Source organism: Phocoena phocoena, chromosome 4 (genome assembly GCF_963924675.1).
Source record: "Phocoena phocoena chromosome 4, mPhoPho1.1, whole genome shotgun sequence".
Taxonomy (NCBI): Eukaryota; Metazoa; Chordata; class Mammalia; order Artiodactyla; family Phocoenidae; genus Phocoena; species Phocoena phocoena.
In genome coordinates, this window is record NC_089222.1 from 134,837,714 (window position 1) to 134,898,661 (window position 60,948).

The window sequence follows — 60,948 nt, forward strand, 5'->3', positions numbered from 1 at the left end:
CAGAGAGGAAAATGTGCTAATCTTGACTACTAAATCCACGTAATTAAGTGGCAAGGTTCAAATATGTCAAGGATGGAAATTTCAAATGTTTCTGAAATGAATCACAACTAAACTAGAAAAGTTAATCCTACTTATCCTTTGTTCTTACATCATGAAGATGTATGCTTTTAACCCATGCAAAAAATATGAATGAGTCTGATGATGAAAATTTCAGGCTGCCATGGCCCGTTACTTTGACGTAAATAAAAGCAGAAGAGAACTACGGCACTCTGCTTTCTATCTGTCTAGCAGTTCTTTGTTTCATATGTTATTATCAGAGTCACTGCAAAAATCTCATTTTCCTTCCTCTCCCTTCCAGGCTCCTCCTTTCCTCATATGATATACAGATTAAATGAGAGTTTGAAAAGAACTTAGGCAATACCATTAACAAAAATAAATATAGATAGAAAAAAGAACTGGAAAGATGTACGCTAAAATTCACAAAGGTCCTCTCTGCCTGGTACGATACCTGTGATTATTGTTTTCTTCTTTTTGCTTATCTCTATGTCCTAAATTCCCCAAAATGTATATGTATCTATATTACAATAAGCAAAGAATCATATTTTAAAATATATAACTGCTACAAGTAACATGACTTCTACTAGTTCATGTGCAAATTATACAAAATTTCACTTCTAAGTTACCTAATGTGAAAACTATATTCATAAACCAAAAAATCAATACTGCTATCAATCTTCCTACTTAAATGTTATGTTTAAAAAATGCACTTGTAGGGGCTTCCCTGGTGGCGCAGTGGTTGAGAGTCCGCCTGCCGATGCAGGGGACACAGGTTCGTGCCCCAGTCCAGGAAGATCCCACATGCCGCGGAGCGGCTGGGCCCATGAGCCATGGCCGCTGAGCCTGCGCGTCCGGAGCCTGTGCTCCACAATGGGAGAGGCCACAACAGTGAAAGGCCTGCGTACTGCAAAAAAAAAAAAAAAAAAAAAAAAAAAAATGCACTTGTACGTTAAATTTTTTCAAATTCATTCTGATATATCCTGGTGAGTAATTAAAATGTAAGTGCTCTTTCTTCTTATTATTTACTTATTGGTTGGTTGGTTGACTGCTTCCGTTTGACCTTTGGTGGTAGCTTTCCTGTTTTCCACTTTTATGGAGCATTTTATTGTACTTATTGTCGTCCTGAAGTTTCTATCAAAGTGTCCCAGTTTTACAAATCCAAGTCATAACTAGTGAGTAGGGAAGCCTGTAGAATGTGAAAAATACAGATGCAACACACACACACGTGTGCGCACACACACACACACACACACACACACACACACCAATCTAATTCACAATCCCAAATTTTGAAACTAGTTTTTAGAATTGCAAACCAGCCGATTCAACAGAAATACTCTGGCGCACCAAAGAACAGCAGAAAACAGGTCTAAGTTATGGGTTATGGCTTGACTCTGAGCTTGGCAGACAGATGTTATGCCCTAGACTCTTCTGGGAAGAGGCGGGAGGGGCCACACTTCCCGTATCACAAACAGCCCTTGGAAAACTGCACTTGACATGTTGTATGGAGGTTGCCTGCAAAATACCTCATGAGTTTCTCCCATACATACTAGATGGACAAAGGAATGGTTAGTGTTTTTTTCTAACAGGTGATGGCTGATACAGTCACAAGGCAATGTATAACTAGAGGTATTCTAAAATATGGGTCTTTTTTTTACTAGAAAAGTCTTTTTAGGAGTATTTAGTTCTGGAAATTCTTATCTGACTGCAGAAAACAGGTCCAGGGGAACCACCTTCAGGCATCATCCATGGGGATAACACAACAAGGTCATGGACAGCCACTGTCTTCCGGGTGCCGCTGGCCAGGACCCAGGAAGGAAGACGCAGATTGATGGAGAAAGGAAATGGTGATTCTGCGGAGAAAGCCATGCCCTCCTCCAGCCATGGCCTGCTCTGGGGCCATTGGTCACAGAGGAGTTGCCAGATAAAATACAGGACCCCCAGTCAAATTTGAATTTCAGATAAATGATGAAAACTTTTTAATATATATACTGTAACTTAGTACCAGGCTTATGTACTAGCACATGTATTAAGTTATGGATATATATGCATATATTATAACATTACAAGTTAGTATATTATACCAAAAACTTATTGTAGGTCTGAAACTCAACCTCAAATCCAAATTCAAAAATGCAGGGTGTCCTGTATTTTTATTTGCTAAATCTGGCAAACCTGACACACGGGGACCCACGTAGCAACTTTAAAGGAGGGTGGCAGAGGGTTGCCCCAGGTCCCGTCCTCTACATGTTCCCACCTTCACTGCCTTCCCGTCTCCACTCAGAGGCCCCACTCGCTGGAGAGGCCTGCCCTGACCATCCCATACGCCACTGTACCCTTTCCCACACTCCCATCCCCCTTAGCCTGCCTTATTTTCTTCCATAGCTTGTCGCTCTACAACATGCTGTGCATTGTATAGTTATACATATAGGTAAAGTTTAGGCCTTCCCTGGTGGCGCAGTGGCTTAGAATCTGCCTGCCTAACGCAGGGGACACGGGTTCGAGTCCTGGTCCGGGAAGATCCCACATGCCCTGGAGCAACTAAGCCCGTGCGCCACAAATACTGAGCCCACGCACCACAACTACTGAAGCCCGTGCTCCTAGAGCCCGTACTCTGCAGCAAGGGATGCCACCGCAACAAGAAGCCCACGCACTGCAACAAAGAGTAGCCCCCACTCGACGCAACTAGAGAAAACCCGTGGGCAGCAACAATGAAGGTCCAACACAACCAAAAAGAAATAAATTTTTAAAAATATAAGTAAAGTTTATTTTCTATCTCCCCCCATCAGCTCCAGGAGGCCAAGGATTTTCATCTTTATTCTCAGCCCTTCAGCCACATCACGGACCTCAATAAATATCTATGGAATTGCATGAACGAGAGAGGCTAAGTGGAGAAGGATAAAACACTGATAAGGAAACAGAGACTGAACTAAGGTAAATGTTTACGGGCATTTCAGCTCCCACCTGATAGATCTGTGTGTTCTAGTCTGTGCTCCTCTAACATTCATGGGTGCACGACTCACCTGGGGAACGTTGACACATCAGAGGCTGATTCCATAGGTCCGAGGTGGGCCGGAAACTCTGCCTTCCTAACCGGCTACCGGGTAATGCTGATGTAACAAAGGGGGTCTTTCAAGGGAGTGTGGATAGAGGTAAAAATAAAGAGCAGAGCACAACCTGAAGATTCTACAATTCTGCTATATCATAGGAAGCTGCAATGGAAAAATAATCTAAGTTACTTGATAAAGAATATTTTTCAGAAAAATAGAAATCCAGCCTTCCTGAATCCAGTAGACCCAAATTTCAGAAAACATCTTTTTGTACGTCTCCCTTAGCTCTGAAGGAAAAATATATATATAAGAATTATAAACTCCATCTCTCCCAGGTGAGTGGGGGAAACGATGCTGCTATCACTGGAATGATGTCTTCTGTTTCATCTGCATCTCAAGAAAAGTTTTAACTGGTGCCATGAGCAGAGGTACAGGCCCTGTCTTTTTAACGACCTTGAATTCTGTAAGACAGGCTCTGAACACCTGGAGGACCTCACTGATGATGCTGTGACAAGGCCCACCATGAGGATGTAGGACTCACTTCTCTCACTTTCCTCAGTTCTTACTCTCCCCGGAAAGTAAGCAAAAGATTACTTAAAAAAAAAAAAAATTATTTCCACAGTCTTCTAAAAGACTGAATTTAGATTCTGTGCATGCCTGTGGGAATGTACCTACTATATCCATTCCCTGATGTGCTCCACTTTCTATGAATTAGGAAAGGGGCTAAAAATAGCTAACTTGGAATTATTTTCATTATCAGGCTTCTATCCACGAGCATCTTTTAAAAACCCACATCTCAATTGTGATCACTTAAACAGAAATCATGCTTACGTTTCAAAAAAAATCAGTATAGAATAAAATTCCACCCATACCAATTATGTTCCTTCTTTCATTTGTATGGAAAAGAAAACGAAATCATCCGTGAAAACATAGATAACATAAAAATGGCTTTTATAATAAAAACCAAAACAGACAGATTGAACCTGGCCTGTGATTAGGAATAATAGACATCTGAAATTCAATGACAGGGTAGCTCTTTGGAAACATCACCAGTTTAGGTATCAGTGATTCACTCCATTTTGTGGTAAGCATTATTAATTGCCTAATACCATTAGGACCAGGAAACAGTGTAGTGAAACCTGCAAGTGTATAATCTGGGAGACCTGTATCCAGCCTTGCCTCTGTGGTTTTTCTTCAGGCAAGAGTTTTTTATCTCTGGATCTCAGTTTCCTTGCTTGGAAAAGGAGGGAATTGAACCCAGTTACCTTGCAGATTCTCTCCTACTCTGACGGTCCAACATTTCACACAGCCTGTGAAAGCCCCATACCATTCTTCCTTGAGAAACAGCGCCACCTTCAGGTCACAATAACCATAACAGAGCTGTTGCGAAGCTGCTTCTCCAGCAGACAGGAGTTATTTGCCATATCCACAGAAACCCATCCCCCTGGTGTCCTTGGGGACATGGTCACACATTTGTGAGTCTGCCAGCTGGGTTAAGATCAATGTGTATGGACATGGAACCAAGCTGAGCTAACTGGCCCACAGGGGACAGGTGCATGGCCTTGGTCTAATGATCACAGCCCCCAGCTCACGGAGTTCACCCACGGAACAATTCCTGGGAAGGAAAGCAAGCAAGGAACACACTGGATTAACTGAAGCCTATAAAACAATGATAACGGACACACCTCTTCTATAGGCAATTCCACTTAAGACAGTTTCCACCTGTTTTTATTTTAGCAAGATATCACTGGCAGATGGCCCTTGTGTACTTCTATCAAGAAAAATTGCATAGCAGGCTTGTAAGTAAATACCTTTTCTTTTTCCACCCGGAAAATAATTATTGAGCAAGCACTTAATGCCAGCACAGTGCTAAGGGCTCTCACAAAATTATTGAATTTCCACCACAGCCCTTGAGAGGTAGGAATTAAGAACCCCATGTTTCAACACGAGGAAATGAAGACTCAGAGAGGCTGAGAAATGACAGTTATGGCCTCCAAGCTCGAGTGTGCAGACAGTCATGTTCACACGGTCCTCCTGAGTAAGGAAGGACAACGGTTGACCAAGAACTTGACAGCAACTGCCCCTTTTCAAGGCTTATCTGCCAGCGCGGTGTGGTCCTGCCGGTCGCAGTCAGCGGTTTGGAAGCAAAGGCAGTTCAAGAACTCGGTTTATTTCCTTGAAGTGTAATCTGTTCTCAGAAAACAGCCCTATCTCGGCCAGCCATCCTCAGCTACAGCTGCCTAAGCTGCATGGATGGGACTCAGTAAGGTGTGATATGGTGACTTATTACTAAGTATCACCATTTCTAAAGATGACTCTTCTGAGAAATAGAGAATGTTTAAGATTGTCGCTTTGAATCCTCCTACACTGTTGGTGGGAATGTAAATTGGTGCAGCCACTATAGAGAACAGCATGGAGGTTCCTTAAAAAACTAAAAATAGAGTTACCATATGATCCAGCAATCCCACTCCCAGGCATATATCTGGACAAAACTATAATTAAAAAGATACATGCACTCCAATGTTCATTGCAGCACTATTTACAATAGCCAAGACATGGAAACAACCTAAACGTCCATCGACAGAGAAATGGATAAAGAAGATGTGGTACATATATACAATGGAATATTACTCAGCCATTAAAAAGGATGAAATAATGCCATTTGCAGGAACATGGATGGACCTGGAGATTATCATACTAAGTAAAGTAAGTCAGACAGAGAAAGACAAATATCACATAATATTGCTTATATGTGGAATCTAAAAAAAAATGATACAAATGAATTTATTTACAAATTAGAAACAGACTCACAGACTTAGAGAAGGAACTTGTGGTTACCAGGGGGGAAGAGTGGAGCGGGAGGGATAAACTGGGAGTTTGGGATTGGCATGTACACTCTGCTATATTTAAAATACATAGCCAGGGACTTCCCCGGCACAGTGGTTGAGAATCCGCCTGCCAATGCAGGGGACACGAGTTCAATTTCTGGTCCGGGAAGATGCCACATGCCACGGAGCAACTAAGCCCGTGCGCCACAACCACTGAAGCCTGTGTGCCCTAGAGCCCACAAGCCACAACTATTGAGCCCACGCACCACAACTACTGAAGCCTGCAAGCCTAGGGCCCATGCTCTGCAACAAGAGAAGCCACTGCAATGAAAAGCCCGTGTACTGCAATGAAGAGTAACCCCCGCTCACTGCAGCTAGAGAAAGCCCACACACAGCAATGAAGACTCAATGCAACCAAACATAAAAAAACAAATAAAATAAAATAGATAACCAACAAGGACCTACTGCATATCACAGGGAACTCTGCTCAATACTCTGTATTAACCTAAATGGGAAAAGAATTTGAAAAAGAATAGAAACATGGATATGTATAACTGAATCACTTTTCTGTACACCTGAAACTAACGCAACATTGTTAATCAACCGTACTCCAATATAAAATAAAGATTAAAAACACTGTCCCTTTGGGCTTCCCTGATGGCGCAGTGGTTGAGAGTCCGCCTGCCGATGCAGGGGACACGGGTTCGTGCCCCGGTCCGGGAAGATCCCACATGCCGCTGAGCAGCTAGGCCGCTGGGCCTGTGTGTCCGGAGACTGTGCTCCGCAACGGGAGAGGCCACAGCAGTGAGAGGCCCGTGTACGGCAAAAAAAAAAAAAACAAAAAAACGAAACAACAAAAAAACAAAAAAAAGACTGTCCCTTTGATAATATCCCATCATTCCCTAAATTTTCTTGGTTGGGAAAGGGGCGGAGCAACCCCAAGCCGATGGGGATGCATGGTAGCTGGAAATATCATGTTCCCCTGCATCGCTGAGGAGAGAAGTGGGGAGCCATTGCCCAGTGCCGGGTGCTCCAGGCTGCATATCTCACGCTTTCCTGTATTCTCAACCACTGAGATGACTCTAGTTGGCAAGATCGGGTTTTCCAGTCTATCTCCCCAACTACACTTTACAGAATACTGGGCACATAAATACGAAGTCACTAAATATTTGCTGATGTATTAGAAAAAAAGTATGATCGACCTGCAGAAAACAGAAATTATGCAACGTGGGGTGATTAGGCATATTTGAGATGGGAGTGAAGTTATTTTTAGGACAGAGCCCAAGGAAAAAGCCCAGCTGAGAGGGGGATCGGAGAAGTGCCTGTGAACTTTGGACTGTGGGTAGAAGTAGGAACAGACCCAGATGCAACAAGACAGCAGAGTTGGGTTGATCCTTTGAGGAAGGAGAAGTTAAAATACGGCATCTAAACCACAGGCAGGTGCCAGAAAGAGAAAAGAAAAATTGTGTAAGCGAGGAATTTCTCAATTGTAAGCATCTTCTTATACTCGGGGGAAATTATGTTATTCAAGGCTAAGTGATCACCAATTTGCAACTAATTGGAAATTGAGAATCAAGTGCTTGATGGCTGGGATACGATTTTTGCACATAATCAGAATAGGCAGCGTCAGTTCCATGGTGTCTCAGAGGCTAAGCCTGAGAAAGAGGAAATAGAAGGAAATAGAAGCTGGGGGCTGATGGTCACACCACAGATGCAACCTCCAAGGGTGAACTGGAGCAGAAAAGCAGAACTGTCTACAGGGCATGTGTCCCTGCAAGAGTATTGGGAAGAGGGTCCCAGAAGCAGCAGCCGTGGCTGAACTAATCCAGCTAGCCTCCTTTTTTCCTTCTTTCCACCCCCAACCCAATGACCCATGCTTTCTTTTTACAATTTCTATTCTGCAGGAGGCTAGGACAACAGAGAATCAACACTAGCTATCATTGTGTATAAAATAAGAGTTAATAAGCTAGGACAGAGAGTACTGACAGTTGCTTTTGCAGCACTCAGAGCGTGCTCCTCAGTGCACCGTTTTCTGGGAGTGCTTTCTTTTGTTCTTGGTGGCCTCTGGAAGGCTGATGCAGCTCCAGAGAGGTGAGGTGTTAGAGATTAAGAGTGTGTATCACCTTTGGTGGTTGCAGGCGTTATGCACAGAGGTGAGCGCTAAATGTGTGTTACAATGAAGCCTGCATTCGGGCAGAGTAAGAGCTGTTCCCAAAGAGAGGTCCCCATGTTTTTGAAAACAGATTCATTCGTTCAACTACACATTTAGTTGAACACCTACTATGTGCTATGCACTGGGCATAGAGTGACCACAGCCACAAACCAAGGTCTCGGGGGATTCTGGCGGGATGTAAGCACATAAACATTTGGTTGGCTTCAGAGGAGGTGAGAGCTTATGCAGGGGGATAAGAGCTATCTCCCTAAGGGGCAAGGTCAGTGGGTGGAGAGGGACTTTACCTGAACAGAGAGTCCAGGACTTGTAGGTCAACATGAAAAGATGAGGACAGTTATCTACGAGGAGCAGCTGGCAACTGGCCGAGAGGTTTTCGCTCCCCATGATCTGTCATACTTTCAGTTTTCTGAATGAGCCAGGTTTCAGGACCCGCCAGCCCACAAACCCCTTTGTGCAAGTTTGGAAAAAGCGTATCCTCTGGACCAGTGCAGCCCAGGTGTGGGCATCTTCTTGGGAATTGGGTAAATCCACTGCCCCACAGCTGGACTTGAGCACCCCCATGCCACGCCCCTGTCTGCTCTGATGCTGCCACTGCCTTAGACATATACACAGGCTGTTCTGTCTTCCTGAAAGGCTTCCCCACGTCACCACACCCTCTGCCTCCCCTCCCAAGCCTCGTCTTAGAGATGACTGTCTTGGGTAAGCCTTCCCAGCTGCTCACAGCTGGAAGTTGCTCCTTTTCCTGTTCTCATGTTGCCCTGTCACCCTGTACTTCTCCCTAATTAGCTTCATCACGATTACAACATTTGTGTAATTGTCCCCCTCATGAGTGTAAGCTCCCAGAAATGAGGATCTGTGTCCCTTGTGCTCACTGCCATAACCCCTGCATGTGCCGGGCACATGGGAGGCACTCAGTAAATGCTTCCTGAATCCATGAGTGATGGAATGAACGGGAAGCTCAAGTTAGGACTCATTGGAAGCTTCCTTATCCTTCTAAGGAGTATGGTTTGACCACACACCCCACTCCACACAGCCTGGGCATGCCAGGCAGTCGCTATTTCAAATGCTGTTTTCTCTTATTGGACTGGGTCATGGAGGCTGAGGCTGGACGGGCTCTGTGCTTTCACCCCTGGTTTTCTCATTTGCATCTAGAAAAGGTGCTGTCTGGACAACAGAAGAAAATCCTCACTTCACAGAAGCGATCTAGAACAGCCTAGTGACGACCCAAGTTTGGAACGCAGGCTGCCAAGTGTTTTCATTTCATGGTGTCCGATCGCCATTCACTTATTTAAAAATTATTTAATGGGCGCTTACTGTGTGCACCAACCTAGGAGCTGATTTTTTCATTCTCGTGATAGCTTTTTGGAGCCCAAATTGCTTGGGTTGCCCTCTGTTTCATAGCGGTGGAAGTGCTGGAAAGTTTAACCCTCTAACTGCGATGCACCAGACTTGGTCTCAAGACTTGCTGTCTCGTTCGTAGCATTAGCGATGCATTTTGTCCACCAGGAGGGGAGGGAGGTCAATAGCATGAATCTGACTTACAAGAGATGTGTGTTGAACAGCCACAAATGACAGAAGGACAGTGATTTCCTGCTTAGAAAGCAGTACTTGCTTGAGGACTATTTCTAGCAGCACTAGACTAAGTTAAAGATTTGCAGTTTTAGGGCTTCCCTGGTGGCGCAGTGGTTGAGAATCCGCCTGCCAATGCAGGGGACACGGGTTCGAGCCCTGGTCTGGGAAGATCCCACATGCCGCTGAGCCCGTGAGCCACAACTACTGAGCCTGCGCGTCTGGAGCTTGTGCTCTGCAACAAGAGAGGTCTCAACAGTGAGAGGCCCGCGCACCGCGATGAAGAGTGGCCCCTGCTCGCCGCAACTAGAGAAAGCCCACGCACAGAAACGAAGACCCAAAACAGCCAAAAATAAATAAATAATTAATTTTAAAAAAAAAACAAAACGATTTGCAGTTTTAAAAAGGAAGTATTAGAAAACAATTTTATATGATTACAAACCGATCTTCAGCGGGACCCTCCACACGGCTGCATCTTCCATAAGCGTTGCTGCATAGTTGCTCCCCCCACCTTGGTCCTCCCAATGCTGCCCTGGCCACCCAGCTCCTCCCCCAGGACCCTCCCCACCCCCTCCTCACAGTCCAGCCTCCACACCGGGCACAGTAGGAACCCCGCACCCCAGCTGCTGAATATTTTTAATATCAACCCTGCTTACAGGTGAAGGATTCTGTAAAGCATCCAGTGAAGATTCTACATTCTTAATTCTATCGAGGATTCTATAAAGAAGTATCTGAGTACTTTGTTCGTCATTTTATAGTGTCCAAACATGAAATGCATTGTTTTCAGGGCATTTGACGTTTAACATAAAGACCCAGCAGAGGGAGCCATTGCCTAGCGTAAAAGATGCTACAGACACTAACAAGATGGCTACTGTGTTAGCCAGCCAGGCTGCCGGTACCACAGCCTGAGTGGCTGAAACAATAGAAATTTATTTTTTCAGTTCTGAAGCCCGGAAGTCTGAAATCAAGGGGTTGGCAGGGTTGATTCCTTCTGAGGCCTCTCTCCTTGGCTTGTAGATGACTGTCTTCTCCCTGGGTCCTCACATGGTCTTCCCTGTGTCTGTGTCCCAGTTCCCTCCTATAAGCACACCAGTCATGTTAGATTAGGGCCCAGCCTAATGACTTCGTTTTATCTTAATCGCCGCTTTAGGGGCCCTACTTCTAAATACAGTCACATTCTGAGGTACTGGGGCTTAGGACTTCAACATATGAATTGGGGGGGGGACACAATTCAGCCCATAATAGCCATTGCAGTTTTGCTCAACCCTAAAAACATTTTTTATTTTAATATATATATTTTAAAATGTATCTTTTAAAATATTACATATTACACATATTATATATTCCATATTATATATATAGTATATATTACATATTATAATATATGTTAAAAATAAACATATATCTATTTAAATGTGTTTCCATTATTTTCTAAAAATTAAATCACCTATATTGTTTTTACTCACGTGATGATGAACCAGTGGTTCTTTGCCCCACCGTCATATTAGCAGACATCAGCCACATGTGTGCTGAGATTGAAAGAAAGCCCAGACCCAGGCACCTCTTGGCAAAGTCACGCAAGTTCCCGTATCTAACGATACAGAAGAAAGTCTGGGAGTTCAGGACACAAGCAGGGCAGCTGGCAGCCATCTGCAGAGGCCCAGTCAGGTTCCTGACTCACCAAATGGGGAGTGGCAGACGATAAAGCCAGGCTAGTTACAGCCATCCCAGACATCCTCAAGCCCGTCTCAGAGACTCCACTCCCTCCTAATTCCCCCTCCCCCACCCCGCTCATGTACTCAAGGCTGGGGCACTTCTGCTGATTGGCTCCCCTGCGGTGGCACAGGAAACCTCACTGGGCCTGGGAGGCCTCACCAGTCCTACAGTTAGACAAGAGCAACCTGGCTACAATGGAACACATTGCTTCCCAGGCAGACGGAGCCCTGTCCAATACACCCTTAACTTAGAGCCTTGGAGCAGGAACAAAGGCATTTACAGGTGTCCTGAGGGGTCAGGGGAACTGGCCCTTAGACATACCACAGATCCCACCCTGCCGTCTTAAAATGTGGCCTACCCTGTCTAAAGAGTTGTCTTAAGGATGAACAAATGCCTCCAAATAGTAACCAGTCATCTTCCTCAACAATCGGTTCATTGCAAATAAACATCCTTAGAAAGGTTTTGTATATAGAGCTTTATACCTCCATGTATCAAAGATTTTATGCAAAGTACACCATTACCACTACTAGTATAGTAGATGTGACCAGAAATGAAGAATTCTCTGCTGAAAGTAGGATTCTTTGCTAAAAGTGCACTTGCTTTGCCATAAGGTTACTTGTACCTACTGGGCACGTCAAAACATTTGAGGTAGAGTTTAATTTTTACAAAAAATGAAAAGCTAGAGTCTGGGGCTGTGAGACCAGGGGCAGTTCCAGTGAAATGAGAGGGTAGTTTTGCATCAACGATGATTCACTCAGCCATTCATTCTAGAACCCAGAAGTCTGCTAGGACCCCTGTCGCTTTGAAGATCCAAGTATGACGGGTTAAGGCCAATCCCTGTCATAACGCATGAGGCCAGCTCACTGGGCCTGCATCCTTAGACTTCTTTGAGCTCTGTCAAAGGAATCTGCTCACACAAAAAAAGCTCTGTGAGTACTCCAGAAAGCATCAAGGTGGGGTACGGAGTGCTCAATGGTTACATCACAAAATCCACAGCAAACAGCCTTACAATATGTGCTTTGAGATTCTGGTTCTCCCTGTGCCCTGCAGAAGGTTGGGGGGTTCCTCTCTGATGCCTGAGCACGCTGTCTCTCCCCACTTCTCCGGTATTGTGCTCACCTCGCTGGAGCCCCCATCCTCAATCCTGGAGCTCCTCTACCTCCAGGGCTACCTGTAAGCGCACACAGCTCCACAGTGGCATTTGCAGTGAAATCCAGCTCTCCCCAGCCCCTGTGCCACCTGTCATTTCCAACCCCATCTGGGGGCTCACCTGAGCTTTTTTTTTCCTGAGCTTTCTTTTTAAAGATCAGCTTAGGTTACATACGAGTTTTACATGTTCTGTTCTCTTAATCCATTTAACCAGCTCTCATCGAGTACCTTCTACTTCATGCTCACCAAGGGGGCTCTGGAGGCAGACCCTAAGGTTGGAATCCTGGCTTGACCACTTACTGTGTGACTTTGAGCCAGTTACTTAACCTCTCTGAGCCTGTGTTTTCTCATTTGTAAAATGAGGAAGGTGATAACAGCTCCTGACTGGTTTGTTGTGGTTTTTTTTTTAGATTATAGTTTTAATTTAATTTTTAAATTTTTTATGCAATTTTTGAAGATTACTTTACAGTTATTACAAAGTATTGGCTATGTTTCCCATGTTGTGTAATACATCTTTGAACCCATCTTACACCCCCTCCCCAGCAGCTCCTGACTCTTAGGGTTGGTGTTAGGGGAGCAAGCACGTGCAGCAGGGCCCACCTAGAGTAATCATAACAGGAACTGCTATGGGGCAGGCACACAGCATTGGGTCAAGTTAAGCCTTAACGTGGTGTCAGCGGGCTCTGATGGTAGAAGTGCGGGATGCCCTGGGCTTTACAGGACGATCACATCGACTGAAAAATAATGCACAACCTAAAAGTTGAGAATTATGTTTTATTTGGCAGACTTTCTGAGGACTTCAAGCCAGGGAGAGAGCCTCTCAGAAGAACTCTGAGGGACAGCTCCGAAGAGGTAAGGGAGGATCCAGGGTGTATAGGGGGTTTTGCAACAAAGACCAGGTGGTCGGAACAGCAAAATATAACTGCTAGTTAAAGAAAAGCTGACGTCTCAAGTTAAAGAATTGAGCACTTTTCTATGTACTGGAAGATGCAAGAGTCTGGACTCGCTGAAATCATTCCTTGGATATGCACCTTAGCTATCTAGGGCCTGTATCGCGTGCTTCCCCACCCTGAGTCCCCTCAGGGTGCACCACAGGACGGGGGCAGCAGTGGCTGAGGACTTGGCAGTGGGCAGTTTATCTCCATCCTGAGTTCCCTCAGGGCTCACCGTAGGGGTGGCCATAGTGGCTTGATGGCTGCAGCATGCTTTGTTTACTGAGATGGTAAACAAAGGACGGTAAACAGTCAGTTCCCCTCACACTTGGGGAAAGAGGGCTTCCTGGAAGGAGGGACAGCTCAGCAGAGACCAGGAAAGAAAGGAGCAGCCGGAAAAGAGGAGGTCAAAGGTCTTCCAGGGTCAGGGAATAGCATTTGCATGCAAACCCCCTGAGGGAGGAGGGCGAACAAAGGGTTGGAGGACAGGACACTAATGTAGACTATAGCAGGGGCAGAGAATGGGGTGAGGAGGGGTCCAGATAAGACAGGAGCAGGAAGCAGGGACAAGAACAGGAGGCCTTGGGCCCGGTTGAGGAGTCTGCATTTTATTCCGAGGAAGCTCACGTGAGAGAGTGAATTTGCACTTATCAAGGTGGCGCTGGCTGCTGGGTGGAAAGTGAAAGCATAAGATTTTGTGTTTTTCCTGTTTGACTGTGACTCACAGGAAGTACAGTGTGCTACAGCACAACCAGAAACAGGCTCAGGGTTTGAGGGGAATATAGGAATTCCCCTACATACAAACAAGTTCCATTCTGAGAGCACGTTCGTAAGTCCAATTTGTTCGTATGTCCAACAAAGTTAGCCTAGGTACCCAACTAACACAGTCAGCTATATAGTACTATAGTGTAATAGGTTTATAATACACAAATAATACATAAAAAACATTACAAAAAAAATAAAGAAAACATTTTTAATCTTACAGTACCGTACCTTGAAGAACACAGTAGTGCAGTACAACAGCTGGCATACCGGGGCTGGCATCAAGTGAACAGGCAAGAAGAGTTACTGACAGGAGGAGGGAGAGGCGGTGGGAGATGGTAGAGCTGAAGGATCGTCAGCAACAGGAGATGGAGGGCTGCAATTTCACTCACGCTTGACGCTGATGGCACAGGTTCTGGTTCCTTGCTGGATTCAATTCTATCTACCCTCTTGGAAAATACAATCCAGTGATGTCTGGGTAGTAGCTCTTTTTTTCTCATCGTAGATGACACAGTAGCACTGGATTGCATCCTGAACGGCTGTTGCAACCTTCGTGTACCCGTTCTACATTTGTGTCCTGTGCCTCAAAAACTAACAGCGCCTCCTCAAGTAAAGAAATTCCCCTTGCCGTTTCCTGCATAGTGAATCTTTTCTGTTCTTCCGTTACTTCTTCCTCTTGTCTCTCTTCGTCCTTTCTCTGGGCCTCCAATTCCATCAGGTCTTCATCAGTAAGCTACACAAAGTAAGTACACAAAAGCACAACCACTTGTAGAGAATGCACGCAGGTGACAATGTACATCAGACACGTGAACTAACACGTGACTGGACATATGAACACACGTTCGCATCTTTGAAAGTTCACAGCTTGAAGGTTCGCATGTATGTAGGGGACTTACCATAAAGCCTTTCCCTCTTTAAGGAAAATAATACAGTACAGCATTGCAACTACCAAAACAGAGACAGGGCTTTGCAAAGTGCTAGGGTCCCTGAAGTTCAAGGTCATCAGCCTTGTCAAAGCAAATAATCAATAATCAATATATAACAAGGAAGAGAAGAAAGTTTTACTTGAGCCAAACTGAGGACTATAGCCTGGGAGGCAGCCTCTCAGTAGCTCTGAGAAACTGCTGCATAAAAGCATGGTTGTCAACATAGTCATACCTTTATCAGAACAAAGAACATGCATTTAACATGACAGGGAACATTCCTTCGAGGTTTCAGAAGAGACAGCTTTTTACTGAATTGTGTATATCTGGGCAGATATTGAATTTCTGTGACGAATCAGTGAACTAGAATGAATGTTAAATGTTTTGTATCTGAAGCTCGAGTCTATTTTGGATCTGTAAATACTCATTACCAGTATAACTTTTGTTCAACAAGAGGATTGTACTGTATGAAGAACTGATGAAAAAAAATCCCTCTGTAACTTTTTTTTAAGAAAACCTTGTTTATTTAAAGAAAAAGTCTGTATAAATTATAGATTTTTATTTAAATTTTAAAAAAGAGACAGCTTAGTACATATACAGTGAGAGAGCTGGACCCTGGTGTCTGGGAAGGGAACCTTATCTTCAAGGGAGGGTTAACATGGACACAGAAATGGAGTCATTTGTCCTCACCTTCGAAGTGGATATTCTTGACCTTAATGGTTAAAGATGTGCTGTGTATGTTTCACAGGGCATGAGCCAGGCCATTCTATCTCACACAAAGTTCAGAGCAAACCACGTATAAGCCAGAATGACTTCCCCGTAACTCAATACTTGAAAATTTTCCCCATCTGCCTCGAGGTAAAGCCACTTCTGATTACATCCCAGTACATCCACATCGCATACACCCCTCCCCGGCTCTCCCCGCATACACCACACACCACAGCACACAGAAAACGCACACACCACACGCACCATCCACCACACAGACACCATATTCGGCACCCTCGAAACAGGCCAGTACTCATCCTTACTATGTACAATGTGCTCTGCTCTTTTCTATTCCGTTCCATTCCATTTCTTTTCTTTTTTCTAATGCTGTCTGAGACTCACTAAATTGATTATTTCCTATTATTTCCTATTATGATTTTTCCTATTATTATTTCCTATTCCTATTATGACCCACGAATAGGTCCTGAACTAGACTCTGAAAACACTAACTTGGAGGGAAGCAGAGGAAACCCACAGGTCGCTGTGAGATGCGTGTTGAGCTGCTGTCTGGCTGAGCCCCCAGCACAGCCTGGGATGATGCTGTGGCACACAGTCACCTCACCGCTGTGGCTGCCCCAGCCAAGAACGGGCAGGGGCAGAGCCTCCCAGCCTGCCAGGACAGCTGGTGGGGGAGGTCCTGTCACTGTGTCTGCCTGACTAATTTGAACCTAAGGAGTAACCTCCCCTGCTTTTGTGTTTAATCACCCCCTCACGTACAGCAGCCTGTGGGCTTCCTTTGCCTTCCTCCAAATCCATGTTTTCCAGACTGTATCCTGGGACCTATTAATGGGTCATGAAATCATTTTAGTGAGTCTCAGACAGAAGGAGAGAAAAAGAGGAAAGGAAAGGAGAGGAAAGGAAAGGAATAGCGCATATGCCATGTAGTAAGGATAAGTACTGACTGGTTTGAGGTGTGTGTATTATATTATAACTTTTCTTCAAACCAGCTATTAAATAAGTGAAATGATAAATACGGGGCAGAGAGAATCAATCCTGCCCAATGATTCAGACAAAGAAGCACAGGATGGAGCAACTCAAGAAACTACCACCTAAAAAGTAAAGAGACTACCCGGCACCCACAGCCCATCACTGAATCTGCCAGATGATGACTCAGTGAGAACACATCGGTTTGTTCTCTCAGTCATCTTTTCTCCTGGTAAATATTCGGTCAGACTGATGATTCCTCTTGTTTCCAACAGACCTAAGTAGAACCGGGCTTCCAGTGATGGGATAACTTGCTCTCCTCAGAGACATCTCAAAAGCCCGCAGGCCAGGATCTTTGCTCTTCCTCTTAGATGTCTGTGCTGGCAACCGGCCACTGCTCACCCAGCTCACGGAAAATTCCACAGCCACGTGTGGGAATTCCGCTTCTGGAATTTTCCTCAGCGCTGCCTTTCCCAGAAAATTCCTGATACTCTGAGCACTGAATTGAAGCTTTGACGGTGGTGTCCGGCACTGACCCGTCTCACCCATCACCCTCCGGGGAAGTGTGGGCTAGAGTCCAGCTTTCTTCCGTAGATAATGCCTAACAGAGACATCAACCCCCACCCCCCACCCCCAGCCTCACCATGGAAAAATGAGCTCACAGGTCAAAATAGCAAAAGACATTTGGTAAGAATAACCATTTCCAAAACAAACAAAAACAATTCTGGATTAGAGATTCCATCAGAAACAGAAATGTTTTTAAAGTCCAAGACGTTAAAATGAGTCTAATAAACTATCAAGAAATAAGGGGGTAGGGGGTAGTTAAAGATGGAGGTATAAAAAGATAAAAAGATACTGAACTTACCACATCCTGTAGACACAACAAATTTACAGGTAGACATGATTCAATTCCCTCTGATAAAGGTCTGAAAACTGGCTGAACAGCTCCTCCACAACAAAGGGTAAGAGATCATCAGGACAGATAGGACAGGCAGAGATGCAGTCTCACCAAAAACCCCACCCCTGGCACAGAGACCCGCCATCAGGAGGGATCTCACAAATACAGAGCCTCTCCCTGAAGAGGGAAGGGTCTGTACCCACATGAGGCACCCCAATCCCTGGGACCTGAACCGAAGCCCCGAAAATGTCTTGTTTTGAAAACCAATGGAGCTTATGTCCAGGAAAACCATAGTGAGACAGGAAGGGGGCAAGGCACAACCTTTAAAAGAATGATAGCCATTGAAGACATGACATAAACTGGTTAGAACCATCCAGGTCCAAGATGGTGGATGAGTCGACTTCCACTAGACTTTAAGCCTCATTATACACTCATTGTAATACATCGGCAAGCTAAATGACACACCCACAGGTGCCAAAGCTGACCATAAAAGGTCAAAAAGTGGGCCGTGGCCCAATTCCTGGAAATCCCCACGTCTTCCCCAAAATAGCTGGAATACTCCTCCCATTCATTAGTGTATGAAATTACCCACCCCTATAAAAACTGACAAACCCATACCCTGGGGCCTCTCACCTTCTGAGATAGCCCACACTCTGTCTGCGGAGTGCATATCTCCCTGAATAAACCTTCTTTCTCTTTATTATGGCTTGCATTTGAATTCTTTCCTGTGCAAAGCCAAGAACCCACACTTGGCGGCTGTCCCAGGGACTCACCTGAGACCTGGGACATGACCATTCTCTCCGGCCCTATTTTCTTTCCTGCAACAATAGGGCGGTAGGGAACAGAGATTCCACTCTTTTTTTTTTTTTTTAAACATCTTTATTGGAGTATAACTGCTTTACAATGTTGTGTTAGTTTCTGCTGTATAACAAAGTGAATCAGCTATATGCATACATATATCCCCATATCCCCTCCCTCTTGCATCTCCCTCCCACCCTCCTTATCCCACCCCCTAGGTGGTTGTAAAGCACCGAGCTGACAGAGATTCCCCTCTTAAAGGGCTCACAGGAATACTCACTTGTCTGGGACCTTGAACAAAAGCCACAGTTTGAACCATACCAAGACCATATGGGAAGGAAACTCATTTGCTAATCCTAAGGCATCTGCTGGAGGGGTAGAACCCTGTCTGGACTCTCTCTAGGGACAGAGGTGCTCCCATGGCCCCACCAAAGCCAGGAAGGCACTCACAGCTCACATAGGAGATGCCCCTTGATGGGCCAGGGGAGATTGCATTTCTGGGACCTACTGGTCTGAAACAATCAGAGGGATGGTTCTTGGCAGGCTACCATCCTCAGGGCAATGCACAGACAGCAGACTGAAACAAACAACCCCAGTGCCCTTGTGAAAAAAGGCCTAAATACTTGTCCTGGAGCTTCAGCCAGCCTAAGAAGTAGGCTTCAGGTTTACCACACATCTACAGGCTACAGAAGTGCTCTCAGGGAACCTAGGCCAGGAGACACCATCTCTGTGCTCTCCTTTGGCCTCACTACAGCTCACCAGTACCTTCCAGAAAGGAGCTCACACACTCAACTGGAGCCACAATTTTTGCAACTTTTGCCAAGGAAACACTTCCAGATCATCTGGTCTGGAGGTCAGTAGCCTTTACAATTGCAGTCTCACAGGATGGTATATATTTGCATACCTGAAAAGCTGCTGCCTGAGCGTCTAGCTTCTAATCAGCCTAATACTAGGTGTGGACAGAGATCCCTCCCTCTGGAACACTCAAAGGTCTTGGCACACCCTCAATGACTGAACCTATCAAGAATAAATCAGGCTGCCTAGACGGTCACAAAGGTTCAAGTGACAACCAAAGCTAGGGCAAGTTTAAATAAAAACATTACTCTCCTACACAGGCCACTCCTTCAAGACTGGGAAAGATAGCTGTTTCCCTAATACATTGAAATAAACAGAGAGTCAAGCAAAATGAGGAGACAGAGGAATATGTTCCCAATGAAAGAGAAACAAAAAACCCCAGAAAAAAACCTTAATGAAATGGAGATAAGTAATTTACCTAATAAAAAGTTCAAAGTAATGGTCATAAGGATGTACATCAAACCCAGGAGAAAAATAGATAAACACAGTGAGAACTTCAACAAAGAGAGAGAAAATATAAGAAAATAATGAACAGAAGTCACAGCGATGAAGAATACAATGACTGAGCTGAAAAATACAAAAGAAGCATTGAACAGCAGACTAGATGAAGTAAACAGAGAATCAGTGAACTGGAAGACAGGGCAGAGGAACTCGCCCAAATAGAAAAGAAAAAAGAATTTTAAAAAGTGAAGATAGCTTAAGAAACATATGGGACCCAATAACATTTGCATTATAGGGGTCCAGAAGCAGGAGAGAAAGAAAAGGGGGGCAGAGAACTTATTTGAAAAAATAATGATTGAAAAACTTCCCCAACCTGGGGAATAAAACAGACATCCAGATCCAGGAAACCCAGAGAGTTCCAAAAAAATATAAATCTAAAGAGACTCACACCAAAACATACTATAATTAAAATGTCAAAAGGTAAAGGTCAGACCTACTAGAGAATGGACTGGAGGATACGGGGAGGGGGAAGGGTAAGCTGGGACAAAGTGAGAGAGTGGCATGGACATATATACACTACCAAATGTAAAACCAATAGCTAGTGGGAAGCAGCTGCATAGCACAGGTAGGTCAGCTCGGTGCTTTGTGACCACCTAGAGGGGTGGGATAGGGAAGGTGGGAGGGAGGGAGACACAAGAGGGAAGAGATATGGGGATATATGTATATGTATAACTGATTCACTTTGTTATAAGGCAGAAACTAACACACCATTGTAAAGCAATTATACTCCAATAAAGATGTTAAAAAAAAAAGAGGTAAAGGTTAAAGAGAATGTTAAAAGCAACAAGATAAAAACAACTTGTTACATACAAGGGAACCCCTCTAAGACTATCAGCAGATTTCTCAGCAAAAACTTTGCAGTCCAGGAGGAAGCAGCATGATATTTTCGAAGTAATAAAAGGAAAACAACTCTCAACCAAGAATACTCTACCCAGCAAGGCTATCATTCAAAATTGAAAGAGAGACAAAGAGCTTTCCAGACAAACAAAAGCTAAAGGAGTTCATCCCACTAAACCAGCCATTGAAAAGAAAGGGCACTAATTAGTAACAAGAAAACATGAAATTAAAACTCACACTGGTAAAGGTAAATATATAGTAAAGGTAATGGATTAATCACTTATAAAACTAGTGTGAAGGTTAAAAGTCAAAAGTAGTAAAAATAACTATAACTACAATAACTAGTCAAGGGATACACAAAATAAAAGGGTGTACAATGTGACATCAAAAACATAAAAATTGGGGCTTCCCTGGTGGCGCAGTGGTTGAGAGTCCGCCTGCCGATGCAGGGGACGCGGGTTCGTGCCCCGGTCTGGGAGGATCCCACATGCCGCGGAGTGGCTGGCCCGTGACCCATGGCTGCTGAGCCTGCGCGTCCGGACCCTGTGCTCCGCAACGGGAGAGGCCACAGCGGTGAGAGGCCCGCATAGCGCAAAAAAAAAAAAAAAAAAAAAAAAACATAAAAATTGGGATGGTAGGAGTAAAAATGTAGAGTTTTATAATTCATTCAAACTTAACTTGCTATCAACTTAAAATAGACTTTTGTATATATATAGGCTGCTATATGTGAGACTTATGGTAACCCCAAAGCAAAAACGTATAGTAGGCACACAAAAGATAATGGGAAAGGAATCTAAGCATAACACCATAGAAAGTCATCAGACCACAAGGGAAGAAGCAAGAGAAAAAGGAAAAACAAAAATGAACTACCAAAACAGCCAGAAAACAAGTAAAACAATGGCAATAACTACATACCTATCAACAATTACTTTAAATATAAATGGACTATATTCTCCGATCAAAAGACATACAGTGGCTAAGTGGATAAAAAAAACAAGACCATCTATATTCTGCCTACAAGAAACTCACTTCAGATGTAAGTACACAAGCAGATTGAAAGTGAAGGGACAGAAAGTGAAGGGTAGATGTGTTTCATGCAAATGGTTACCAAAAGATACCTGGGATAGCTATCCTTATATCAGAAAAATAGACTTTAAAAAAAAGAATATAGTAAAAGACAAAGATGGGCATTACATAACAATAAAGGGACCAATTCAACAAGAAGATATAACATTTGTAAATATCTATGCACTCAACATAGGATCACCTAAATATATATGGACAATATTAGCAGTCCTAAAGGGAGAAATTGACAACAATACAATAATAGTAACAGACTTTAATAGCCTACTTACATCAATGGATAGATCATCCAGACAGAAAATCAATATGAAAGCATTGACCTTAAATGATACTTTAGACCAGATGGAGTTATGTATATATAGATATAGATACAGATATAGATATAGAGCATTCCACCCAAAAGCAGCAGAATACACATTATTCTCAAATGCACATGGAACATTCTCCAGGATAGATCATATGCTAGTCCACAAAACAAGTCTCAATAAATTTAAGAAGACTGAAATCATATGAAGCATTTTTTCCAATGACAATGGTATGAAATGAGAAATCAATTATAAGAAAAAAACTGGAAAAATCACAAATATGTGGAGATTAAACAACATGCCCCTGAACAACAAGTGGGTCAACGAAGAAATTGAAGGAAAAATCAAAAAATGCCTTGAGACAAACAAAAATGGAAACCCAACATACCAAAATCTATGGGATGCAACAAAACAGTTCTAAAAGGGAAGTTCATAACAATACAGGCCTACTTCAAGAAACAAGAAAAATCTCAAATACACAATCTAACTTTATACCTAAAGGAACTAGAAAAAGAAGAACAAGTAAAGCCCAAAGTTAGCAGAAGGAAGGAAAAAATAAAGATCAGCACAGAAATAACTGAAATAGAGATGAAGAGATATACATACAACATAAGAGCACACAAAGGTTGAAAGCAAAAGCATGGAAAAAGACATCTCAGGCAAATACTAGCCAAAAGATAGCTCTTGTAGCAATATTAATATCATCTAAAATTAGGGTAACTGTATATAATTTATTGTATAAACCAGCATACCTTTGAGAATAAAAGATATTATTAAGAATTACAACAGGGAAAGAGAAATAAACCAAGACTTCTTAGGCAAATCAGGATTTATGGTCAGTCATACAGTACAAAATAAATCAAAAAGTATTACTAAGGATGAGGAAGATCTCTAAAAATGATAATTCTCCAAGAATATGTGAAGCAAAAAGTAATAGAAATATAGGGAGAGACTGATCATACCCACCTTCACAGTGGAAGGTTTCAATACAACATTCTCAATCAATGATAGGTCAAGTAAACAACCAACAGCAAAAAAATCAAGAAGGTAAAAGATTTAATCATCTAAAAAAAAAAAAAATAGAGAGAGCTACGCACCCAAAACTTAAAGAAAACATTTTGTTAAGCACACATGAAACATTTACAAAAACTGATCATATACTAGGCCACAGAGAAACCCTAAACAAATTTCAAAGAATAGATATCACGCAAACCAGATCTTCTAACCACATGCAACTGAGATAGAAGCTAATATAAACAAAAATAGCTGCATATTTGCTGGTAGGAGTATAAACTGATGTAACAGCATTGGAGGAAAGTTTGGCATGTCCTCCTAAAGTTAGAAATTCACATCAACAGTTTCTGTTTTAGAAACATACTTGAAACTCTTCCACCTGTAAAACCAGCAAAAGTATACAAGAGTGTTTAGAGCAGGACTTCTCTCAATAATAAAAACCTGGAAACAACACAAATACTCAAGGAAAAATGGGGAAATAGATTATGGTTGGGTTTATTTCCTCCTGCTGCATAACAAATTACCAAAAACTTAGTGGCTTAAAACAATACCCATTTACTGTCTCAAAGTTCTGTAGGTCACTAGTCAGGACATACCGTGGCTTGATTCTCTGCTCAGGGTCTCACCAGGCTGGATCAAGGTGTTGGACAGGGCAGCCATCTCATCCGAGGCTGGTGTCCACTTCCAAGCTCACTGGTTGTTGGTAAAATTCAGGTCCTAGTGGTTGTTAGTGCAGAGGCCCCCACTTTCTTGCTGGCTGTCAGCAGGTGCTGTTCTCAGCCTCTAGAAGCCACCTGTCACAGGGTCCTCTCCACAACATGACAGTCTTCTTCTGTAAATTCCACTGCAGCTTTCTAGCTCTGATTCCAGACCCAGATTTCAACGGTTCGTGTGAGTGGTCCAGTGCCCTTTCTTAAGATCTGATTTGGGACCCCAATTATATCTGTAAAATCCCATCACAGCAGCACCTAGTGTTTGACTAAATGAAGTGTGTGCACACCAGGGCCTAGGAAGCTTCATGGCCCCCTTAGAATTCTGGCTTCCACAATGCTCTATTCATGTGATGAACATTATATAGCTTCAAATGGAATGAACACGGTCACCTGCAACAATGTACATGAGCCTTAGAAACTTAACATCATATGAAAAAAATATAGTCCCACAAGACTCTAAATTAAAAACAACTCAAGTTTTAAAAGTGCTTTTAAAGGATTACATATAGATGCAACAGAGTGATACAAAAAAAGAAAAGAACGAGCTGGTGGACTGGATTCTGGATACCCAGCTCGGGGCGGGGAGGCAGAGGGTCACGAAGCTGAAGAGTTAGATGTAGGTTATTGTTAGGGGGTCTAGATTGGGGAGGGAAGAGGGTAAGTGGGTTCATAGATGTTATTATATTATTTTAAGTAACTAACTTATACTGTGCTGTATGTCAATTAGAACTTAATAAAACCAGATAAATAAATACTAAAAATAAAATAAAATAACTAATCTGAGGCAGGACAAATATGGACCAGTGATGAGCGAATGTCATGTACTGAGGATTATAATTAATAATTTCTATTCTGTGTACCTGAGGTCTAATTACAAATGAAGAAGAAAAAAGTACTTCTTAAATGAAAGAACATATTATGGAATTGAAAAGTGTATTCCCTCTAGGGTAGGCGAAGCCCTTGGCTTCCAGATAGCACCAAAGAGGCAGTGACTGATTTCTTCAGGACAAACTCGTCACCCGGGAAACCTTCCAAAATGTAAGTAGAAATTACCATTTGTTCTTAGAAACGCCTCGTCTGAACATATCTGGGGAAATCGCCTGGCACTTCCACCCACTCAGACCTCAGGCTTCCTGGTTTTCTGTTGCCTGCACCTCCCAAGTGCTGCTAGGTCCTTTGCACCAGCCTTTAAACACACTCAGGGCTCTCCCACTTGTGGGAGAAAAGGGGTAAGAATGAAGCAGGACCTCTCTCCTCCCTACACCCCACACGTGCAACACTAGCTCCCTCCCGCGCTTTCCCAGCAAAACTTCCTGCAAACAAGCCCCCTACATTCTTGGTCTCAGTCCTCAGCCCATGCTTTCGCCCTCCCAACTGGACAACACGTGTGCTCCACCAGGTCACAGGCAACTGCTCAGCCCTTAACTCTCCTGACATTTCGGTGCCCTTTGACTCTGGACCACTTCCTCCGTGCATCCTTTTCCCTTGGCAGCTGCAACAGCTCCCTGCTTTCTCTGTCATCTCCCTGACCCTCCTTTCCTGTCTCATCCACAGGCTCTTCTTCCTCTGCTGTTCTGTACATGTTGAGGTTGCTTGCTGCTCTGTCCCCACATCCCTGGGCCCTACTCCCTAATTAATCTCTCTGGAGCAGCTCATCTGCTCTCACAGCATCAGTGGCCATTGGCACACTGCTGGTCTCCAAATCCTTCCTTGCAGCTGAAGTCTTCTTCACTCTGGGTGCATAGAAGCAATTCCTTCCTGGAAACTTCTTCAATGAACCCCATACTTCCAACTCTCTCTGCCCCAAACTGTCATCTCTCCCTCTTCTTAAGAGGGCACTAATCCCATCAAGAGGGCTCATAGCATTTGTCTTGGAGTCTCTTACAGCTTTCCCTCTGTAGACACGGACTGAATTCTCCCTGGGTCGTTGCTTCCCAGAGACGCACGGGGACCTAGGTTTGAGTCCAAGGACCTTGATCTGCCCTTGCCAGCCTCATATGAGCTACCTGCCTTTTTGGGCTACTCCCGTAGAAAAGCGGGGTCTCCTGGGAATCCAACAGCTTTCTATGCACAGAGTTCTCCCAACAGATGGTCATGGGCCATTGGGAGACTTGGAGTACGAGAGAAAACAATGAGGTTTAGGGTTTGTTTTTTTTTAAATCAACCTACATTTATGTAGTCACTCACTAGATGATATTTATTAATGTATGTGCAAAATTAATTCATCGCCACAATACAAAGTCTCAAGAGACTTCAGGAATCGCATAGTCCACCAGGCAAGTTCTAGATGAGAAAGTTGTCTCAAATCCCCTCATTTCTTTTTTTCTTTCCTTTCAAGCCCTGGTGGCACCCATTTCTCAAGCAAGCGTGGGGGATGATCTCGACTGCATTCAACTGCAGTGGCCACAAGGCCCTGGTACACACCCCACAAGGTGAGGGTATGGGTAGAGCCAAGGTAGAGGGCAATGCTGGCTTAAAAAGCATGGGAAAGAGGAAGGAAATGAGTCATTCTGAGAATCAGAAGTGGGGAAAGAGAGTCATGTGCCTGTGGCTTAGTCCCTTAGTTGAGGTTGGGGTGATGGGGGCATCCACTCTTCATCGCTCACAGGGGCATGAGGTGCCACGGCTGCAATGCCCTGAACTGCTATTAGTAGAGACAGCTTGCAACTGAGTTGAAAGAAGCAGCTCCTCGCTGCTCCTTTACTCCACTTGCCTGGGCTAAGAAGGGCAGCTGCACAGAGAGAGGCTGAATGTGGTCAAACTACAGTTTGGGGTTTCTCAGTCAGAGACTCAGGGGAGGAGCTGACTCCAGCATTGTCACACATGCAAGTTTGAGGGAGAACTCATAGCTTATCGTGAGCACAGCACCTAGAATCTTAGCCTGGAGCCACCAAGTGCAAGTTAGAGCTGAGCCTCTGACCTCAGAAGTAAACTTGACCAATGAGCTGTTCATGCCAGAGTTGAGACCAGAGGCAGGTCTTGGACTCCTAATTTGGCGTTCTTTCCACTGAACTCCCCCCACCCCCAGGAGAGTAGAGAGGTGTAGGGGTGTGGATTTTATGAAGGGAAGGGTCAAACCCCTATGAGTACTCTCTTCAGTCCAGAGGAATTCCTTCACAGGTCCCCTCCCATTATGAAGTCTTTGATATACGAGAGTATTGTCCACACACTTATTTTCAGCAGATGACCTTGCCACATACTTCCTGCAAAAAGCAAAAGTTGTCAGACACTCTCTTATCTTTTGCCTCCAAATCTACCCTCTCTCTGCCTTCCTTTCTCCTGTTGCAAAAGGCAAAACATCGCCTCTACCTAAGACCAGCCCCTCCAGTGTTCCTGGAGTCCCCGCTCTTACCTCAACAATTTCACTCTTGCCTTTATCTCCCCTCTTCCCCATTAACAATTTACCACTCTCCATAGGACCATTCTCAATAGACTGTGAACATGCATAGTAATCTCCCATCTTAAAAATACCCATCCCTTAAAACAACGAGATGCCACTACACACCTATTAGAATGGCTAAAATGCAAAACGTTGACAGCACCAAATACTGGTGAGGACATGAAGAAGTGAGAACTCTCATTCCTTGCTGATGGAAATGCAAAATGGTGCAGCCACTTTGGAAGACCATTCGGTAGTTTCTTACAAAACTAAATATAACTCTTAAAATACAATCCAGCAATTGCACTCTTTGACATTTACCCATGAGTTGAAAACGTTCACACAAAAACCTGCACATGGATGTTTTTTTAATTAATTAATTAATTTATGTTTGGCTGTGTTGGGTCTTCGTTGCTGCACGCGGTCTTTCTCTAGTTGCGGCGAGCGGGGGCTACTCTTCGTTACGGTGTGCGGGTTTCTCATTGTGGTGGCTTCTCTTGTCGCGGAGCACAGCCTCTAGGTGTGCAGGCTTCAGTAGTTGTGGCACGTGGGCTCACTAGTTGTGGCTCGCAGGCTCAGTAGTTGTGGTGCACCAGCTTAGTTGCTCTGCGGCATGTGGGATCTTCCCAGACCAGTGATTGAACCCGTGTCCCCTGCATTGGCAGGCGGATTCTTAATCACTGCGCCACCAGGGAAGTCCAACATGGATGTTTATAGCAGCTTTATTCATAATGACCAAAACCTGGAAGCAACCAAAATGTCTTTCAATAGATGAATGGATAAACAAATTGTCGTACATTCGTACGATGGAATATTACTCAGCACTAAAAAGAAAGGTACTATCAAGTTACAAAAAGACATGGAGAAACCTTAAATGAATATTGCTAAGGGAAAGAAGCCAGTCTATGTACTATATCATTCCAACTGTATGTCATGCTAGAAAAAGCAGAAGTATGGAGATAGTAAAAAGATCAGTGGTTGCCAGGGGCTAAGGAGGAGAAAATGAAGAACAAATAGGGCAGCACAGGGCATTTTTAGAAACTAACTCTGTGTGATACTGTAATGGTGAGTACATGACATTATACATTTGTTAAAACTCATAGAATGTATAGCACGAAGAGTGAACCCTAATGTAAACCAGGCACTTTAGTTAATAACAATATATCCACATTGGCTCAGCAATTGTAACAAATGTACCACACTATTACAAGATATTAATAGAGGAAACTGGAGGGAGGGGTAAGATGGGAACTCTGTACTTTCCACACAATTTTTCTATAAATCTAAAACTGCCTTTAAAAATTAAGTCTATTAGGGCTTCCCTGGTGGCGCGGTGGTTGAGAGTCCGCCTGCCGATGCAGGGGACACGGGTTCGTGCCCGGGTCCGGGAAGATCCCACGTGCCACGGAGCAGCTGGGCCTGTGAGTCATGGCTGCTGAGCCTGCACGTCCGGAGCCCGTGCTCCACAACGGGAGAGGCCACAACAGTGAGAGGCCCGCATACAGCAAAAAAAAAAAAAAAAAAAAAAAAAAGATTACCGGCAGCCTCTGGGTGGCAAAACCCTGGTCACTAGATAGTCTTACTTAACCCCACAACACATTCAACAGAAGTGATCAAGAAATTCTCTTCTCTCAGCTTCCATGACATCTAGTCTTTTGGTTTCCTCCCAACCACACTGACCATGTATGACTTTTTTTTGCTTGTTTTTTTTGCCTTACTTCCCCCCTGGCCATCTAAACATTGGGGAGACCCAGGGGCCCGGTGCTCATCTGTCTTCTCCACCTGTTCTTTAGGTGACCCCACACAACTGATTATTTAACATTTCAGCTCTATGCTCACGATGTGCAAACATGTAATTCCAGCTCATACCTTTCCACAAAGACCCAAAACTGTATTACCTCGCTGCTTCCTTCTCGGTACATCTTCAATAAAAATTTACTCTTAAACAATCACAGACTTACAGAATAGTTGAACTACAGTACAGAGCCCTTTATCTCTGAACCATTTTCTGGTGCCTCCATCACCCCTAAATACTTTTGTGTTTATTTCCTACAAACAAGAACACACTTCTATATAAACTACAATACAGCCTCACAATCAGGAACTCAACTTTGATACATGAATACCGTCTAGTCCTCTGACCCTCTTCAAGCGTCACTGGTCATGCCCTCTCTGATTAAAAGGATCCATCTCAAAGTCACAGATTGCATTTAGTTGTCATGTCTCTTTAGTTTCCTTTAGTCTTGAATGATTCCTTAGACTTTGACCGTCACAACTTAACCTCCGTGACTTTAGGAGACTAGCGGCTAGAGATTTTGGAGAATGTCCTTCTCTCTGGTTACGCACATTTGACAGAAATGTCACAGATATGGTATTGCTCCCTGTTGAGTGGTGTGGAATTTGACTTTGTTCCATCGTTGATGGTGTTTGATTGCATTGCTTGGTTAAGACGACCTCTGCCAGTATTTGCCACTGTAAAGCTACTCTGGTCCCCTTCATAATTATTTTTGTAGCCCCACCCTCTAGGAACTCTTGGCCTCAGACTTCTCATAGCCCAGATCTCAGCCCAGATGTCCTCAGCTGAGAAAGGCCCTCCCAGACCAGCCAGGAACCCTCCAGCTCACCACCTGTTGTTTTGTCTTCATGTCACTCTGCAGTTATCTTGTTTATTTATAGTTTCTACCACTATCACCCCAACCTTCCCACCCACTGGAACATAAGCTCCAGAGGACAGCAGGAACTTGGCTTGTGTCATATACTCTACTCACTCCAAAACCTACAAGAGTGCTTGGCATGGGTGGATACTCAATGAATATTTCTGAATGAATGGACAAATGTGTATTTTTAAAAATATAGTAGACTTTAGTTATGGGAAAATAGAGCATATAGTACAGAGATTTCCCACAGGCCTCTTCTCCTCCACACAGCTTCCCCTATCTTTAACATCTTAGGCTAGTGTGGTACCTTTGTAACAATTGACGAGCCAATATTGATACATTAATATTAACCAAATGCCGTAATAGTTTGTAGAATAGAATTCACTGTTTATGTTATACAGTTCTATGGGTTTTGATGAATGCATGATGTCATGTATTCACCTAGTCTGATAATTCCAGATTCTCTGTCACATCTTAATCTTGTTCTCAAGCTTACTCTGTCTCTTCAGATTGTGTTTTTCCTGCTTTTTTTTCCCCTTATACTTCTTGTAGAAAGTTGGACATGATGTATCAGATAACAGGAGCTGAGATAAATAATCTTTTACTATGAAGTGTCATGTTTATCTGGTTAAGAGTTAGTCTGTGTTTAATTGCTTGCTGCCCCTGTAGGTGTCAGAGGCTTTGATTTCTTCCAGTATCTTCATTTTTTGTCTTCCCTGTTGCCTCTGGGTTTCCCTACAAACTCTCTCTTAAATAGAGTTGTAATCCACTGGAGTCTTATGGGTGTGGTGGAAGGCTTTGTGGAGGGGAAACATTCAATAATCTTAAAATTAAATTTCAGGGTTTGTTTATTCTTTTTAATGAGCCTGAACCTCTGGACTATGACCCTCAGAGGAGTTTCTTAGCCTCTGTCCCTGTTTTTCCTCCCCTTATGACGGGAAGGTTTGAGGGGGCTGAGTTGTCTAATTGCCTTCGAGCTGGGTCACAGTAGATTTGGCTAAAATAATTCCCCTTGAAATCAGGCTTTTTTTTTTTTTTTAAACAGAACACTCTCAGTGTATTTCAGATGGTTACTTTTCACCTCCCTGTGGCTAAACGGGAAGGAAACTTTCTCTTCCTTCTGGTGGGACACCTGTGAGAAAAGCTCAAGAAAGTAGGAGGACCCCGCTAAGACTGGGTCCCCAGGAGTTTTGGGGGTTTGTTTTGTTGAAATTTAGAGAAAAAATTTATTGAAGGTCTGGGAAACAATTTCTAAAAGATTGACTTTTCCAGAAAACGGTAGCTACACAATGTATCGTGTCATCATGTTAAAATGTGTATTAGACACAAACACAAAAACCGTGAAACAAGCCACCATTCTCTGACAAGCTGAGCAAAGATAAAATGCCTAAGGAACAACATAGATGACTCGCGAATGATGGGGTCTTTACTGTAAACACCATAAAAAAAGGGGGAGCACAAATGGATGAGTGTGTTCAGTTATACACACTGAATTGAAACTTAGGCACTAGGAACTAGCATTTTGTCATATAGTATTAACATATTATAAAGTGTATAGTGTCAAAGGAATAAAACCACCAGCATTCAAAAGCAGCTTTGTCAACTAAGCCGTAAAACACTCTACAGTACGTCTCTCCGTTGTCCATCATTGAATACACGGGTAGCAACTTTGAAGTGAAAAAAAAAAAAAAAGGAAAAAGGAGCTGTAACCCCTTTTATTTGTTGTTTAAAATCAAACAGAAAACAAACATAACTTCTGTTATACACTAACATTTCCAAAGTACATCATTTGTACAAGAGAAGCACTAAGAAACAAAAATGTGTTCACAGAGATCCAAACATGAGTATAAGCGCAGCTTTCCGATGCTATTCAGGAGAAGCCACTTCGTAATCACTGGCACTAAACGAAGTTGCAGAGTTCTTTGCCAGGTATTTTAGGAAATCATGAAGATAATTCAGTAATAAAGCAAGGCTCTTCTCATCCAGAGGTGTATAGGCCAACATTGCTCCGATACGTACAAATAATCTCAGTGGATGTGGCACTCCGTACACCGGGGACATAGGCGTAGATCAGGGTGATCTGTGAGAACTTCAGCATACTGTGGCCTCTCAAATTTGTGGAGTAGCTGGGTGCCCAACATCGCACTGAAGTATTCCTTTATCTCTGCCACAGTTTCATCAACAGCATACTCATTACCTGGGTTTCCTCGAGATTTCTCATAATTTGCAAAATCCTCTAGAATGGAATCCACATTCTTCTTGGTAGGAAGACAAAAGAGCTGTTTTTGCCGGGTAATTAAGTCCTAGTCATCAACAAGCCATGGTTTTAGTTCTTCAGGAATCTTTAACTTCAACTCTGTTCATGAATAATTTCCTCATTTTCAACAGTCGGGTCTCCTCGGGCCCTTTTCTTGTAGGAGGCTGAGGTGTCTCACTGGTGCTACCACCATCTCCATTTCCAGGTGTTTTCTGTTGGTTCTTTTTTGTTTTCACGTCAACACTTTTCTGTTGCAGACCAGAGGTCTCCTTTCCAGGGGCAGCCCCTCTCATCTTCCCCTCTGCATACTGCTCCTGGCTGGCTTTTTGAAGTTCTTGTTGTTTCTGCAAATTGGTGCCCGCGTATTTGAGTACTCCGCTTTCTGGAACCCATTCATCTCGATTTTTATTCCAACCACTGTAATGTATAAAGTATTTCACCTGTTTATCCTTTATGGCCACCTTTACACACTTTGCTTCATAAAGAAGAGGTCCACGGAAGCGCAGCACTCTCTCACCCTCCTGGAATTTAGGCTTCTGGTCCTGCTTCGGTACCAATTTTAAGTGATTGCCGCCCCCTCCTCCTTCTCCCACTATCCCGACTACTGAGCCCTACTCTCTACCCCGCCCAGCTCCGCGTCAGACACGCCTTCAGGCACCTCCAGCTCTACATCCGGGCTGATTTTTCCCCAGGAGTTTGTTGTGGAGCACAGGCTCCGGACGCGGCAGGCTCAGCGGCCATGGCTCACGGGCCCAGCCGCTCCGCGGCATCTTCCCGGACCGGGGCACGAACCCATGTGTCCTGCATCGGCAGGCGGACTCTCAACTACTGCGCCATCAGGGAAGCCCCCCCCCCCCCCCCCCCCCGCCCCAGGAGTTTTTAACTCTCAAGCTAGTCCATGCTCAGCCTCCAGAAGTAAGTCAAGCACGGTTTGTTTTCCTGTTTTCTGAGGCTTCTGCTCCTTGTCTACTGATTCTCTGCATTTGCCCGTCTCTCCAGTTTTAGGGGCTGCAGTTTGCCCTGTGACCTCCATTCACTAATGGATCTAAGAAGAGTTGATTTTACCATTGGTTCAGCTTTTCTCTTGTGAAGAGTGGAGTGATAAATACTAAACTCTTTACATCTTGGGGTGGACAGCATTTGTTTTTTGTTTTTTAATTTTTGGCTGTGATGGGTCTTTGTTGCTGCACGTGGGCTTTCTCTAGTTGCAGAGAGCGGGGGCTACTCTTTGTTGAGGTGCGCAGGCTTCTCATTGCGGTGGTTTCTCTTGCTGCGGAGCATGGGCTCTAGGCGCGCGGGCTTCAGTAGTTGTGGCATGCGGACTCAGTAGTTGTGGCACACGGGCTCAGTAGTTGTGGCACACAGGCTCTAGAGCGCAGGCTCAGTGGTTGTGGCACACGGGCTTAGTTGCTCCACGGCACGTGGGATCTTCCTGGACCAGGGCTCGAACCCATGTCCCCTGCATTGGCAGGTCGATTCTTAACCTCTGTGCCACCAGGGAAGTCCAGCATTTGTTTTTAAACAAATCTTTTCCCTGACTGTATAAGTAAAAATCTTTACCTAGAAAATTTAGAAAGTAAAAAGAAAAAAGTAATCATATATAATCACCCAATCTTCAATTAGTCATAGTTAACATTTTGATATATTTTTAGTTGTAATATATGCATATGTCTTTATAAAAAGGTACATGCAATTTTGAATTGGCTTTCCTCCACTTTCAGAGACTATTTCTGCATCTTCTCTTAAACTGCTGCTGAAAATATTTTCAATGTTGAATGTCTTTTGTGAGGACCAAGGCCCCATGATGATTTCCCGTCAGGTTTTATGGGGCTGGTGGGAACTCTGCTCCTCTTGAAGAGTAAGGGTAACATGTGAAGCAATCTGACATCCTCTTATGATCGTCTCTGTGCCTTTCGCACGGAGGGGCAACAGCCAATGTTAGTTAATTTGATGGATGAAAATGTTCTTTTTTAACATCTACAAAAAGTGTGAAACATCCTAGTCCTCCCTTGTCAGAAAACTGAAAGTGAAACTGAATTCTCAATTAGAATTACTTAGATGGTTAGTTGTTTTTTCTTTTTCTTCTCCTCCTTCAAAAGGATTTTAACATGTACATTTCAGTAGCTTTAATGTTTAAAATGTACATACATTTGGGACTTCCCTGGTGGTCCAGTGGTTACGAATCCGCCCTTCCATTTCTGGGGGCACGGTTCCAACCATGGTTGGGGAACTAGCATCCTGCATCTGGCATGCCCCTGGGCACGGCCAAAACATAAATAGAAATAATTTTTTTTAATTTACATACGTTTTACTGAAAGCTACCTCATGTTCTATTTTGGAAATTGAGGGGATATAAATGATAGGTAAACAAAATAATGAGGGACTGTCTTTCCTCTCTACCTACCCCCAAAGACGTTGATCGGTGGAGGACTGGGCAACCAGGAGCACAGAGGAAAGACCCACAGAGAAGGGGGAGGGAGCCAATATTTACCATGTTTACAAAGTTCTGCTTGAGCCTGGAACTATACCAAGCCTTTACGACTCAATGATAGCTATTTTTATCCCTGTTTTATTGATTGGAGAATTATGATCTGAGCAATTTGTAGAACTAGTAAAGAGGGGGTGGTGCAGGAGAGAGCCCGTTCGGTCTTTCGTTGATTCATTCATTCAACACATGTTTATTGAGTAGATTAAATGTGCTAGGTATTGTTCTAAGTGACAGGCACTGTTCCAGCCCTGCTGTAAACACAACAGCCAAAATCCTTTCTCTCCTCCCCAGGGGAGCTTACATGGAAGAGGGGTGGCGGCGGAAGGCGCCGTCTTAATAAATCTGGGTAAATTACCAAGACCTGGTGTCCCCGCCCCGCCCGGGCCCGAGCTCTCCGCTGGGGGCCGGCGCTCGGAGCGCGCACCCGCACTAAAGACTTGCTCCACCTCTCGGGGAGGAGACCCCGAGGACCTATCCGGGGCATCCTCGGAGCGGAGGTTGAGGGCCACAACGCCGCCACTTCTCTCGCCTTTGCCCTACGACAGCCGTCACTGCCGAAGGGGCCGCCAGCCGCGCGCATCCTGGTCGCGAGCGCCGACCAGGGGTGCGGAGGGGTGGCGGCGGAGCCCGGCTGCGGAGGGTGCGCCCGAGGCTGGCACCCTGAGGACAACGGCGAGGCCAAACAGCCGAGGTAACGTGGGGCTACTGGGGTGGCGGGGACCGGGCGAACGCCGCCTCCCCGCAGCCGCTTCCCGGAATCCCTCTCCAGATTCCTGTCTCTCCCACGACCCGGAATCCACGGGCTCCCGCCGACGCTCCGGGCCGGGGGGGGGGGGGGTTTGCCGCCGCCCTTCTCCCGGGGGCCGCCCCCTGCCCACGCCCCCCGCGACCCGGCGGGTCGTTGGAGTGGGTCCACTGACTGGCCCCCGCGGCCGCGCTGCCTTCGGCCCTGGCCGGCCGTGCCGCGCTCCTCGCCCCTCCTGGGAGCCGTCTTCACGCGCCCAGCCCTGCGGCTCCACCACCTCCCACACCGAGGGTGCGGGCCGCTGCGAGATGAGAGCCACTGTCAAGTTCAAAAGTAAAACGCCTCTCGATCCACAGCGCCTTGCAAAACTGGGTTACCGGCTCGGGTCCCCGGTCCGGGGTTTTCCGCCCGCCCTCCAAGAGAGCAAACTGACTTTAGCCATCCCTTGTTCCCGGGCGAGAGAGTGTCACGGAGGGGCCACCGGAGCTGGAGTGTCCTATGTCCTTTCAGACCCATCGCTTGGAAGCGGGAGGAGGACGGGGCGATGGGACAGCGTCGCGGGGACAGGAGTGGGTCCCCCTCCAGGGTCGTGAAAGAATGAGGAACCGGGTGCGAGTCGACGCTCGCGTTTCAACCCTGACCAAAGAAACCAGTTAAACCCAGTTAATTGGATCCATCAACCCACTTGTGTGGCTAGCGATGGCTTTGAGAAACTCTAGATGTCCCGTCTGTCTGTCTGTCTCTCTCTCTCTTTTAATGTTTGTTCGATTTCCTTGCTTTTGTTTGGCAAAAAGTCTTAGAAACTGAGCGGAACGAGGTGGGAGGTGCAGAGGCAGGTGAAGCCAGCGAGAGGGCTGGAGTCCCCCCCCCCCCCCCCCCCCCCCCCCCCGCCCCAGGTGTCACACTAACTGACCCCGGCGGCTGAGACCAACAGGCCTTCCGTCACTTGTCCAGCATCTTGGACAGGTTTCCAAGTATCCTCCCCCCTACAGTTCTGGCTTAGAGACGAAAGGGGAGGAAGCGAGGCCATAGCAAAATTTGCTCTAAAGAAAATGTTTCCTAGTAATGTGCGCATCAGTGATAAGGTTTGACCTGTTTGTCGCAGGAAATGACTTGATTCCCAACCACTGCACCACCAAGGAAGTCCTGGTTCTCTTGTTTGAAAGCATGGATCAGTAAACAGGGTCGAACAGTTAGAATGCTGTGAAAAGATCATATTCCAACTTCTTAATGTCTTTTGTAATTTTCTTTAACTTTAGAGGGATAGTTTAGGGAGCTGTTCTTTCTTAACGGAAATAATTCAAATGTCAACAATTTCTTCAGCCTTTGCTTCAGTTTTTTTCCAAGGAAAATTAAATTTAGACAGAAACATCTGTGTGAGTGTGTGTGTTGTGTGTGTCTATGCACAGAAAGATCTCTGGGATTCTGTTCACCTAATGTTAATGATGGAAATATCAGGATGCTGGGATTTTACTTTTATACATTATTTTTAATTTTTTTAATGAGCGTGTAGAAGTATTTTTACCAAAACAAGACATAAACTAGAAACAAATATGCCAAGATGTAAACAATGGTTGGTGCTTGGTGGTGAAAATAAAGATGATTGTTACTTTCTTCTTTGTGCTTTTTTTTGTATTTTTTTTTTTTAATTTCCAGGAGAAAAAGTATGTAGTTTTATTTGTAGAGTCTTTCTGAATCCATTCATTCATTGATTAGCAAAGATGCGCAAGGTGTCAGGCTGTGCTGGGTAGGAGAAAAGACAGCATTTTGCTCTCTACCAGGAGAATAGGGGGCAGCAAGTTCCGTGAGGGTTGTCTGTCTGTCTGTCTGTCTGTTTAGGAGGAGTTGAAATTCAGAGAAGAATCATTTTGCCCAGGTTGCATCTCTTTGAGCTGGGCCTTAAAAATGGATAGTTTTTTGTTTGGGTAGCAATGGCAAGGATTGCTGGGTGGGGAGTCGGGGAGGGGGCAGGATGGGTGGTGATGGGAGTGTCAGAGCAGGATGTGATGTGTTGTCCAGAGCTCCGCACTTGTGTGGGACAGTAGTGGGAACACTGGAAAGGCTGGTGGCAGCCTTGAATTCAACCTAAGGCTTTGGTTTCTTGTCAGGCAGCAGTGAACTACAGGCTGGGCTGGTGGCAGAATTTGCAAGGCCCAGAGCAAAATTAAAATGCAGGGCCCCATTGGATTAAAAAGGAGGAAAAAGTACCACCAAAGGTACTGAAATATAAAGCTTTTTCTTTTCTTCAATGATGTCTCTCAACTTGCCCTTTTTTTTCTTTCTATTGAAGATCATTCTAAGTAAAAAACATAAATTTAATTACTAGCATGAATTTTACCATTCTCCTTTATATTGTGCAAAAGCCAGATCTAAGTGCGAACGTGAGCATTTAATCCAAGTGAAGAATCGCCGAGTTACAACTGGCATTTCATAGCACACAAAACAGCAGACTTGAATTCAAGCTAGAAACACATTAAAAAGTCCTCCTGACGATCACGCTATCAGGCCTCACCCAGGGTTTTCTAGAGAAATCCAAAAGATTCCAAGTCAAAATTGCCACCTACCACCCATGAGCTATCCAGGCACCTCAACTTATCCCATAATATTGTATCCATTCAGAACATCCACAGAGATATCTTTGTGAGATGTGATGTCATCTCCCATCATTACTCCTCAGCAGAGGGCCTGCACGGTTGTGGACGTTCCCTAGGTGCTGGGCGCACCAGGGTTGTAGAATGCCACTTTGCGTGTGACTCCCTTGTTATCTGGTCATCTGTCTTGTGGCCTCTGGTCCCTCTGTTTTGTTCTGATGGTATCACATCTTTGCCTTTGTTCTGCATCTACAAAACCTTCCCTGTCTTCAGCAGCTGAGATGTACACACACAGTACTACACAATTAGAAGTCCCGCTCTCCTGCGCTGGGCCAGGGGACGCCTCTTCCCTCTCTTTGTTCCTGGTGACTCATACTCCGCTTCCAGTTAGGCTTCTGGTACTAGATTCTTGCTTGCTTGGAAAATCTAATTTCCCATCTTGGCATCCTGCCTGGATTTGTTCATGAAGCTCCTTAAAACTCTCGGGGACTCCAAACAGATCAGGCTTCTTGAAGCTCTCCTTACTCTCATCACTGTAGCCAGGGCCGGCTTCAGTCCCCAGGGACCCTGCATGTAGAAGAGTCCCACACTTGGTTGATTGCTCTCCTGTGGTTGTCTTGAAATTCTTAATCATTTTATCTTTGAACTTGTGTTTTGTTAGTGAAATCCGGCGGGACAATGGAACACATGGCAGGCTTGGAGTCTCAGTTCACACTTGGGTCTTACTCGCCCCTTCTCTGCAGGATGGGGACCCTGCCTGGCCTCTCTCTCTACACCCCTTGACTGTTGACACTCTTCATGGGGGCAGCAGCTGGGTTGCATCCAGTGGGAGACTCCCATGTTGCACTGATGCCCACCTGGCATGTGTACAGGGAGGGTAGGCCAGGCAGACTGGAAGCTGCCCCCGGCCCGCCTCACCCAGGGCGTGGCTAGCTGGTCCATCGCGGGTGAAGTTTCTAGGTCAGCCTTGATTCAGGTACATAGCGTGGCCAGGAGCAGAGGTTTAAAGACACTTCAGCGTCACCAGCACGCCGTGGATTGGGATAGCAGATCCTTGGAAAAGGGGAGACTCAGGGTTTGATTTTCCCAAGCCCATCCCAGGCTGCTGTGCTGGGTGGCAACAGGAGAGGGTTCCCAGCATCCTTCAGGTGCAAGTGCATGTGTGCACCTGTGGGGAGTGGCACTGGCCCTGAGTATCCCTGTGCATGAGAGAGTGCTTCTTGAGCTGGCTGTGTGCCTGGGGGGACCCTCTCTTCCTCCTGGCTACCTTCCTGAGTCTGGTTTGCTTCTTGAGTTTGCTACTTCAAGGCATGCTCCCATTTTCATTTTGACTCGGGGCTTGATGCTGCCTCAGTGTTTTGGGGGACTGAAGAATACCCAGTTGTTTGGATGGAGGGAGACAAAAGCTCCGAGGGAGAGAAGGAATGAGACCGATTGGGGGTTCCTTAAAATGTTTGAAGAATTCCTTTCTCACCTTGGAGGGAGGAAGACTTTCTAGCTGTAACTCAAAATATAGGTGCTAAGAAAGAAAATACCTTTAAATCTGAAAGCATAGAACCCAGAAGTTTCTGCATGGTTTAAAAAACACAGATAAAAATAAAAAATAAAAAAATAAATTAAAAAAAACACAGATAGCACAGGCAAATCAAAGGACAAGTGACAGAGAAAAGTGACAACGGCAGAGGAAAATTTAAAAAGACGTGATTCAGGGCCTTCCCTGGTGGCGCAGTGGTTGAGAATCTGCCTGCTAATGCAGGGGACACGGGTTCGAGCCCTGGTCTGGGAGGATCCCACATGCCGCGGAGCAACTAGGCCCGTGGACCACAACTGCTGAGCCTGCGCGTCTGGAGCCTGTGCTCCGCAACAAGAGAGGCCGCGATAGAGGCCCGCGCACCGCGATGAAGAGTGGCCCCCACTTGCCACAACTAGAGAAAGCCCTCGCACAGAAACGAAGACCCAACACAGCCAAAACTAAATAAATAAATTAAAAAAAAAAAAAAAAAAAAAAAAAAAAAAGACGTGATTCATATCACAAAGGGACAGTTTCCCTTATACTTTAAAAGCTCCTTCGAACCAATAAGAAAAAAAAGCAACAGCTCAATAGAAAAATGGACAAAGATACAGACAGTTAACAAGAAAGGAAATAGCTCTTCCATATGTGAAAACATGCTCAATCTTACCCAGAATAAGAAAAATACAAAATGAATATTAGTCTGAAGACAACTTTGCGTTTATGAATTTAATTTTTAGAAATCCAAGAGCTTGATGGTTATCAAGATCATAATCATTATCCATCCCCACAAGCACTTCCTTTGTGGGGAAGCAGAAATTCTCACACGTCGCAGGCAGTTGTGTACATTGGTACAGCCACAAGCGGCGAGAGTATGACTGTTTTGATCAAAATTACAAATGCAGGGACTTCCCTGGTGGTCCAGTGGTTAGGACTCTGCGCTTTCATTGCAGAGGGCATGGGTTCGATTCCTGGTCGGGGAACTAAGATCCCACAAGCCACACGCTGTGCGGCCAAAAAAAAAGCAGGAAAAATTACAAACGGCCCCTTTGTGCCAGGTCTCTTCTGTCTGCCCCTGCAAACCCAGCCTCCACCTTGCCCACCCTTTACTGTGCCCTGGGATCCTGTCTTGTATGGGTAGAGCTGCCCGCAGCCTTGTCCTGTGACTTCTGATTGGGTTCAGCCAATGGGGAGCCCCAGGTAAGAGGAGACAGTGAGGAATGTTTATCCCTCAGCCCCCTCGCTGCACAGTCACCTAGGATGGGCTTACATCGTAGCTCCTCACACAGGATTCTCTCCTTCCAAATTCCAGTGTTGATATCTTCTCCCTGCGCCTCAAGCCCAGGATGATAAGAACCCCTGCTGTTGTTAGTTTCAGATACTACACTCTTCCTTATGGTTGGCCTGCGTCTGGCTCACACATTTGTAAATAGTCCCTTGATTAAAATCTTCCTCAAGTTATCCTAGCTTGAACGTGCTGTTTCCTGCTGGGACCCTGACTGATACACCCTCTGGCCTAGCAATCCTCCTTCTGGAATCTTTCTCACACTTAGACTTGACATGTGCAGAATAAGGCATTTCCAAGATTATCCATTGCAGAAACAGTTGGGGGCCACTCAGATGTTCGTCGTGGGGACTGATTATATAAATCGTGGTATGTCCATAGAGTAGACTATGCAACTATTTAAAAACACAAGGAAATTCTCTTTGGTGCTGATGTAGAAAGATCTCCCAAATATATTTTTAAGTAGAAAAAGCAGGAATTGGACAGGGAATGTATATGCTATCTCTGTGTAAAAAAAAAAAGGGCTGGGGGGGGATAAGAGTACATGTTTGTTTTTGCTTATGCATGAAGATATTCTGAAGAACTCACCAAAAAACCAAATAAAAATAGTTTTCTGAAGGAAGCAAGACTTTTCACTATTTACTTTTTTGTATGTTTAAAGTTTTGGAACCAAATGACTGTGTTATCTGTTCAAAAGTTAAATTTAAAATTTCTACCTGCCTAGGTAGGGAATTGGTCCCAGAAGCTGAGGTAAAGCTGCTCGTGTAATGGGGTAAATGGTCCAGCTCCCAGAAGGGCCTGGAATCAGGAATCTCTTGCTGATCTTTCATTGTCTTGTCTTTGCCCGTTATCTTTGCAGTTTAATTAGACACTTCAGAATTTTGATCACCTAATATTGATTGCTTTTCAGATGTGAAAGTAAAGAAAGGACATATAAAATAAGAAAGATGGTTTTGAGCCAGAATGTCTCAGCGGTTGGACCACTTAATTTGTATCCCATGGGTATGTATCCCATGGGTAAGTGTTACTTTTCTCATAGCTCCATTGCCAGGGACCCTGTTAGGGAGTAGCCAATTGATTTCCCTGCCTTGAGGATCCAGTGTCAGCTGCCCAGCCGCATAGCACAGGGATATCAGCTCGGTGCTTTGTGACCGCCTGGAGGGGTGGGATAGGGAGGGTGGGAGGGAGGGAGACTCAAGAGGGAAGAGATATGGGAACATATGTATATGTATAACTGATTCACTTTGTTATAAAGCAGAAACTAACACACCATTGTAAAGCAATTATACCCCAATAAAGATGTTTAAAAAAAAAAAAAGAGCCAATTGGAACGTAGATAGGAAACAAACGTTAATGGTTTGATTCACAATGGGTTTCTGCCCTAACTGTTGTTTTAGGAAAACAAACAAATAATAATTAACTTAAGGCTCAATAATGAACGGGGTTAGCCTCACTGTAATTTGAAGAGTAATTTCCCTTAATACCCTCATTCTAATCCAGGGTGGAGTTTATCACTCTATTCCTACTTTGGAAAGAGGCCAGACGCCTTATCTCCCTCCTCAACACAAAACCAAAAAGTCATCCCTGAACTTTGATTTCCACACTTCATTTATTATTGATTTCTTTTTCCATAGCCCTATTCATGTGTGCCTTTTCTTTACCATTCTTTTGATTCTATTTCAGTATCACTGTGCCATCTGTTCCATAGTTTATCAGTAAGGTAGCCACGAGTTGGTCACTTCTCCCCAGACAAGTGCCATGCATTGGAGAGTATATGACAGCCTTGTTCCCCCACCTACTAAAAATGCCCCTAACCCGCCCCCCGACTCGCCAAGTCGTGGTGACATCCAGGAAACAAATGAGCATCCCCACTTCCCATCACCAAGGCCTTTCTTCTTCCACCAACCCTGGTAAATATCTTTACCTTGGAAGTTTTTTAATTAGCAACATGCTTATTCATATTCTGAGAATTGTTCCAGACAGATGACTGCTTCTCAGGACAGTCCCTCAACCAGCCAACCCTCACGACTAGGATCAGCTCCCAAACATCTTATTTTGGATCCGGTCAGGACGAAACATCCTTAGACAACGAGCTGCTGATACCAAAGTCAGCTCTCTTAAGAACCGTTTACTTGGGCTTCCCTGGTGGCGCAGTGGTTGAGAGTCTGCCTGCCGATGTAGGGGACACGGGTTCGTGCCCTGGTCCGGGAAGATCCCACGTGCCGGGGAGCGGCTGGTCCCGTGAGCCATGGCCGCTGAGCCTGCGCGTCCGGAGCCTGTGCTCCGCAACGGGAGAGGCCACAACAGTGAGAGGCCCGCGTACAGCAAAAAAAAAAAAAAAAAAAGAACCATTTACTTGAGCTTTTTTCTTTAGCGCAAGAAAAGTCTCAATCCAATATAAATACATCTGTGAGGAAGAATCCCAGACTCAGAGTAGCAATCGTAAATTGAACCTGGTGAAAGTGTTGTTGCTTGTCTAACATGTTTTTCTTCTTCCCAGTGCACATCAGCCTCATGTTTGGTATTTCGTATGTTTTGCCTGGTAAGAGATTTTTCTTGGCTTGACAAAATTTTGTGTAAGGGTCAGAGTGTTGGAGTGACCATTTAGAAGTCAAAAGTGTGGGAAATATGATTCCTGATCCCAGATCTGTTGCCATTTTGTTTGAATCTTTTTCCTCAAATACTTTCCCCCTGGTGGCACAGTGGTTGAGAGTCCGCCTACCGATGCAGGGGACGCGGGTTCGTGCCCCAGTCCGGGAAGATCCCACATACCGCGGAGTGGCTGGGCCCGTGGGCCATGGCCACAGAGCCTGCACGTCCGGAGCCTGCGCTCCGCAGCGGGAGAGGCCACGGTAGTGAGAGGCCCGCGTACCACAAAAAAAAAAAAAAAACTTTCCCTGTTAACGGAGAATTTAGCCAATACTGGTTTTCACATTTGTCTCATAAAACTATTATAAGAAATTAACACTAGAGTTAATCTTTAAACCCCTTAAAAGAATATTCACCTCTTAATATTCTCACTAATAGAAGAATGAGGAGACACAGACTGTACCAAACAAAAAATCATCCAGAAATAATTTCCCATTAATTTGCATTCTTCCACCTGGTACCTGGTACCTGGTACCAGATAAGGGAAAACACATTTTTTTAAACTAAATTTCTCACCTACATATAAACCTGTCCACAGAACATCACTATGCATTAAATATGTATCCAGCCTTGTGATGAGCCCTGTGAGATAAAGATTTAGAAACCAAAAAGCCAAGGCCCAGGTCCTAACCACAGGAAACTTAGATGCTTTTTGAAACTTTAACCATATAAAGCAGGGTTTGACAAATGTAGCTGTGAAGTTTCCTTTGCTGCTGCCACTTCCCAGCTACCTAACGTTACATAACTCAACTTCTCAATTTCACAGTCTGTAAAATGGGTTTGTTAATAGCACCTATCAATACTTCAGCATAGGCTTGGGGATGAAATGGAAGATTCAATCTGGACACACATTCTCCCTCTCCTCTCTGTGATGGGGAATTCAGAGGAGGGAAAGCTTGCCATGGGCCAAGCTACTTAGGGGGACTGGAGGAGGGGTTAAGGGTTGACTTGAGAGGATGGGGTGGCCCAGGATGACCTAGATTGTTTTGATCCAAACAGCCACTGAGTCAGTGATAATTGGGTGAGCCCAAATTCTGTTTACAAGTGCTGAGTTCCTGTTTCCTAAGCTTGTCCACCCTGAAAATGTGTTGCTTATCTATTAATCATATTAGCTCATTTCTTGTGTCCAGCCAAACCAGTTCCTTCTGTGTTTCCAAGATCCCAGGGCTCTTGGGAGGGCTCCTCTGCTAGAAGTGTCGGGCTCCAGATCTCAAGGGACAGTTTGAACAGTGGCCGAGGTACAATGCTGGGCTCCAAATTTCAATCTCTGTTTCTTTTTTTTTTTTCTCCTCTTGTTCCCTTTAGATTTTTCAAATGAATCTTGCACTTTAAAGATGACCTTACGAAATTTGCAGTCAGTCTTATCATGGGAATTAAAAAACCATTCAATTGTACCAACTCACTATACATTATGGTACACCATCATGAGGTCGGTTTGACATTTCATTTTTCTCTTGCTAAATATATTATCTTTCTATAATGTGAGGAGTGGGGAGGAGGTGATCTTACTTGTGATAGAGCTTTTCTCTCTCTCCCTCTCTTTCGCCCCTTCTCAATTTCGGTTTTTCAATCAGAGCTTTAAAAGTCTAAAGACAAAAGACCCATCCATTTTTAATTACACTGAATACTTTAACAACCCAGAGTTATTTTTGACAAAGCTTGCATTTAGAACCAAAGCTAATTTCGACATGTCAAAGCCTCAGAAGCAAAATAATTATTGTGTCTGTTTTTCACAATTATTTCTCTAACTCAGTAAGTCTGGGTGTTGAAAAGTGCCGCATTTTCTGAGGACAGAAGTCCAAAGATCTGGTGACCATATTGATGGGTTGTGTTTACTTTCCTTTACTCAGGGAGGCTTGTGGCACATCAGAAAGCTGCCTGGCCCAGACTAAGACAGGCCCAGATCCAAAGTCTGGCTTGGTCACTAACCAACGCAGAGTGCACCTTCTCTGTGCTAATCTTCCTACTTAGGGGTTGCTGAGGGACTCATGACCTAATGGATGGAGCCCTCTTTGGCTCTCTTCTTCCCACATCTAACAATCACCCTCCTAAGCCATTACTTTGATCCAGTAGCCCTTCGGGGTGTCCTTTCGTTGGCTGTTTATTTGGCTTATAGCTCTTTGCTGCTGCTGACTGACCCCCTGGAGGGCCTCTTGTGGGTGTCTCTTTGGTACCTGCTAAAGTTGTTAAGTTTCTCCCTGCGTTAGGCAGTCACATGTATCACCCACCTACCTTTCTAAAGCTTAAGAGAGCAGATGTCTGTGTTGTCCCCATATAGCACAGGCTGACTTAGGACTGGACCATGTGGTCCTCAGCCAGATAGAGAGGGGTTCTCAGCGAGGGGCATTCATGATTGTGCTGTAGGGGCAGGGAGATCTGGGGCCTCTGCCATGAACGCCCAACATTTGCTCGTTCATTCACACAGCAGATATTTACTGAGCACCTACTACACGCCAGGGGTCAAACCATGAACCAAAATCCCTGCTCTCTTGGAGCAGACATTCTGAAGGTAGGCAGAGATATCAGTAAACAAAGATATAATGGGGCAGGCGGTGCCAATGGTATGAAGAAAAATAGAGACAGGAAAGAGGGATCAAGAGAGAGGGGTGGGGGGCACAGAGTAAGGTGTGCCATTTGAAATAAGGTGGTGAGGGCAGATGACAACACAGGGACATTTGAGCAGAGCTAGACAAGAATGTGGAAGTGGGGCTTGCAGTTAATGGATTCTTGTCACATAAATGCTAAAGTTTTCTTTTACTATTTCTTTGCCTTTCAAAGTAAACAAGAAGATATGAAGATCGTTGGGGACTGTACAAATATCACAAGATCATTCTGTGACCTAACAGATGTGTGGGTAAACATGACAGAAATGTACATCCCCAAAGTGGTTGGATTCAGAGGGAACGCAGCGCTGGTCAGTTGTATGGGCTCTTTCTTCCTGACAATGGACAGTGAGTCAATCTTGTTTATTATCTTCATCATCATCACCAAGATCATCGTTATGTGCTTTGCCATGAAGTTGGAAGTTCTACAAAGGTGTTTTAGATGCAGGGCTAAGGTTCACCTCCTGGCCCTGCTACTTCCAACTCTGTAACCATGGAGTGGTGACTTTTCTTCTCTGAGCCTCCGTTTTCTTCTCCAAAAAGTGGAATGCTAACCTGTCCTTTGCATCCATGCCTGTACGAGGCAGGCATTCAGGCAGTAGTAGCTGCTGTTTTTCTTTTGAATTTATTTTTTATTGAAGTATAGTTGATTTACAATGTTGTGTTCATTTCTGGTGTATAGAAGCTGCTACGTTTTGCGTTGTTTCACAGCCCGACAGGAAGCGGGGAGCGGAGTTCGGATGGCCTGTAAGAGCTGTCACAACTCCTTGGGCCAATGTTTTCCTAATACTTCAGCCCCTGCCCCAGATCAGAGCCCAGTAGCTCTTGCACGTGTGAACGCCCAGGTGTGTGCGCACGCGGGGCCCAGACTCAGAGAAGACTGGATCCCAAGAGCGGGTCTGCCCTCTCTTTCTTTCCCTACAACTGGAGTCAGCTCCCATTGGCACTTGTGTTAACAGCTACAGAGCAGCTGGCAGTGGCTCTCAGCCAGACTCCATCACTTCTTCAGTGTCCTGATCTGCAGCCTGTTTCCAAGAGAAAGATTCGACTTCAGGGTCCTCTTAAAGGCTGTGTAGGTGTATACTCACATATATGTGCTTAGCAAAGCACGTATTCAGAGGACAACTGAATCCTGCTGTAGCAAACTTAGATACTTATGAGATTCTCTGGAATTGTGGACTTGCCTGTTTGTGTATGTGTCCACAGAGAAAAGAAATAGCCCAACTTATAGAACATGGTACTCAGACCATTGAAGAATGTATATTAAAATAGTAATGAGATATCATTTTTCAAGACTCAAAATGGTAAATATTAAAAGTATGTAAATACCCAGGTTTAGAGGAAATGCAGGGAGCGTGCTTTGACACAGCCTTTCTGAAGGTATTTGGCAGTATGTATTGAAAAGCTTAACATGTGCCTGCTCTAATCCAGAATTCCTCTAATGATTTGTCCTAAAGAAATGATTACAGCCAAATGCAAAGATTGAGCTCTAAGAATACTCATTGATGTATAGATTCTATTCAGAAAACTTAGAGCCAATCTAAATGTTCAAAAGAGTGAATTAGTTAAATCATGGGACAGCCGCTTAGTGGAATAGAATTAGCTGTGAAAAATTATGATGAAGAATCAGGGTCAGTGACTTTCTATAAAGGGCCAGAGAAGAAACACTTTGGGCTTTGTGGGCCATGTATGGTCTCTGTCACATATCCTTCATTTGTTCACAACCCTTTCAAAAATAACAACCATTCCAAACTTGCAGGCTGTGCAAAATCTAACCCACGGGCCATAGTTTGCCAGGTAATGATGTAGATAAACATGCATTAATATGTTTATGAAATAAGTGAAAACATATACCATGCAAAACAGTGTAAGAATGACTTAATTTTAGTTTGTCTGTGTGTGTGTGTGTGTACACTCGTTCAGTTTTTATATGTGTAGATATATTTACACACGTACAGCATGGACAAAAGAGGATTAACCACATTCAGAGACGATCCTATCTGTATTTTCTGATATTTCTGCAATGTCTATATATTATTATTATTATTATTATTATATGAGAAGAAGTCATTTTCACTCTTGTGTTTAGAATACAACCTGAACATTGGGGAAATACTGACTTTCATCCCCAAATCTGTGTTCCATTTCTTGTGGTAATAGTAAACAAATCACTTCACTTTTATTGTTCTCAGTTTTTCACCAATAAAAAAAATATATAACCCATACCTCAACGAGGGCCACGGGGAATTAAAAGACAGTTGTAAAGAGGTATGGTTGTATCATGACAATGGTATCATTACGGTTATGCTATTTATTGACTGACCTTGGGGTTTGTTTTGTTTTCTAAGCACTGCCTTTGGACCCACCAGAGTTTGAGATTGTTGGTTTTACAGACCACATCAGTGTCAATGTGAATTTTCAGTCTGTCGCTCCCAAGATACTAAATGAGGAAGGATTACAGTTTTACTTAGCATTAATTGAAGAACAATCAGGGGGGACCGTTAAGAAGGTAAGTGGTCAAAACGGTACTGAGTTGGCAATGAATACGTTGCCAAAAAAAAAAAAATCTGTAATGATTTGAACAATTAAAACTGAAGGGTCTAGGCTTCAGTGTGGTCTGACTTCAGGAAAGAGATCTCCGTAGTTTCTCTATAAAGGGAAGGAGAGAGATGCTGTGGTAGCTGGAGGAGAAAGTGAGGTCGAGGGAGGGACTCTTTAAGATGAAAGAAATGACAGCATGTTCGTGTGAAGAAGGAATGTTCCGGGGCGTGCAGGGCAGGGAGCAGTGTCTGGGGGAGGAGATGAGAGCGGACGGAATCTCATGAGCACGAGCGGAGCAGGGACTACGCATACGAGTCACAGTGGGAGGGAGCTTCCGGTGAAACAGGCAGCAAACGTTGCCGACTTAAGATCACACGATGACCACAACGACTATGCCAGGTATGCAACCCAGACGTTCTGACTCTCCACTGTCGGTTTGCAGTTTCCCTTCGAGGACAGCCCTCTCACCATGGCACTTGTGGTTTCTGTCCTTTTTCTTCCTCATTGCTTGTTTTCCAGGCATGAGCTTTTAGTTTGCTACGGGGGCGGGGTGTTAAAAAATAATTCCTCCTCCTTTCAAATATAAGCTTGCAGAAAAATATTATTATAGAAGGCTGTATTTGAGCTGGTGGAAATCCTCATTTATAAAACTACTGGTAAGGATGTACTTTGAAAACTATAAAACATTATACAAAAGTTATTCTTCAGGAAAGAACCTTCAGATCATCTCTTTAATTCCAAAATGGAACAGAAGTAGCTGGGGAAGAAGAGGCAAAGTGTTTTTAAGGAGAAGACAGGGAAACTAGACATCAGCCTCAGTTCTGCCACAGATAAGCTGTGTGGCCTTGAGGAGGTTACTTAACCACTCTGAGCTGCAGTTTCCTCACCTGGAGAATGGGAATAATGCCTGCTTTGCAGACTCTTTTGATAATCAAATGAGTTAATATGTATAAAAGCAGTTTCTGAAGTATAGACACATATCATTAATGAAATAGGATAATCTTATTTTCTTATTTTTGCAAGATTATCTTACTGCAAACATGACATCATGGAGACCTTTTTTCCTCATTGGGACTTTTTCCTCCTCATTTGTAAAAGGAAGTTGCTAGACTAGATTTCATGGTTTAAAAATGTAGGTGTGCGTGTGTGTGTGCGTGTGCATGTATGTGTGTGTATACACGTACATGTAGTTTTGTGATAAATTGCTTGCTCCAAGTAACTTATAAAATACTTTTTCTTGCCAAGCCTATGATATTTCTATCCCTGTTTAAGATTCGAAGACAAATCTCCAAAGACTCTCTTAAGGCTTGCCTCTAAATGAAATGCTCACTTAAAGTCTTACTGATTTTTTTGTTTATTTTTATAGCATAAACCCCAAATAAATGGAAACGTCACTGAAAATTTCATTTATGTCATCGACAAGTTAATTCCAAAAACAAACTACTGTGTATCTGTTTATTTTGAGCCTAAACATCCAAGAAAAATAAAGAGATCTCCCTTAAAATGTACCCTCTTTCAACCTGGATGGAAATCAGGTAATGACAGTTTTTGAAAATTCATGTTTTGCTTTTACTCTGAGGGAAAACCTGTTTCAAGAAAAGAATCTGAAAGCCGTGGAGCAGCACAGGCATTTCTTCCAACCAGGGCACATCACAGAGATGTTTTCTGTCAGTCAGTCTCTACCATGTGGTGAAGTCACTTTTATGTTGCCATACCATGGGGACAATCAGGTATCTTCCTTTTTAACATCAGAAATCCTCCTGAAGTGGAAATGCTTTTATTTCAGGGAGTCAGGATCAAGTTCAGTTCTGTGTGCCCTTAGCCCAGCCATTATTCAAACCAAGTGCTGGAGGAGGCTGGGTTGCCGGAGCAACTGCCTGTAGAGGTATCAAAGGGTAGAATGATGGATGTGGTAAGGTTCATATATGTGGCCTGGCTCTCAGGAAGGTTGGCTGTAGCTCATAGTTGAAAGAGAAACTGGCCAGTGTGGATGAGATAGTCACTGCTGAATGCCGAAAGCCCTTCTGTGACCAAAGCATTAGAACAGTAAACAGCATGCTCCCCGAACCTTCCTTCGAATGGAGGAATTTGCAGGGAGAACAGTCCTTCAGCCTCAGGAACATCCACTGCTGATTATTTTCTCGGGAAGTCACTAGGTCTACAACTGTTTTGCCAAAAGTGAAAATCTCCCCCGCAAAGAAGCCTTTCTGAATTCCCCAACCCCAGTGAGAGTTTCTTTAATGCTCTGATCTACCAGAGTAAAAATAAAATAAGATGAGATTTATAAGGAAGTGACTGTAAGTGCTATGGCTTATTTGTGTCTGAAGTGAGCTTCACTAACCAGTGCCTGACACATGAAGGTGCCTGGTGTTTGCTGTAACTCCAGGCAGTGTGATTTTGTTCTCTAGTATTCCTCAGAATCAAGTGATACACGGGCTAATTTTAAAGGAATGATACACAGGCCAATTTTATTTCATGAATTTAGCTTAAATAATTTATATAATGTCAGTTAAATATGGGCAAACCTAAAACTGCGTATAGATTCTTCATGCCTACAAAAATGTAAACCCCAAACAAATTAACATATCTGTGTTCTAACACCAATTCTCAACATCAACCAAGTGTCCAGAGATTCGATTCATTTCTGATACTGCAGGGAGTTAGCGCATGCCTCACAGGTTAAGGGGTTCAGTCCCACAAGGCTGCCTTCACCACAGATGCCAGCAAGTCCTACAAGTCCTACAACTTGCCATACAAGTCCTGGGTCCCCAGGCTACGCACACTTCTGTCCAGCCTGGCTACAGATTCAGAGTTTCCCAGATTTAATAGTTCGCTAGAATGACTCATAGAACTCAGGAAAACACTGTGTTTACTCTTACCATTTTATTATAGAAAATACAAATGAGCAGCCAGATGAAGAGGTACATAGTCTGGAAGGCTGCAAGGGCAGGAGCTTCTCTTCTTGCAGAGACGGGATACACCACCCTCCCTATACTTTGATATGTTCACCAACCAGAATTTCCCCAAGCCTCACCGTCCAGAGTTTTTATTGGGTTCTTTACGTAGGCATGGTTAATTAAATCATCGGCCATTTGTGATTAACTCAATCTCCAGCCCCTCTCCCCTCCCTAGAGGTCAGGGGTGGGACCAGAATTTCCAGAAGTTCAGCTCATTAACATAAACTCAGATACGGTCCCTAAAAGGCACTCTATCACTGAGGAAATTCCAGGGGTTTTTGAAATTCTGTGCCAAGAACCAGGGACAAAGGCCAGGTATTATTATTATTATTGTTAATTACTATACCATGATCTTATAAACAAACAGAACTGTGAAACCAATTGAATGAAGAAATTATTTCTCCTCTGCGCGACAGAAAACTTCTGGACTACAAACCTGTGGGGGGCTTTTTCCCACACCAAACACTTCTTCCACATCAGCTCATCGTCATACAATTTAACTCAATTCTAACACCATCTGCTTGGAGAAAGCGTCAGATCCCACAAGTTAAGGGCTCAGTCCCACAAGGCTGCCCCTCCCCCACTTAAACGCCAGTCCCATTGTCACGTGGACTCTGACCAACAAGCTATAAATCGGAGATGCCCACAATCCTCTCCTCGGCTTTGATAATTTGCTAGAATGGCTCACAGAAGTCAGGAAAACAGTTTACTTACTAGATTCCTGTTTATTATAAAAGGTTACAACTCAGGAAGAGCCAGAAGGAAGAGAGGCATAGGGCAAGGTTTGGAAGTTCTCCAAAACCCCATCATTTAGGGTTTTGAAGGAGGCTTATTTCATGTCCCAATTCTTGTCTGAAACTTCAGGAACCAAGTAGGTTCATATAACATGGCCCCTCTCACTATCCAAACTGGCCGTGTGAGCCACCCTCAACTAGCCAAACTCAGGGACCAGGTGGGGAATTCTTGAAGGATGACCTGGGATCAGAGTTAACTTACTGGGACTCAGTGGTGAACACTGGTATCTTAAGGCAGTATTGATATGGGGGAATTTAGTCCAGAGAGCTGGAGGAATGTCTCCCCTTTGTCAAACATTAAACTAACTGGTTGGGTTTTTTCAGTAAGGTCCTGAGGGAAAGCTGTGCTTATCCATTTGACAAAAAAAAAAATTTTTTTGGCCGTGCCACATGCATTCACAGCTTGCGGGATCTCTGTTCCCCGACCAGAGATAGAACCCGTGCCCCCTGCATTACAAGCGCAGAGTTCCAACCACTGGACCACCAGGAATTCCCCATTTGGCAAACATTTATCAGGGGTCTGCTATGTGCCAGATTCTTTTCTAGATACTGGGGATACAGCAGTGAACAAAACAGACAAAAATTCCTGAGCTTATAGATCTTATATTGGGAGACAGAGAAACAAGATTAAAAAATAAAATACAGTGTGTGTCAAGTGATGGTAAGTACTATGGAGAAAAATTAAGCAGAAAGGGTGCAGAGAGGGGGGCAATTTCAGGTAGAGGGTGGAGGCAGGAGGAGGGGTGGACCCATGGGTCAGAATTCCCTGACATCATTGCTTCTCCAAAGAAATCACTTTGGTTCACAGAATCCTCTTCAGGAATGGAAGCTCTATACGTGTAAGAATTTTGTGTTATAAAGGTGTGCCTTTATGGCTAGATCTGATTGTAGAACTGCCATTGATACGACATGCCTTCATTCATTCTTCTTTTTTTGATTGGAATATAGTTGATTTACAATGTGTGTTAGTTTCAGGTGTACAGCAAGGTGAATCAGTTATACATATCCACATATCCACCCTTTTTTAGATTCTTTTCCAATATAGGTCATTACAGAGTATTGAGTAGAGTTCACTGTGCTATACAGTAGGTCCTCATTAGTTATCTGTTTTATATACAGTAGTGTGTATATGTCAATCCCAATCTCCCAGTTTATTCCCCCCCCTTTCCCTCCAGTAACCATGAGCTTCTTTCTTACATCTGTGACTCTGTTTCTGTTTTGTAAATAAGTTCATTTGTACCATTTTTTTAGATTCTACATATAAGCATATGGTATCTGTCTTCCTCTCCCTGACTTACTTCACTCAGTATGACAATCTCGAGATCCATCCATGTTGCTGCAAATGGCATTATTTTGTTCTTTTTTTTTTTTTGGTTGAGTAATATCCCATTGTATATATGTACCACATCTTCTTTATCCATTCGTCTGTTGATGGACATTTAGGTTACTTCCATGTCCTGGCTATTGTAAATAGTGCTACAATGGACATTGGGTGCATGTGTCTTTTCTAGTCATGGTTTTCTCTGGATAAATGCCCAGGAGGGGGATTGCTGGATCATATGGTAACTCTCTTTTTAGTTTTGTAAGGAACCACCATAGCGTTCTCCATAATGGTCTTACCAATTTACATTCCCATCAACAGTAAATGAGGGTTCCCTTTTCTCCACACCCTCTCCAGCATGTATTGTTTGTAGATTTTTTGAAGATGACCCATTCATTCTTGATGGGAATGAAAGGGGTTTGTGAATCTTCTGCCATCTGAGGGAGCAGACCTTCACTGAGTTTCTTTCTGTTCATTCTTTAACCTTTTGAAAGACTTTAAAAATATATGAGCCATCTTTACTTTTTCCTCTCCTGTATTTGTTTTTTGTTTTTTTTTTTAATTTATTTACTTATTTTTGGCTGTGTTGGGTCTTCATTTCTGTGCGAGGACTTTCTCCAGTTGCGGCGAGCGGGGGCCACTCTTCATCACGGTGCGCCAGCCTCTCACTATCGAGGCCTCTCCTGTTGCGGAGCACAGGCTCCAGACGCGCAGGCTCAGTAGTTATGGCTCACGGGCCCAGTTGCTCCGCGGCACGTGGGATCCTCCCAGACCAGGGCTCGAACCCGTGTCCCCTGCATTGGCAGTCAGATTCTCAACCACTGTGCCACCAGGGAAGCCCCCTCCTGTATTTGTTTTGCCTGAGGCTGTGGCTATAGGATTAATATTAAGAAAAGTCTTTCTGGAAATTTAAGAGAGCCTTAGTCATGTAACTATGGATTTCTTCTCAGTCCAGTTGGACTTATGGAAGAAAACTATTTTCATTCAGAAAATTGAGATTTTCCAAAAGTAATTTTGACAGGAAACTAAAGGAGAACTCATAACAGGACAGAGCAAGTTCAAGGCTCCTGGCGTGGCCAAAGTCCAGCTTCAGGGTGACGCAGTTGTTTTCTTCAGACAAACTCCCCTTTTCCACTCCTCCCTGCCTGCCGTGCCTGCTGACTGAGCCTGTTGAGCATTGGAGACTTGACTAGTGTGACTCAGAAAGTTTTTTTTTTTTAATTTTGATAATTTACACCTGAATGGTCCCACGTGGCTGGTGGCTGCCATATTGGACAGTGCAGTTATAGAGCATAATTATCTACTGGAAGAAATTTTACTCTTAGAAACTGAATTTTTATCAATTTTTTAAAATGTGTACTTGGATTACTTTCCATTCTTTGGTATTTAACAATAGTTTTTCCAACTTTTGCCCCCTTGATAAACCCCTCCACCGCCAGATCAATGTACATTTATTCCCAACCGCAATTGTTCGTTGGATTTATTTTGAATTAAAGCCGTTTAATTTTCGTCAACAGAGTCATCAGAATCTGCCACAATAGGAGGAATAATTACTCTGTTTTTAGTGGCTGCTGTCGTCATAAGTACTGTAGCGATGCTGAAACGGATCGGTTACATATGCTTAAGAAATAATTTCCCCAAAGTTTTGGTAGGTATTTTTTTTTAATTCCTGTCTTTATTTTTCATTTTAACTTCAGAATTTTTATTGTAGGCTTAAATATTTACACAGAAGAAAACCCCATTGTCTCAAAACATCAAGGTGTTTTATCACTCTGGATTCCTTTCCGTCCCTATAAACCTCTATTTTGAATTTTCTGCTTTCTTTTTATACTTTGTCCACATATGATTTTCAATAATCAACATAGTTTTCCATTGTTATTAATGTCTCCTTTTTCCCTTAATCATTTCTCAACTGTAGGGCATTTGGATTGATTTCTTTTCCTTTCAATGTCTGTCTTTGGCCATTATGAACAATGCAATGAACGTTTTTATACAGGTTGTCTTTTTAGTTTGGATTACTTCCATGGAATGGATACACAAAGTGAATTTATCTTATATAAAAATATAAAGGATTAATTTATAATGCTAGTGTCAACATAGAGATGGACACCTTTCTCCAAAGCTCTGCTGGCATTAATCATTTTTTCTACTTTTGTTCATTTATCGCAGTATAACTGTCCCCCAGAGTTGCTCTCATTTGTGTTCATTGTTAGTGAAACCAGCCATTCTGTCTTCATATTTTCTCTCTGCTTCCTGAGGCATATTCTTCCTGCTCAGAGCCTTTAGCACTCAGCCAAGTCTGGGTATTGATCTTACATATTTCTAAAGCCTCCTCACGTGCTTTGACTCAAGCACTTTGCCCATCATTTTTCATTTTCCCTATCGTGTCACTTTCCTTCTACATTAGAAAATTATCAGAAATATCTTATTTTTCTACGTTTGAACTCATTCACCTTCTTCTTCTTCTTCTTCTTTTTTTTTTTTGCGGTACGCGGGCCTCTCACTGTTGCGGCCTCTCCCGTTGCGGAGCACAGGCTCCGGACGCGCAGGCTCAGTGGCCATGGTTCACGGGCCCAGCCGCTCCGCGGCATGTGGGATCTTCCCGGACCGGGGAACGAACCCGTGTCCCCTGCATCGGCAGGCGGACTCTCAACCACTTCGCCACCAGGGAAGCCCTCTTCTTCTAATTTTATTAACAGCCACGAATAAATATCCCTCCACAGGTGATAAAAGTGTAGGCTTTTTATTTTCTAATTCTTTTGTTTCTTTAAATTTTTTTTAATTGAAGTATAGTTTATTTACAATGTTGTGTTAGTTTCAAGTATACAGAAAGTGATTCAAGTGTACAGGAAGGATATATATATATTCTTTTTCAAATTCCTTTCCATTATAGGTTATTACAAAATATTGACTATAGTTCCCTGTGCTATGCAGTAGGTCCTGGTTGTTTACCTACATTATACATAGTAGTATGTTTATGTTAATCCCAAATTGCTAATTTATCTCTTCCCACCCCTGTCCCTTTTCCCTTTTGGTAAACGTGTTTGTTTTCTATGTCTATGAATCTATTTCTGTTTTGTAAATAAGTTCATTTGAGTCATTTTTTTTAGATTCCACAAATAAGTGATAGCATATGACATTTGTCTTTCTCTCTGACTTTCTTCACCTAATATGATAAACTCTAGGTCCATTCAAGTTTTTGCAAATGGCATGATTTCATTCTTTGTTATGGATGATGTACGCTTCTTTTTCTTCTTATTTGTTCAGGTTGGGTTGGGGGAGGGATTGTTTGGGGGGAGGGGTGCTTTGGGAGGTTTTACTTACAATTAGTATTTGAACCTAGACGGCATTTGGTTGTAGCTTATGAGAAGGAAATTGCTCTGTGTTGGATTTCATCCATACTATGATCCCTGTATTGCAAGAATGGTTGGTTTTTATCTCTCCGTGTAACTTTTATCTTTGTATCTTTAACAATGTATATTTTGAATCTTTTATGTTAGTGTTCAGTTGCAAGTTTACTCTCAGCCTTTACTCCAACTCTTCCGTTGGCCAAGTACTGCTTTGGCCTTGAGGTCTTAGGTAAATCCCACTCCCATTCATATTTCTCATGCAGCCTTGAGATTTAAAGGCCCCTAGCACCACACCCATCACCTCCTAGGTAATCTTCTGCCTGAATCACCTAAACTCATTACTAACCCTCCTCCCAGGTCTCCCTGGGGCTCTTCCCATCCTTAAAATGCACCCAAATTATATGCCAATTATATTTATACCTGTTATTGTGTTAACCCCAAGTAATGACAGGAGGTATTGTTATCTTGTGTCTGCCTGGTATTTCTCCATTAAAAATTGTTACTCTGTGTTTAAGTAAAAACTCTAGGAATAGTAAAACAGAACACCCTAGGTCTAGTATGTTTGTGTATGTATGTTTAATCAAGAACAGATATTAAAAATTTTAAACATTGTCTTTTCTCTCTCTCCCATCGCCCTCCCCTCCCCCTCCTTCTCCTCTTTTGCATTTAACAAATACGTGTCGTGTATTTACTGTGTGTCCACATGTTATAGGTGCTGGGGATTTAGATGTGAATATAGCAAACAAAAAATGTGCCCTTATGGAGCTTAAAGTCTGAAAAATGGGGGAAGAGACAATGGTAATTTATAGATGATATGACCGGCTAAGTAAGAAATTCAGAATCTAGAGACGAAGTATTAGGACTAATAAGTTTAGCAATGAGTTACACACAAAATAATCAATATAAAAATGCTTGCATTTTTATACACTGGCAACAATCACTTAGAAATCAAATATACTTTTATATAAGTTGCTTTTCAACATCCAAGAAATTAAGTATACAAACCATAGCAAAAAGCTCTGTGAATTTTCACAAACTCAATGTACCCACATAACTCACACCCAGATCAAGAAAGAAAACATGACCAGCCTCCCCAGTAGTCTCTCCTACCTATTAGTCACTGCCCATTTCCAGGATAACCACTTTCCTGATTACTAACAGCATAGATTAGTTTTACCTGGTTTTGAACTTGGAATCATACAGTTAAATGGAATAATGCGATTTAAATGAAAACATACCGTTTTTATAATACCATTACAATGGTAATAAAAATATTTTAAAAACAAGGAAGATATCTAACAGAAGATGTCATAAGCCCATTGTGGAGAAAATCATCTAACCTTATTGAAAAGCATTATCAAAGATCTAGTCAAATGGAGATCCCAGAGACAGACCCACATATGTGGAAACATGACTAATGACAAGTAGGAATTGCAATGGGGAAAGGATTGACAGGTCAATAAATGTTATCTATATGGGGGGGAAATGAAATTGGATCCCTACCTCACACCGTACACAAACATCAATTTCAGGCTTATTAAAGACTGTAATGTGAAAGGCAAAACTGTTAAAAGTTTTAGAAGGCAATAAAGGAGATTTTTACTTTGGGGCAAGGAAGATTCAGCAGAAACCATGAAGAAAGAAAAGTGATACATCTTCTTACATTAAAATTGAGAACTTCTTTCCATCAAATGTTATCATAGAGAGAGTAAAATGTTAAACCAGAGACCGGGGGAAATTACATATAGCATAAATAATCAACAAATAATTGGCATCTAGATTATAGATTATATAGAGAACCCCCATAAATCAATAAGAAAAATGATGAACAACCCAATGGAACAATTCATCCCAAGGCTAGGTCTGGATAGAGTCAGGGAAGAGTAGGCTTGTCAAATTGGGCAGCCTGAGCAAGAGAATAGAGAGGAGGCGGATGTCATTGATGATTCCAGGTCTGTGAAAGGAATCTCGTGACCACCCTCCTCAGCGTGACCCCACTGTAGCCAGTCTCCTTAGCCCACCTCACCTTCTGTGTCCTGGAGGTGCTGGATCAGAGCAAGCTGCAGTCTCCCTGCTCTTCTCATCTCTGACCCTTTAGGGGTCACCTGCCTCTTTAAGGTCCTCCAGTGCAGAGGGCTTTGACCCCAGTGGAATCGGCTCCCTAGAATCTCTCCTTACTCACAGTTCCTTGATACCCTTAAGAATGTCAGCAATCCAGGGCTGAAATCTATCCAGACTAAACGGATAGATTCCCCTGACAAGCAAGAAGCAGCGAGGAAATGGCAGTAGGAAGGAGTGGGCCAGTGTCCGCTGCAGGCAGCCTCCTAGTTTGAAACCCAGCCTCCACCACTTAGTATTCCTGAAACTTGTGAAACTTGGGCAAGTTTCTTAACCTCTCTGCCTCATTTTCTCATCTGTAAAGTGGGGATAAGAATAGTAAGCCTGCTTCATAGAGCGGTTGTGAGGGTAAAATGAATTATAACGTGTGTAGATTACTAAAAGCAGTGCCCTGCAAATAGTAAACACTATGTAACCATTAGCCGTTGTTGTCGTTGCTCTTGTCATCGTCCTCATTACCACCTTCCCCATCACTGTGTAGTTAACCTCATTAAGTTTTATGATGTCAAAAAGTAAAGAACAAACACTCAGAATTGATACCCTCTGTTGCTGTTTTTTTAAAGAATTTTTATAAATTGTCAGTCTGGGTATTTCCCGAGCTGCCTCCGTTGGAAAAAGTGGCTACCGTGGAGGTCATTCACATCAACAGAAAGAAGAAAGTGTGGAATTATAATTATGATGATGAAAGTGACAGCGATAATGAAGCAGCCCCCCGAAAGAGCGCAGGTGGTTACACCACGCACGGACTAACGGGCAGGCTGTGGCCCGCCTCTGTGTCCTCGGCCACCTTGGAGGACTGCAGTGACCCGGCTGCTGAGGAGCGTGACCTGCCCGAGCCCGAGGCTGATGCTGAGGCCCTGATGGCACCGGGGCCCAGCCCCTGGCAGTCGGAATGCACAAGTAGGGGCTACCAGGGGAGAGGGAACCTGCTGCAGGACCCCTTTTCCGAGGAGGACAGCAGCCCCACGGAGGGGTCGGGGGACAGAATCGTCTTCAATGTGGATTTGAACTCTGTGTGCGTGAGGGCCCTTGAGGACAACGACGACTCAGAAGTCACTCCAATGTTACCGTCTGGTCCAGAAGAGACAGTTGTGCTAGAGGACCCCGACGAGACAGAATCGAACCTTCTTCTGGTGGCCAGTGGAGGAGGGGCACAGCTGCCCTCCCCTGGCCCCTCTGCGGAGTATCCGTGGCCTGAAGATTCTCCTTCTGATAAAAGTGACACTTCCGAATCGGATGTTGACATGGGGGACGGTTATGTAATGAGATTAATGAATCGAGAAATATTTAATTAACTTGGACACCTGCTACCTCCGGTGCTGTCCCTCCCAGCACCCGCACTTGCTCCTTTGGGGTCTCCAAGTGTTCTCCGACGGAAAGATTAGGAGACTGGTGACATCATCTGTGCCAATTCCCAGTCTGGGGGAAGGGGAGGTGGGAAACAGAGTATTCTGGTATCATTCAGTGCGTTGTTTACCAGTTCAAAGTGATTTGCTTTGAAGGGAAGAGGCCCTGCCCCTTCCCTTTATTCTCATGGATGTCTAATGTTTCTGCACCATGTTTCCCAGAGTAAAGAGCAGGGTTTATAGCAGGAGCAGTCAGCATTGTTTACCAAAGGCTCCAGGGAAGAGCTGGAAAGCAGCAGAAAAAGAGGAGGGAGGCTGGGCTGCGGGAGAGAAAGGAAACACGCCAGGAAACAGAAGCACAGGCTTCGGGTTGGGTTAGAAGTAGGGAAGGTCCAGCCAAGTCTTGGGCACCTCCCTGATGATATTCTGTCGCCTACACTCTTGAAAATTCAACTCTCAGCCCCTTGCACAACCCTCCTCAATCTGAGTGAGGAAGACAGAC

General features: G+C 43.9%; 1 protein-coding gene and 1 pseudogene across 1 annotated transcript; one reads left to right on the forward strand and one right to left on the reverse strand.

Annotated features, from left to right (window-relative positions):
- Window positions 1-31,715: 31,715 nt before the first annotated feature.
- Window positions 31,716-32,918, reverse strand: LOC136122113 (mortality factor 4-like protein 1 pseudogene; annotated as a pseudogene).
- An 8,766-nt stretch (window positions 32,919-41,684) lies between these two features.
- On the forward strand, window positions 41,685-60,395 carry IFNAR2 (interferon alpha and beta receptor subunit 2). Its single transcript, XM_065876332.1, has 8 exons — window positions 41,685-41,769; window positions 43,268-43,309; window positions 44,722-44,845; window positions 46,195-46,367; window positions 48,368-48,528; window positions 49,927-50,095; window positions 55,150-55,280; window positions 59,664-60,395. Exons 1-8 carry the CDS (start codon window positions 41,715-41,717, stop codon window positions 60,393-60,395), a joined length of 1,587 nt encoding a protein of 528 aa, XP_065732404.1. The 5' UTR covers window positions 41,685-41,714.
- The last annotated feature ends 553 nt before the right edge of the window (window positions 60,396-60,948 follow it).

Coding starts and splice junctions, on each gene's coding strand:
- IFNAR2 (XM_065876332.1), top strand. CDS start 41,715: ATGGTTTTGAGCCAGAATGTCTCAGCGGTTGGACCACTTAATTTGTAT. Junction 50,096..55,149: donor TCAACCTGGATGGAAATCAG/GTAATGACAGTT, acceptor TTTCGTCAACAG/AGTCATCAGAATCTGCCACA. Junction 55,281..59,663: donor ATAATTTCCCCAAAGTTTTG/GTAGGTATTTTT, acceptor GTTTTTTTAAAG/AATTTTTATAAATTGTCAGT.